This window comes from Carcharodon carcharias, chromosome 19, assembly GCF_017639515.1.
Source record: "Carcharodon carcharias isolate sCarCar2 chromosome 19, sCarCar2.pri, whole genome shotgun sequence".
NCBI classification, from domain to species: domain Eukaryota; kingdom Metazoa; phylum Chordata; class Chondrichthyes; order Lamniformes; family Lamnidae; genus Carcharodon; species Carcharodon carcharias.
In genome coordinates, this window is record NC_054485.1 from 23354258 (window position 1) to 23426346 (window position 72089).

The window sequence follows — 72089 nt, forward strand, 5'->3', positions numbered from 1 at the left end:
TTCATCTGAAACAGATGGAAACGGGTTTGTACTGGAAAGAGTTACAAGCTCTGAGGGCTTGGCCTAAATAGCCAAGTGGTTATGGTACTGGGCTTGTAACCCCAAGATCAAGAGTTCAAATCTCACAATGGCAAACTATGAAACTTCATCTGAAACAGATGGAAATGGGTTTGTACTCAAAAGAGTTACAAGCCCTGAGGGGCTTGGCCTAAATAGCCAAGTGGTTATGGTACTGGGCTTGTAACCCCAAGATCAAGAGTTCAAATCTCACAATGGCAAACAATGTAACTTCATCTGAAACAGATGGAAATGTGTTTGTACTCAAAAGATTTACAAGCCCTGAGGGGCTTGGCCTAAATAGCCAAGTGGTTATGGTACTGGGTTTGTAACCCCAAGATCAAGAGTTCAAATCTCACAATGGCAAACTATGAAACAGTGTAACTTCATCTGAAACAGATGGAAAATGGGTTTTTACTCGAAAGAGTTACAAGCCCTGAGTCTGCCGGCACTCTCGAGGCCTTCCATGCTCGGTGGGCACCGCGGGGACTGGGGTGTTTTATCAACCCCTTTAATCACATTTTGGTTTAAAGTTGTAAGTTTCCTTTAAACTTTGTTCTTGGTTTTACAGCTGACCTGAATTAGGGGCTGTGCTTGATTTATCCCAAGTTTGTTAATTTAGTTTAATTGTTTTAACTCGAAAGAGTTACAAGCCCTGGGTCTCCCGCTTAGGGAGGGCGGTCAGGCGCTGATATGCCTTCGCACCCAGGTGGTGACTTTCTGCCTTCAGACCCTGCTGCGATATCTTTACGTTGAGCCTCCTCCGAGATGGTGTGCCCTGGTGACGTATTTCTTCCACCAGGTGCACGGCCTGAATTATGATGTGCAGCTCTTGTTTATACAGCAGAGGGGCCTTGGTGGCTCCTTATAGACATTGCCCATCTTTTACCAGGACATAATCAAAGTCTGGAAAATGGTCACCTCGCGACGCAGCTCTCCCCCGTCAGGAGTAACAGCTATCGTCAAAGAGCCGCTGCTCAGGAATCAGCCCCTCTGTCCCTTTCAGTGGCTGGCGGAGAGGAGGCCTGTGGCTGCCGGGGTGATCAGGATCAGGGATGTGCTGGGCTGGATTCTCCCGCAGGAGTTGGCATGTTGTGCGTCCGTGGATGTCCGGCTTACGACTGATATCATTCAATACCTTAGGACTGTCGTGCTCGGACCTGAAGTCATACTGGGCCTTGAGGTGGCTCAGGTGCACGGTGGTCTTCCGTCTGAACATTCCCCTTTTCGGACAGAATTCCACACTGGCCCCAAGCATGAAACTCTCTCTTGGGTGCCAGTGCGCTTCGGGGAAATGCTCTCCGTGTGCTTTAGCGCGGCACGGAGGAGCTTCCTGTGTGGACTGCTGCTTCACTTCCTTGCCCTTGCCTGTCACCAGGACACACCCTGCCGTGCCTTGTTGCCGTCCGGCGGCAGGGGTCCCCCGTTGGCAGGCCCTCTACGGAGGTATCCTCCCGCTTTCCATCGGCGATCTGGGGTGGAAGGTGTTACATGCGGCAGTCCCCTACAATCGTAGAATGTGTTTGTTGACAGACTCCCAGGATACCTGCCCTTTTTGTGGTCTGGTGGAGTCCATGGACCACGTTTATATAGGATGTTGTAGGCGGCACTCCTTTTTCAGTTACTTAAAAAACCTTTTATTACTGTTTTGTTTGCACTTCAGTCCCATGCTCCTGATCTACGGACACCTGGTGCAGAGGGGGGCCGGGAGGGAGAAGGAACCTGCTCCTGGGCTTGGCCAAATTAGCCATTAACAGGTCCAGGCAGCGGGCGATTGACGGGGTCATCCCACTCAACTGTTTGGCCCTCTTCAGCGTCTACGTTCGCAGCCGGGTGTCCCTGGAGAGGGAGCACACAGTGTCTGCTGGCACTGTTGAGGCCTTCCATGCCCGGTGGGCACCGCGGGGACTGGGGTGTTTTATTGACCCCCTTAATCACATTTTGATTTGATGTTTGTAAGTTTCCTTTAAACTTTGTCTTTGGTTTTACAGCTAGCCTAACTTAGGGGCTGTGTTTATTTTACCCGTCATTTTGTTGATTTTGTTTAATTATTTGACTCTGAAAGAGTTACAAGCCCTGGCGACCATTCATGTATACTTTGCAACAGGTGTTATTAGATAGCAGTCATCTGTGGGAGCCCTGGCTGGTTACTCCCCTTCCTGAGATCAATTCCTTACTGTTCTATGGAGTTTCTACTATTGCTCAAGCTGAGAGAAGGTAACTCAAAGCATCCAACCTGGGGCTTTCCTGGTCTATATAGTTCAGTACCATTTTAGGTCGTGCATTCTGGTGCTCTAGTGGTTAGGATTTGGAGGTCTCATCTGCCAAGGACCTGGATTTGATTACAGGTCATTTTTTAAAAAAGGTTAAGCTAGGGTTAGACCAAGAAAGGTGGGAGGAAGTTAGTGGGGCGTGAACATTAGGCGAATGAACCAGTTGTGCTGTTTCTACACAGTACATTCTATGCAATATTATGTAATTCATCTCCTGAATACCACACTTCCAGGCATTGCATTCCAGACCCGAACCACTTGCTATGTGAAAATCTTTTTTCTCGCATCGCATTTGCTTCTTTTGCAAATCGCTTTAAATCTGTGCCCTCCTTTTCGATGCTTTTACTAACGGGGACAGTTTTTCCTTATCTAATCTGTCCAGCCTCCTCATGATTGTGAACACCTCTATCAAATCTCTACTTCGCCTTCTCCTCTCCGAGCAGAACTGTTCCAACTTCTCCAATCTATCTTCAGAACTGAAGTTTCTCTTCCCTGGAACACTTCTTGTAAACCTCTTCTGCGCTCTTGCCAATGCGGTCACATGCTTCCTAAAGTGGGGTGCCCAGAACTGTACACCATACTCCAGCAGAGATCTAAAAAGTTCAGCACAGGCTCCTGAAAAATAAACTTTAAATTGTAAATTAAATGGGAAGAAGGACGTTCCCCTAAACTGCCCAGAGGGGGCGCTGCTGCACGCCTGTCCCCGCTCAGCGGCGATGGGCTGGGCAGGGAGGCGGCGTGATGCACTGTGGGGGCTGTAGTCCTTTGTCCACAGCGGCTGGAGCGAGGTGGTGATTGGGAAACTACAACCCCCGGCGTGCCCCGCGGGGGAGGCAGGCTCAGTCTGGAGCGAGGAAGAGCCAGGGCCATTGGGGATAGACAGGTCTGTACAGCGCTTTGTCTGGGGGCAGTGAGACAGGAAAGCTGCAGGTAAGTTTGGGTTAGGAGATGGGCAGTAGCATTACCACCAACTAGGCAGGAGAGGAGAGGGTTTCCTAGCAACAGCTTCCAAAAAGTTGATTTTGGGGGAAAAACTGGCTGAAGTTTTGGAGGAAACTTTCAGTTTCTGCTTTCGAGAGGAACTTTTACAAACCGAATCTGATTTAAGTGCGTTGCGCATATTTGACTACAATGTGCTTCTGTGCCCTGTGTTTCGAAAGGGATAGTGACATCATCAAGAATATGTTGATTTGTTTCCAAACAAACAATAACTGGAGAGACTGCTGGGGAGGAAGGGAGAAGGTTGAGAGGGAAGGAGTAAGGGGGCATTGCATTGTCCAGGCTCGGAAGAGTAGGGGGAACAGCTTTGTTGCAAGCAGAATATACGATTTAAACACATCATATGTATGTTGCTAATTGTGGCAAGATTTGTGAAACGGGTCTGTGTATCCAAACGCAAAAATAACATGTTTTACCTATTGTGTTCCGTGTTGATGCTGCTGTTTACAGCTGGTGCAGTCCGAACTGAGATATGCAGAGAAGTTGCAACATGGGGACAGACCAGCCTAACTTTTATAATAAAAGCAAAATACTGCGGATGCTGGAAATCTGAAACAAAAACAGAAAAGTGCTGGAAAAACTTAGCAAGTCTAGCCGCATCTGTGGAGAGGAAAACAGAGTTAATGTTTCGAGTCCGTTAGAGGCAGGTGCTGTTAGACCTGCTGAGTTTTCCCAGCATTTTTCTGTTTTTGTTCCAGCCTAACCTTTGTCGCTCTATCCTTCACTCCCATAAATAGCTCTAAGTATTAGGCATTTTTTTCTTTTACCGCCGTCAATTGTTTTGAAGGTGTCTCCTTGTGTTACGAGAATATTACATGTTGCGCTATTGTGCTTATGGTTTCTCTTTTGAAAAAAGAGAATGAAAATGTGTAAAGTTGATTCATGCTTACGTCTGTATCCCTTGTTAGTCTTGGCTTTAAAAAATCATAAATATCTTTATTGTATAGACTTGTCAGGAGGAGTCCCTGTGTGCCACTGTTTCATTGGGTATTGTGGTTAGTGCATCGAACGCAGCTAACTGAGTGAATCATACTTGCTGAAAATCTTCTCTCTGCCTGGTACGTCAGTAACCCAGCTGTTGGGATTTTATTTAATGTTTTTATTGCAATATAGAGAATCAAAGAAACTGTTGAATTTAGTGATGCCCAGTGCTAGGCTTTGCCCTGGAAATTTCTGGGTACCTGATGGACAGTGGGTCTGAAAGCATTGCTTTCCATTTTATTCTAAACACTTCTTTGCCCCAATGCCAGCTTTATCCAGTGATCCTTTTGAACCCAAGCCCCAGGTTTCCATCCCTGGTTGGTGGTGTTATCTGATCTTCGATTTGAAGAGTTGCTGCATTTTGTTTCAGAATCACTGGGTTAGGGAGGGTAAAGTTGGTCACAGTTCTCACTCCTACTCACTATTCAATAATCCTTACTGGGAGGGGTGTGTGAGCACAGATGTTGTGAGGGAGATTGGGCTCAAGTTTTGATTCCTTCCACAGCCAAATATTCCATTGGTCTTTGCTGTGCAGACTCACAGGTTAAAGGTGATACTGCTGGGTAAGCATTGCGGAAAGAGAGTCTACCAAGGGAAGAGATTAATGTCTCTGGGAAGAGTAGCGTAAATTTAAGTTCAGTTGTATTCAAAGATTTGGAGGAATTACAGAGGAAAGTTTAGAGGAGTGGTGACCTGATCATAAATTAATGGAAAAGGGCATGTCTTGGAGGAAAGTGATGGAGAGAGTTAGGCTAAAAAGAAGGCAAATGTTTCTACTGCTGCATTTTAGTGCAGGGGGAATCTGTTGGAAGCTGCACTCTCAATCCTTCAGGTGATGGGGTTCATGAGGGCTTTGAAAACCTTTTGTAGACATACACGGACAAAATTACATCTTGCAGCAATCGCACTGAATAGGATAAAGCTTAGCTTCTGAGCCAGAAATGGTTCAGTTTTTTTTGTCGTAATTACTTGCCGACAAGGCAAGACAGTCAACATATGTTTGCTCCTTACATTCTAGGGAGTGGATCTAGCTCTACAATCCACAGAATCATGGGAGGGGTGCAATCACTGGAACTGCCTCCTGCAAACGGGCCCCATAAAGTGGGCTGCACAGACATCATGGCTGATCACACAAGGCAGGTAAGGTGGAACTATGTATTTCAGTAAGCAGTTATATTTAATAAACCTTTGGGGGAATTGTGTTTTTGTTATCTAGTAATTTTTAAAAATTCTTTTATGGGATGTGGATGATTTACATCAATGGCTTAGATGAGGGGATTGAAGACATGGTAGCTAAATTTGCAGATGAGACAAAGATAGGTAGGAAAGTATGTTGTAAAGAGGATGAGAGGAGATTGCAGATGGATATAGGTTGAGTGAGGGGCAAAGATCTGGCAAATGGAATTTAATATGGGAAAATGTGAAGTTGTTCACTTTGGCAGGAAGAACAAAAAAGCAGAGTATTACTTAAATGGAGAACGGCTGCATAATTCTGAGGTGCAGAAGGATCTAGGTGTTATAGTATGAGTCACAAAAAGTTAGTGTGCAGGTATAGCAAGTAATTAAGAAGGCTAATGGAATGCTATCCTTTACTACGAGAGGGATTGAACATAAAAGTAAGGATGTTACCCTTCAGTTATATAGGGCATTGGTGAGACTGCATCTTGAATACTGTGTGCAGTTTTGGTCTCCTTATTTAAGGAAGGATGTAAATGCGTTCGAGGCGGTTCAAAAGAGGTTTACTAGATTGATACCTGGAATGAGTGGGTAGTCTTATGAGGAAAGGTTGGATAGACTGGGTTTGTTTCCACCAGAGTTTAGAAGAGTGAAGGGTGATTCAATTGAAGTGTACAAGATCTTGAATGGCCTTGACAAAGTGGATGTCGAAAGGATGTTTCCTATTGTGGGTAAGTCCAGAACTAGGGGGCTCTGTTTTAAAATTAGAGGTCGCCCTTTTAGGACAGAGGTGAGGAGAAATTTTTTCTGAGGGCTGTGCAACTTTGGAACCCATTGCCTGTGAAGGTGGTGGAGGCGGGGTCATTGAATATTTTTAAGGCAGAGGTAGATAGATTCTTGTTAGGCAGGAGAATCAAAGGTTATCCAGGTTGGATGGGAATGTGGAAATCAAAATACAAGATCTTATTGAATGGCAGAGCAGGCCCGAAGGGCTGAATGGTCTACACCTATTCCTGTTTCTTATGTTCCTCTGTTGCTGGGAAGGCCAGTCTTTGTTGTCCATTCCAAATTGTCCTTGAGAAGCTGATGGTGAGCAACCTTCTTGTATCTTCCTTGTACCTACATACCTACAGTACTGTGAGGAAGGGGTTCCAGGACTTTGATCCAGCAACAACGAAGGAATGGCAGTGTAGTTCCAAATCAGGATGGTGCTTGGCTTGGAGAGGAATTTGTAGGTGTTCCCATGTGTCTGCTGCCTTTGTCCTTCTAGGTGGTAGAGGTCGCAGGTTTGGAAGATGTTGCCATTCGGTGAGTTGTTGCAGTGCATCTTATACATGGTACACACGGCTGCCACTGTGCATTGGTGATGGAGGGATTGGATGTTTAAGATGATGGATGGGGAGCCAATCAGGCAGGCAGGCTAAATTAATTATCAAGCAAGAGGCTGGTGCTTTCGCTGCTATTGAGGCTTTCCGTAATGGTACACTGGCAGTAACATCTATGCACATGTGTAGAAATTCATTTTTTAAATTAATTCTTGGGATGTTTGTGTCGTTGCTAAGGCTGACTTTTGTCCATTCCTAATTGCCCTTGGGAAGGTGGTAGTGCTGCCTTAAACATCTGCTACCTCTGTGATGAATGTGCCGTTAGGGGTTCCAGGATGTTGATTTAGCGATGATGAAGGAACGGCCAATATAATTCCAAGTTGGGATGGTATGCGGCTTGGAGGGGAACTTGGTGATGGTGTTCCCATGCACATGATGCCCTTTTTTTTCTAGGCAGTACAGGTTGCAAGTTTAGGAAGTCCTGCTGAAGAAATGTTAGGGAGTTGCTGCAGTGCATCTTGTAGATGGTGGAGGGAGTGGATGTTTAAGTTGTTGGATGAGATGACAATCAAGTGGGCAGCTTTGTCCTGGATGGTGTACAACTTCTTGAGTGTTGTCGCAGCTGTACCCATCCAGGGAAGTGGAGACTGTCCATCACCCTACTGATTTTATGCCTGGTAGGTAGTGGAGTGACTTTGGAGAGTCACATGTCATAGAGTACTCACCCTCTGACCTGCTGCAATATTCATGGTATTTATGTGGCTGGTCCAGTTGGGTTTCTGGTCAGTGGTGACCCCATGGTTGTTGGATTTGTATCACTATGCGAAATCACTTGTAGTTTCTGTACTGCGGAACCATGTACCCAGTGGGAGGCCCACGCTGTGGCCTGTGTATTAGTACTTTGCCATGCTGTGCAGGGATGTTGTGAGAGGTATGGTGTGAGATCGGTTCCTGATGGGGCTGTAGGAATTCCGGGGACTTTGCTCCTCTTTGAGTGAAAACCACAATTGAATAACAGGCACTGCATCCATGAGATATCTGGTTTTAGATTCTCACCCCTCTCTCCCTGCTCAGTGAGGCCAATTTCAGCACCACCATTACTATTTGGCCAACTCAGCGGCACATGGATGATGTGTAGGGCTCAGAACGCCCTAGCTAGTGTACTCGCTTGTTTGTGTCTTATCTGAGGAGCAAAAAGGGATGCAGTTTTGTCTTGTTGGCACAATCACTAACCCAATTCTGCTTCCTGCTTTATACACACTAAAACTAAAAACCACATAACCTTCAACAGCGAAATAGTTTTTCAAGACTGTTGATGTAATGGTAGGGTAAGGGTGGGGTGTTTTGATTTATTCGTTCGAAGAGTATGGGTGTCGCTGGCTAGGCCAGCATTTATTGCCCATCCCTAGTTGCCCTTGAGAAGGTTGTGGTGAGCTAGTGATAGACTACATGTGTGTAGTAGTCAAATCTGGGCATCAATGGAGTAAGCTAGATGCTCTTTTTACTTTTGGCACTCAAAGAATATCGGAACAGGTGCTTACATTCAGCCCCATCGACCTTATTCAGTTCCTTGAGCCTGTTCCGCCATTCAATGAAATCATGACTGATCTGTTGTCTGACTATCCTAACTATTTTTTAGACCGTGATGTGAAGGCGCAGGATGCTGTCTGACGCTTATGAATTTTATTGGTATACAATTTGACTAATAATGATAATAGAAAGGAAGGTAGGTAGACTACACCCGATTATTTAAACCGCTTTATGTAAACTAAAGGAAATGTGCAAATTCTTAACATTTGAGCCAACTCCTGTTTAATTTTACGTCTTGATCGTTTAAATTTCACTTCCACTTCAATGTTTGAAGTCTGGGTCCCTGATTGTGAAATGTGTGTGGCAAAGTCTCTCTGTTTTTGTGATTATAGTCAGTATAGTCTGCTCCATGATTGACAGGACGGAGTGTGGTCTAGGCTCGCTGTTCCCTCTTGGCCACACTCCTACTGCTAAAGGTGGAAATAAAGGCCTTGTATTTATGTAACTCCTTTTGCAACCTCAGAATGCCCCAAAGCTCTTTTTGAAGTGAGGTCACTGTTCAACTGTAGGGAAATGTGCAACCAGTTTGCACATAACAAGATCCCATCCAAAATACGGCAACCCCATCAGTGCAGCGCTCCCTCAGTACTGCACTGAAAGTGTCAGCTGGATTATGTGCTCGTGTGTCTGGAGTGGAACTTGAACCCATGACCTTCTGACTCAGCTGTGGCCCCACTCTTGTTCCACAGACCAGTCAAATTACTGGAATAATTGTGGAGTGATGTGGTTGCAATTGGTCATTCATATTGGTAAAAGACATGGTTTGAACAAACCAATCAGATTCCCAGAAGAGTAATGTGTCCCAAAAGTTGTAATCACAGGTTTTCGTTATTGTGGAGATTTTCTTTCTTTCCTATTTGTTGAAACATCAGTTGAAGAGCCAAGCTCCAAATGGCGAGATGCAAACCCAGTGTAAATGAGGAAAGATGAAATAATTCATAAATTGCTGGTGAGTTGATTCTAAACTTAGGTTTGAAAACCCTGCAAGACTGGTTTGCATAAAGGGTCCCAATGAAGAAATCCGTAGCAAACAATTAAAAAATTGATGTTCTTCCACCCCCCAAAAATGAAATATTATTACAGATGTGGCAAGTCCCAAACTGTCAAAATGATTCCCTGTTTACACTGAGCTTGCAAGTGTTAGAAATGTGTTTGACATGAGCCAGTTGGATCCAGGAAGAGTGACTGTGGGGTATATTTTTCTGGAACAACTAAACTAAATTGTACACCAGTCACCCCTTGAAGTGAGGCAGTGGAGCTGAGTCATCACAATTGTAACCTTGTTGCTCTGAGGTTTGTGAGCTTGTTATCTTGGCCATTTTGGTTGGCTAGAAGAGGTTATTTTGTGCTGAGTGATCACTGTGTTTTATGTAAATGAAATTGCTGAGTTTCATAACTAAATGTATTGCCCATTGTGGTAACAACACACAAACTGAACAAGCCCCAACTTCCTAGAACATGCTGATTGACTGACCTCAGCTGGGTGTCGGTGTGCAGCCTCACGGGGAGAAATGTGAAACAGTAGGTTTTAGGGGAAATAAATAAGGAAAGGAAACATACGCTACATGGGAAAAGGTCAAAAGTAGAGAAGCAGAGAGAGATCTAAGGTCCAATATACACAAAATGCTCAAAACTGGGAGGAAATGTCGTTAAAGCTGTTTTTTTTTTAAAAGCTGAAGGTAAATAGATTTATTAAGGTTCTATCGTGTAGCATCAAAGATAACAAAGTAGTTTCCGATAAGCTGACTCTAATTGAAAAGAGAAATGGGAGTAAGTCGATAGTTCTTTCAGAGCGATGGAGCAGGTTCAGTGGGCTGAATAGTCTTTTTCTGAGATTCCAGGGGGGGAATAAAGTTGATCCCAGTTCCCTGAGTTAGGGATGGGAAAATCAGGCAGGGATTCCTACCGCTATCGAGTGACTCCTGCTGGAAAGGACGTGGGGAGGAGAGAGAGGATTGAGTAGAATCCTTAAGAATTTCAGTAATCTGCTAATGGCTGCTTCCTAGATTCTCGCACAAAGCATGGCTGAGGTATGGGGAAGCAGCTGAAGCTGATGGACAAGCCAGCACCTTGGGGCTGGAGGGGAAGCTTGATGAGGGAAATGAAACATGCTGTTTATTGAAAATTTCTCACGAGGCCAGAGTGGTTTTCTGTGCTGTCAGGAGATTCAAGCTACATTCTTGTAATATCTCTGGGTAGAGCTGACTCATCAAAACTTAATGTCTTGCTAGACCATAGCCTCAACCTCTTTTCCCTGCTGTACCACGTGATCCTTGTCTTGGGACTCAAACTGTGCTCCTTCCAGCATCTAATGCATGCCGTGTCTGCCCTGGGAGTGTTAGGGGCAGTGTAGAGGGGTTTACTCTATCTAACCTGTGCTCTACCTGCCTGGGATTGTTTGGGATAGCGTAAAGCTTGTTTGGGACAGAGTAAAGAGAGCTTTGCTCTGTATCTAACATGCGTTGCACCTTCTCCGAGAGTGTTTGTTCAGGTAGTTTAGAAGGAACTTTACTCTTAATAAAAACAAAGCGCTGGAACTACTCAGTAGGTCTGGCATCATCTGTGGAGAGAGAAAAACAAAATTAATATTTCAAGTCAAATGTGACTGTTCAGAATTGAAGAAAGATTAAAAACGTGATGGATTCTATGTCATTGAAAAGGTTGGAGGGGGAATGGAAGAGCGTAAGAGGTCTGGGATAGGGTTCAGGGCAGGAGAGATTAAATGACAACAATGTAATCAAACAAAAGGGAATGGTAATAGTTGTAGTAAAGAAACAAAGCATTTGTCCAGAGTAGGTGCGAATGCCAGAATAATGAACAGCTCTATCCGAAAGTTTAAAAACATGAAAACAAGATTCAGATCGGCACATGGCATAAGAACCGAACCAAAGAGTTCATGGTCTGAAATTGAACTCATTGTTGACTCCAAAAGGCTGTAAAGTGCCTAATCAGAAGATGAAGTGCTGTTTTTTGAGCTTGCATTGAGCTTCACTGGAACACTGCCGCAGGCAAAGGACAGAGATGTGAGTGTGAGAATAAGGCGGTAAATTAAAATGGCCAGCAATATAGAGGAGACCACACTGTGAGCAGGGAATATAGTATAGTAAATTGAAAGAAGTACAGGTAAATCACTGCATCACCTGGAAGGAGTGATTGGGGCCTTGGGGAGGGAGGAGGTAAAAAGGCAGGTTTTACATCTCCTGTGATTGTGTGGGAAGGGGACGAGGTGGTGGGGGTGATTGAGGAGTGGGCCAGTGTGTCATGAAGGGAAGCGTCCCTGTTAAATGCTGACAGGCGTGGGGAGGGGGGCTGTTTGGTTGCGGCATCATGCTGGTGATGGTGGAAATGGTGAGGGATGGTCTGTTGAATCTGGAGGCTGGTGGAGTGGAAGGTCAGGACAAGGGGGAACCCTATCACAGTCCTGGGATGGAGGGGGAAGGGGAGAGAGCAGAAGTGAGGGAAATGGGTCAAACATGGTTGCGGCCGCTCTCATCCACTGTGGTGGATAATCAGGACATATCAGAAGTGCTGTTGTGGAAGGTTGCATCATCAGATCAGATAAGACAGTGTAGAGGGAGCCTTGCTCTGATGTAACATGTGTTGTATCTACACTGAGAATGTTTAATGGGACAGTTTAGAGATAATTTTGCTCTGTATCTACCCTGTGTTATAACTTAATGTGCTTTTTATTCTTATACTTGGCACCTAAAATAAACATTAGCATTGATAAATTTAGTTCTTGTTAAGTTGTGCAAAGAAACGTGAAGAATTGCAAAAGACAAATCTTGCAAAAACGACTTCCCTGCCCCTTCAGCGTCAGCTTTGATGCCCATTTCATGTCCTTAATGTAACTTATTAAGAAACCATATCCTAATCCACTGGAGGTTTCAGCAGAACAATTTATGAAAAACACGAAGAAAGTTGCTGACTTTGATTTTCTGAAGGGAGGTTGCGCTGGTTCTTAAAGTTTTGGGCCTTGGTTCTTTTGTCACAGTTGGAAGAAATGTGGTGCACTGAAGAACCTGTCCTTTGAAATGGTAGAAATACACCATACAGAATACTAACTGGAAAAGCACATGAATTGGATGAAATCAAAATCAGATGTCTAACAAACACACAATCTGAGAGCTGGAGATTCCTGTGGGGCCATTTCATGGATTGATTTGAAGCGATGTTAACTCGAAGCCCTGTCTGCCCCCTCAAATAGAGGTATGAGATACTTTGCGGCAATTTTGAAGAAGAGCAAGAGAGTACTCCCTAGTGTTCTGGCCAGTATTTATCCCTCAGCCAACATCGTGCGAAACTAATCATCTGATCATTATCACATTGTCGTTTGTGGGAACTTGTTGAGCACACATTGGCTACCACATTTCCTACAAAAGTAAGTGTACTTTAAAAGTACTTCATTTGGTTGTAAAGTGCTTTGGGACACTCTGAGGTTGTGAAAGGTGCTGCAGAAATGCAAGGCTTTTCTTTCTGTCGCTTGCTGTCCTTACAATCAATTCATTCCTAAAGCAGAACATCATTTAATTTGTTTCAGGGAAGTTTCTTCCGTTTATATTATCCCTGTGAGGCCAGTGAGCAGCTGAAGCACCCACCCTGGATTCCCCGATACGAGTACTGTGGAGGCCTTGCAGATTACCTGGAGAGGAACAAGAGGTGGTGCGCCCCTATACTCAATTTGGCATTTGGTGAGAATGGTTCAACAATATAAGTGGGATGGTGAGCTTCACAACCAAAAGATTAGAGCAGAAGTTCCCAAGCTGGGGAATGTGCCCAGCAGGGAGATGGGGCACATCCAGGGGTGGGGGTTTACCAAAGCAGGAGGCTTGCGCAGGACCACCCAAAGAACAAGAGTCACTCATGCAGCGATCATAGACCAGAGAAGCTTGTTTATAAGGCGCTCTTGGTATGTTCTCAAAGTGGCTGTTGGACCAAGTGGAGTTTCGTACTTCAGGTGCACCTGTTGTTATCAGTTACTATGCACCCCTCATGGATCCAATGACCATGTCTAGAAGTTGGTGTGGATTCAGTTGTGCCTTTGCTGTGCTGACCCTGCACCATTTAAGGTGTTAACTGTGGCTTACTGCTTAATGCTGTCACCTCTGGGTCAGAAAGTTGTGGGGTTCATGTCCCACTCTAGAGACTGAGAACAAAATCCAGGCTGATACATGCGGTGCCAGTACCAAGGTAGCGCTGTACTGTCAGTGGTGCTGCCTTTTGGGTAATACATTAAACCGAGGCGGCTCCTGCTCTCGCAAGTCGATACAAAAGGTGCCATGGCGCAGTTCAAAGCAGAGCAGGAATGTTCTCTTTGACTAGAATATCAATGTTTAACCCTCAACCAACATCATTGAAACAGATTATTTGGTCTTTATTTCATTGTTTGTGGGAGTTTGCTGTGAGCAAATTGGCTGTCACGTTTCCTACATTACAGCACTGACTATAGTACAAAAGTACGTCATTGGCTGTAAAACGTTTTGGAGTGTCTAGAGATTTTTTAAGGATGCTGTAAAGTGGAATAATGGGACTTGGGTCTGTATTATAAAACATAGATAAAAGCTTTACTAGTTAAGTGTGGTCCATGATCTCCTGGAATGATTTCAATCGCTTGAGTGAGTCAGAAAATGATTTTCCCAATTTTTATCTTTTTTTCCCCCCTTGGCCCTGGGTTTTTGTACAGTGCCTTTAATATCATAAAACATCCCAAGGCATTTCACAGAAATGTTATCAGACCAAATTTCACATCAAGCCACATAACGAGATGTTACGCTCAGTGATCAAAAGTCAAAGAGACCAGTTTTAAGGAGCTCCTTAAAGGAGAAGAAACAGAGGCAGAAAGGTTTAATAGGGGAATTTCAGCTATTGGGGTCAAGCAGCTGTAGGCATGGCTACCAGTGGTGGAGTGTTGAAAATTGGATGTGCAAGGACTGGAGATACCTTGAAGGGGTTGTCAGGCTGATCAAGCCTATATAGACAGGAAGGGGCCATGGGGGAATTTGAACACAGGTGAGAATTTTAAAATCTAGTTATGGTCGGTCCAGGAACCAATGCAGGTGTTGAGTGCAGGGGTCATGAGTAAATGGGACCTGGTGTGAATTAGAACATGGCCAGCAGAGGTTTGGAAGAACTCGAGTTTACAATGTACATTACACTTTGCAATGTGGGAGAGCATTGGAATAGTCAAGATAAGAGGTAATACAGCATGGGTTTCAGCAGTGGATGAGCAAAGCTGGTCAGCTAGCCTCACAGGATTGATAGTTCCATTCAAATTAAAAAGCTGCAGCACAGAAGCTGAGGTAAGGCAGCTTTCTCTCACTGGACAAGAGGTGGAGAGAAAGAGACAACGCATGACATGGGACATTTGAGCAGACGGGTAGGCCATGGCTGGAGGTCTAGAGAGCAACGCAACTTAACCAATGCTGAAGGATAAAGGGAGATAGTCCATATAGAAGAAATGCTCATGGATAGTGACTGATGATGACTTTGATGCATCATTATAATGGTATAAATTATCGCCATTTAGATCCAAATAAGATACATCTTAAATCTTTGTGATTTTAAGATGAAATTATAGTATGGACCAAAGTATTCATTCCACCGGCCATGAGATATTTTGGAAGACTAGAAGAGAAACAAACATAAATAATGGAATTTTACATTTGTTAACCAGCGTAAACTTTTCATGCACCACTTTTATAATCCTTCAGGCTACTATGAAGTCCCGGTTAGATGGGGCGCTCCTTTCAGAGCTGCAGAGAAGTATCCGCTGATCATATTTTCTCACGGTCTTGGGGCTTTCAGGTAGAGTGCCAATCCCAGTGACAACTGGTTTTCATATCTGAACTTTAACCTCCTCTGTCAGTTTGCACCCCCCCGCCCCGCCAGCCCTCCAACCCCCCACACTCCCCTCCTCATTTAGTTCCACCAAAGGGTTTCTTCAGCCTGTGTTCTAGAAATGATGAGGGATTCAATTGTTGATCTATCATCTCATTATCCATCTTTGTTTCTTTCTCTTCCCTTACTTTTTTTCTCTCTTGTTTATACTTTTTCTTGCCCACTTTCACTGTTTTCGCTCTAATGACATATCCATGTCATACAGCCTCTTTTCTTTCCATATGGTAGTGTGTTCCTGGTCTGTAGGTCTCAGTCACTCCTTTCCTGAATTAAGGGCACTGCATCTTCTCACTGTACAAATATGATGGAAATTTCCTCTGTACTGCCTCCTTCCTTTTGAGAGCCCTCATTGGCGAGAAGGCAGCCAGTACTGATGTGTTAGGATCTGGGAGGAGGATCACAGTGCTGGTGCATCTCACTGTTACATTCTGTTTCTTATGACAGGACCGTATACTCCACTGTCTGCAACGAGATGGCATCTCAGGGGTTTGTCATTGCTGCTGTCGAGCACAGGTCAGTGTCTGTGAGGAGGCTCTTTTGCAGTACTCAAATATGTTCGAGGAGCCTATCACCATTCTAGAGAGGCTGCCAAAGGATTGTTACTGTGTAGGGCCTTGCACTATGTGATGTGTCCTGAACTGCATGCCATGTTAAACCCCTTAACACAATGTAGATAAATAGAGCTTTACTTTTGAATTTAATCTGTTCTGTACCTTCCCTGGGAGTGTTTGAGACAGAACAATGTGTTGTTGGCCTGTTGAGTGGAAATTTTGAACATTCACGAGGCTAGTGTGGGTGTGTGGGTTGTGTAAGTAGATTCAGGCTATTCTTTTGAAATACCTGTGGTTGGAGTTCACTGTCTTGCTAAACTAGATCCACAACTTCTATTTCATGTATCCTGATCTGTGATTCAGGCCTTCTGAATGTCTTAAATTCTGCTCTTTCCACTGTAGAGCGAGCTTTACTCTGTATCTAACTTGTGCTGTACCTGTCCTGGGAGTACTTGGACATTGTAAAGGCAACTTTACTATTTATAAGGGTTTATTGCGATTATCTCTCTTTCTCATTGTGTTTTGAATCAGAGATGAATCGGCTTGCGCCACCTTTTTTTTCAAGTCTCCTGTTGAGGATTTGGAGCAGCCAATTCGAACAACAACTCCAATAGAACAATTCCCCGAGGAACCTGGATCACGCCAAGCCAGCCCACCTGCGCTGGAGGAAGAATGGCTCTCATATAGGAAACTGGATACAGCCGGGGAAGAATACTCCCTCAGGAATAAACAGGTTGTTTTTAAAATCCAAGAACTAAAATGGAGATCCAGCTGAGTTGCTCCCTTGATTACCCCTGTTTCAGTCTTGGCATTGGGGAGGGGCACTGAATGTTTCAGGAAATTTGTTCCTCAACTCCTTGGTTACGTTTCCATACAAGAATGTTACTCTTGGTCCAGTTACCAATCATATTTGGGGGATAATTTTAAACTTTGGAAAAAACTGACACAGCCGGAATGTCTGCAGCCCCTCAATTGACATCTGACAGCAAATTTGGAACTCAAAGGGCCCATTTAGACTTTAGCCCATTTGGCTCTTTGAGCCTGCTCCACGATTCATACGATCATGGCTGGTCTGGTTGTGGTCTCAGCTCAACTATCCTGCCTGCCCCCCATAACACTCGACTCCCTTGCCCAATAAAGATATGTCTAACTCTGCCTTATGCTGTTTTGTAAAATGCTGCTTCCACTTACCTTATTGGCAGAGGTTAAAAAGAAGACATACATGCATTTATACAATACCTTTCACAACCTCAGGCCGTCCGAGAGTGTGTTACTGCCAATGAAGTATTTTGCTGAAGGGCAGTCACTTTCGTAATGTAGGAAATATAGCCCTCGATTTGGACACAGAAGCACACAAACAGCAATGCAATAATGATTAGGTAATCTGTGTTGGCGGTGATGGTTGAGAGAGAAATTTTGGTGCATGACTCCAGACAGAATTCACCTGCACTTCTTTGAAATAGTGATCTAGGTTCTTTTGCACCCACTTGGGAGAGCAAACAGGGCCTCTGTTTAATGTTTCATCCAAAGGCAGTGCTTCCAACATTGTAGCACTACTTTAGTGAAGCTTCAAGTTTATTTTTGTGCTGCAATCTCTTGAGTGAGACTTGAATCCACAAACTTCTGACTCAGAAGTGATAGTGCAACCCTCTGAGCCACAGGTAACACAGTTTGTTAATGTCCCATTCACCCATTACTCACTGACCTACAATATCTCCTGGTTAATCAACACCTTGATTTTAAAATTTCTATTCATCTTCAAAACCCTCCTTGGCCTTGCCCCTCCCTATCTCTCTAATCTCCTCCAATTCCAGAACCCTTAGCTGCTCTCTAGTAATTCTGGCCTCTTGAGCTTCAGCATTTGAGATGTCCACGGTCCTTTGTATGAAGGAAAGCTTCTTTATTTTAAAATTGTGCTCCTTGATTTGATTCACCCACCTGAGGAAATAGTTTCTCTGTAACTAACCCTTGGATTATTTTAAACGTTTTAAATACCTCAATTGGATTGCTCCTCGGTCTGCTGGACTCAAACAAATGCAAAGTAAACTGTCTTCGTAATTTAACCTTTTAAGCCCTGGTATCATTCTGGTGAATCCTGTCTAACTGTGATACCAAATTTGATGACTCCTAAGTACCATACATCTAGGTAAGGTGAAAGCTTGACTGCCTTTACCCCTGAGGTGATACATACGTGATCCAAAATTTAACGGTCCTGGCTGTCTGAGGTCAAGCAGATTGGAGAAGAATCTGCAGGAAATGCAGCGTCCCTGACATCTGGTGGCAGATTTCAATACTACAGCATAAAGAAATGTGGAACAGATAGGGAAAGTGGTCATTCGGCCCATCTAGTCTGCATCAATGTATTCTTCAAAGGAGCCATGCAGTCTAATCCCACAGTCATCATTCGCCAGCCACTTTAATATTTTTCAAAGACAATATCAGTTGCAATTCAGAGAAGGTTCATTTGGACATCATTTTTGGGATGACGGGGTTGCCTTATGAAGAAAGGTTGAACAGGTTAGGCCTATGCCCATTGGAGTTTAGAAGAATAAGAGGTGATCTTATTGAAACACATAAGATCCTGAAGAGACTTGATAGGTGGATACTTGGAGGATATTTCCTCTTGTGGGGGAGATGAAAATTAGGGGTCGTGGTTTAAAAATAAGAGGACTCCATTTTAAGACCGAGATGAGTGGATGTTTTTCCTCCAAAGGGCTGCTGGTGCATGGAATTCTTTTCCCCAGAAAGTAGTGGAAGCTGAGTCATTGAAATTATTCAAGGCAGAATTGGACATATTTTTATTAGGCAAGGGAGTTGAGGGTTATGTGGGGCAGGCAGGAAAGTGGAGCTGAGACCACAACTAGATCAGCCATGATCTTATGAATGGCGGAGCAGGCTTGAAGAACCAAATAGCTTACTCCTGCTGCTATGTTCCTATCTTCCATATCTTTCCTGAGGTGTGGTGTCCAAACTGAACTCCGTTCTTCTGGTGAGGTTTCACCAAGAATGTGTGCTACTAAAACACAATGTATCCCTCTTTGTATTCTAGTGCCTTGAGCTACAATCCAAAATTCCACTAGTTTTTTGATTACTTTTGCACCAGTATGCTAGCTTTTAATAATCTGTAGACATCGACCCTTAAATCTCCAGGTTTCTGCACAGTTCCTAGATGGAGATGAGGAATTTTTTTTCTGAGGGTTGTGAGACTTTGGAATTCTCTTCCTCAAAGGGTGATTGAGGTAGTCTTTGAATATCTTTAAGGCACAGGTAGATAAATTCTTGATAAGCAAGAGGGTGAAAGGTTATCAGAGATGGGCAGGAAGTTGAAGTTAAAATTAGATCAGCCATGACCTTATTGAGTAGTGGAGCAGGCTCAGTGGACCTAGTGGCTCCTAATTGGTATGTTCCCACTTTTAAGGAAATATTAAGGTGCTGCATCGAAATGAGTTGTGGAAAGTTATATATAGATATATTTATTTTGCTGTCCCTTCTCCCTTCCAGCTTCATCAGCGAGTGGAGGAGTGCAGCCGGGCTTTGAACCTTCTTACAGATATCAACGATGGGAAGCTCATCAAAAATGTCCTTCCTGGCGACTTGGACCTCTCCGTTATGAAGGTGGGTATGTTGGGAGCCAGACATCTCTCTCTCAGCTAAATTCTGACCCTGGTGCTGCCGCTATTCCCCCAAACAATAGGAACATGCATTTCCTCACGTACAGGGAGGTATTGCATTAGGAGGACAAAGCAGGAGTGTCACCGGTGGGCTTGGGGAGCATGAAATGAAAGAAAGACTTCCATGGCACCTTTCATGACCTCAAGGTGTTTCAAAGCATTTTATAATCAATAAACTACTTACTTGAAACACAGTAGGCTGGAGCTTCCGTGGACTGGCAATCAGAGTCAGAGAGTGCTGGGTTGGGTGGGCTCTGGGCAGTTGGGTGGATGGGGGCTGTTGGGCAGGTTGGGGGGGGGTGCTGGGGTGCGAGTTCCAGGCAGTTGGGTGGGCGGGTGGGGTGGGGGAGTGGTTTCCGGACACTCGGCAGGGTAGTGCGGTGCGGGTTTTCCAGGCAGTAGCCAGGGGTGGGGCATGGTTCTGGGCAGTCAGACGGTTTTGCAGGGCGGGGGTAGGGGGGTGGTTCCGGCCAGTCGGCAGCAGGTGCAAGTCGGGTTAGGTTTGGTCTAGCGTGGGTATTTGTAGGGGGACGTCCCCTTTGGGTTCGGAGGTTGGAGGGGGTTCTGGGGGGAGTCCTGATGGCTGTGGCGGGGGAGCCCCTGGGGTTTCAGAGGTTGGGGGATGGGGAGTCCCATGGGGCGGATATTTGGGGCTGGGGGTTAATCAGGGTAGGGGGTCTCCCATGGAGGGGATAGTCAGTGAGGGGAGACCCCTGGGAACATTGGGGGAGTCGTATGTGAGGGTTGAAGGTGGGGTTCTCCACGCATCTCTGGGATACGCCCAGCTACACCACCCTGGAGCTTGGAAGTTATGGCCTAAGTGTTGTGATCTGGAATGCACTGCTGACAGGATGGTGTTTCAAATGGTAATTGGATAAATACTACTTAAATACTTGAAGGAAAAATGATTGCAAGGTTGTGAGGAAAGAATAGGGTATTGGAATTAATTGAATAAATCTACAAAAGAGCCAGCATGATGAGCTGAATGGTTTCCTGTGCTGCATCATTGCTTCTATAATTCTATAATAACAGCATGCATTTTACAGCACTGTTATTTTTTCAGCAAACTGAGCACCATTGACTTTGGAAGGAGACAATAGATTACAGATGGATTTGGATTGATTGGGGAATTGGGTCCAAGGTTGGCCAATGACTCTCAGTGCAAACAACTGTGTAGAATGGGTGTCCACAGTTAGGACTCTGGCAACCCATGGAGTCTGGAATCAACCCTGGCTGAGACTAGCTACATTAGTGATCTTGGGGATAGAATCAGTGGTTTTGGGGTTGCATTGCCCAGCTGTGGGTAGGAACTGATCAGAATGGAACGAAATCTGAGATAGTGGTCTTCATTTCCACAGGGCTGCATTGATCTGGAGAGGGTTGCGGTGATGGGTCACTCGTTTGGAGGCGCCACAGCGATTCTGGCAGTCGCTAAGGACCCACGGTTCAAGTGTGTATACTTTGGTTTCAGTCATCATGTCAGTGGAAATGTAATTGAAGAACGTTTTCAGCAGGAATAGTTCATCCTGATAATGCTGCGTGATGAGTCATGTTGGCTTAATGCCGTGGAATGATTTAGACGCGAACCTATGATTTTACATCCATAGAGGCTGTGACTTCCATGGTGCTATTAGTCTCATAAAATGTAGAATCTAAGAGTGAAGAGGTAAAGATGAGCCTAAATAAAACCTCAGTTAGAGGCTGGTATATGATTTTAGACACACAACCCAATAGTAGGTCAGTTCCTGACTCCCCAGAGCCACTCCTCCACCTACAAAGCACAAGTTGGGGATGCAACGGGCTATTCTTCACTTGCCTATATGGGTGTGCTGCAACACATCCTAAGCTCGACACCATCTAGGAATAAGCAGTTGCTTGATCAGCACCCCATCCACCACCTTAAACATCCACTTCCTTCAGCACCAGGGCTGCAGTGTGTACCATCAACAGGATGCACTGCAGTCACTGGCTAAAGGCTCCTTTGGTAGTACCTCCCAAACCTGGAACCTCTTCCACCTACAAGGGCAGCAGACGCATGAGAACACCACCACCTCCAGATTCCCTTCCCAAGCTGAACACCCATCCTGACTTGGGTGTATATCACCCATTCCTTCGTCATCACTGGAAAAATCCCACGATGGAAGTTGAGATTTGGGAAGTCATTGAAGAGAACATTGGAGAAATTGGCCCTCATGTAACAGAGGTGAGGATGCATCAAATCCGATTTATAAACCAGCTTGAGTGGATACACGAGAGACAAATGTGCTGCTCCTTTCGCACCCCTCCAGAGGAGATGTTCATTCACATCCAGCCAATGGCAGCATTGAGCAATCTGCCCAGAGATAGTGTTTTGGGCTTCATTAATGGTCCTCACTTATATGTGAGAATGTGTTTTGCCCGCCTTTTGTGCGTCGGTGTCGTTTGCTGACTATATGTATATTCTTGCCCTGCAGGTGTGCAATAGCTCTGGATGGCTGGATGTTCCCACTGCCAGATGATGTTTATTCCAATGTGCAAAATAACAATCCTCTGTTATTTGTCAACTCTGCTAAATTCCAGACCGATGACAGCATCAGTAAGATGAAGAGGCTGCAATCTACTGGCAATAAGATCAAGATTATCACCATAGCGTAAGTATAGGGAGGAGAGGTCTTATTGGAATGTGTGCAATAGACTGAGTATCAAGGCTTTAAAGGGGATCCAGCGCAGGTTCTCTGGAATGCTGCTCGCTGTGATGAAACACAAATACTTAAGAATAATAATTGGCTCTTTTTTTCCAGTGGAACATATGCAGATTACAGGGCGATATTATAGAAGTGTTTAAAGTTATGGAAGAATGGGACTGGGTAAATTGAAGCAGACTGTTTCCAGTAGTTCAAGGGTTAATAATTGGGGGCCAATGACACCAGGTTAAATATGAGCAATTCAGAGCGGGGGCAGATGAAACCTCTTCATACAGAGGATTGTGAGGCTTGTCTGTACGGATGGGCAGGGGAGGGTGCGGGAACTGGGAGAGCTGGTACCTGTGAGTGGCCCCTGGCTATGTGTCTGTCTGCCTGAGGTTAGCAGGATGAGTGTGGTTATGGATGTTCACTCGGGCAGTGTGAAGGAGAGAATGTGGATGTCCATCCACACTAGCACAGGCTGGGAATTTGGGCACCCTGGAGTGGATTATAATCCTAGTCCCTTTTTGGGACTATTCTGGATCAGGTGTACCTTTCAGATGATCATTCTTAATTAAGGTTGAGAAAGACAGGCCTCATGGATACTTAAATGGGTCTGAAAAACTGATCTAACTTTCCCCGAAGGAAAGTACCCACCAGAGAATAAAACCGTCCTCCAGATAGCCTTTTTAAGTTTAATAATTTTTGCTAGATTATAAGAGGCATACCTCCTCAATAATGTACTTCTTCACTGAAGAGTGTATGGAGATGGGTTCTCAAGTTTGGATACAGAAGATTATATGAGACAATATATTTTCTAAATTATGTAAGAGTTTATGAAAGAACTGAAAATGCAATTCACTTTTGATGGTAATTCAATCACAACATTGACAGTTCTAGGAAAGATAAGCATAATCTTGTTTCTAATAGAGAATCCAGGTCTTATTCATGTTGCAGAGAGATATTTAAGATATCCATCAATATTTAAAGTAATATTTACCTTAAATCCCCAAGTGGAAAGCTGTTGAGTATAGCAATATATCTCTCTACCAATTAAGGGGAGAACTATCATCACTACACTACAGCAGCTACCTTTACCTTGAGACACTCGAGTGAATCCAACGTATCTAAAAATCCTACTGCGTGGTTCAATATTTATACCATAAAAGAACTAAACTAGCAAAAAGCATGTTTGGCACTCATGCTGGACAACATCCTTTGTTTTTCATCAACATCTTTCAATTAAACAGGTCACTGAGAGGTGCAGACAGTGGTCACTTGCAACACCTAGTTTCCAGGATTCAGTTAACAAATTATTTAGGGTCATCCTTAAGGTTATCCATTGTTAGATTGTAGTATCTTATAATTTACCATTGCCTTCCTGAGGTGATGTAAAGGCCAGTTCCTGTTTTTTTTCCGGAAATGCCATGTGTTAGAGGATATGCCACAGGAAGTTGATCTTGAGCATACGATTATGCCGAGGCATGTTTATAAACTTCTTGAACGTTTGTCCAGAAGATGAACTCTGCTTTTAATTTTTAATCCCTTCTTCATAGGAGAATCACTCTCTCTTTAATCTTATAACTCCTTATTTATAGCTGGATTCTTTTATAACTTAGTATTTACAGCGCATCCCTTCACAACCTGAGGGGATGAGGGTCCACATGTCCCTATAAAAGGCAACGTTTATCCCTCAACCAACACTAAAACGAGATTAAATGGTCATTACTGTTTTACTGTTTGTGGGAGTTTGCTGTGTGCAAATTGGCTGCTGAGTTTCTGATGTTTCTACAGTGGCCATACTTCAATGGCTGTAAAGTGCTTTGGGGGCTATCCTGAAGCCATGAAAGGCATTATGGAAATGCAGGTTCCTTTTCTTTACACACCTTCCTGAACACCTTCACCCTAAAAATAGCGCTAATGTGTACCAGGAGTCAGAGACTTGCTAAGGAGACAGTGTATCATTATATTTTTCTTGTAAAACCTAAGGATATGTAGCGCTATTTTGGAGAAGCAGAATTGGGCAAGAGTTTATGATGCATTTGAAATGTTAAAAGGATACAACAGGGTTGCTATGAAGAAACTATTTCCTCTAGTGGGGCAAACAGAAACAAGGGAACATCACCTTAAAGTTTGAGGTATGCCATTTAGGAGCAAAATCTGGATGCACCTTTTCACACAATGGATAGTAGAAATCTAGAACTCCCCCCCCCCACCCACCCACCCAAAAGCATGTGGATGCTGGGGGATGATTGGAGCTCTCAAGATCAAATTTTGGTCTTTTAGGGTATCAAGGGAAATGGAGCTAAAGCTGGTAAATGGAGTTGAGGTGCCAATCAGCCATGATCTAATTGAATGGCATATGGGCCTAAGGGGCTAAATAGCCTACTCTTGCTCCTAATGTTAGGCCTATATTCTTTGGAGTTTAGAAGAATGAGAGGTGACCTTTTTGAAATATATGATCATCTGAGAGGGCTAGACGGGGTAATTCTGAGAGGATGTTTCCTCGCTGGGGGAATCTTGAACTAGGGGGCATAATTTCAAAATAAAGGGTCCCCCCTTAAGATGGAAATGATGAGGATTTTTTTCCTCTCGCAGGATCATTAGTCATGGGAATTCTCTATCCCAGAGAGCTGTGGAAACTGAGTGATTGAATATATTCAGGGTTGAGTTGGACAGTTTTTCGATCTATAAAGGAGTCAAGGTTATGGAGGGGGGCGGTGGGGGGTGACGCAGGCAGGAAACTGGAATTAGACCATGATCATATTGAGTGGCAGTGCAGTTTTGAGGGGCCAAATGGCCTACTCCTTCTATTTCTTATGTTCTTGTAAATGATACAGGCAAATTGTTCACCATAGGGAAAGGTTCCAGGTACCAAGCGAGCGAGTTGGAAGTTTGAAGCAATATTGCCTCTACGCTGTGTAAGTATGCGGCTGTGCAGCAGTATGAACTTAGAACGCAGGGAACATTCTGGCCCTTGTGTGCAAGTGTGGCCATGCAGCAGTTTTAAAGGTACAGTGCGTTGCAACACATAGATTGCTCACAGCAGAGGGAAATTGGAAGGAACATTAAAAGCATTTCATTAGTACTTTATTAGCTGTAAAGTGCTTTGCAACATCTTATGGCTGTAAAAGGAGCTATGTAAATGCAAGTCCTTTTTTAAGGGTGGTGAGAGCTTCCACCTAAATTATGATTGAGTTGTGCCACAAGGAAAGAATGACAGACTTCCATTAACATTGCACCATATTGCACCTCCGAGAAATGACTCAAAGTGCTGCTTATCCAGCGACTGGTGTGTGGGTAAAAGCAGCAGCTGTTTTTGTGCACAACAAAATTCCTTACACAGCAATGAGATGAATGGCCAGCTGATCCAGTACCAGGCAAGGCCACTGACACAGGCAGTATGTATCGGTGATGAGACGACTGCTTGCGGAGAGAGTGAGTGAGGATTTTTGAGATGTGGTGAGAATGTCGGATTTGACATTAGTCAAAAAGTCGGGACTGTGGACCCCTCGGCCTCTTCCTCCTATTCCCAAAAGATTCTTCTGTCCTTAGTGTTTGTTCTGTTTATGCTTTGTTTCAGAGGTTCAGTACATCAGAGCCAGACGGATTTCACACTACTAACAGGTCAATTGCTCAGCTTGGCGTTCGAAACAAAGGGGACCATAGATCCTAAAAAGGGCCTCGAAATCACCAACAAGGCCTCTCTGGCCTTCCTGCAGAGACATTTGGGTAAGACAGCCCTGAAATACCATCACTTAGAATCTTAGAGCACAGAAAGAGTCCATCCAGCCCCTTATGTCTGTGGTGGCTCTTTGAAAGAGCTGTCCAGTTAATCCACTCCCACTGATCTTTCCCCGTAGCCCTGCTGTTTTTCTTCCTTTTAGGTATTTATCCTGTTTTCTTTTGAAAGCCACTGTTGAATCTGCTTCCACCGCCCTTTCAGGTAGTGAATTCCAGCTCATCATAACTCGCACCGTAAAAATATTTTCTTTTCCCCTCTGGTTCTTTTGACAATTATCTTAAATCTCTGCCCTCTGGTTTCTGACCCTCCTGCCATTTAAAAACTCAAAGTCTCTTCTTCAACTGCACCTTCCAAGTCCCCAACCTCTGTCACCTAGAAGGACAAAGGCATCAGGTGCAATGGGAACACTATCCGCTCCCAGGTGTTTTTTATTCATTCACGGGATGTGGGCTTCGCTGGCTGGGCCAGCATTTATTTATTTATTTTGAAAAATATACTTTATTCATAAAATATCTGAAAGAACATTACAAAATATTTCAAAATGGCCATCAGAAAAAGTGCAATCATATTCAAGGTTTCAACATAGATTATGAGGTGCTTCAATCCATCAATGAACATTACAGACAATTCGATATGGTCATTACAAACAGTCAGACAGTGCGATGTTATTTAAGTTATTTACATAGATCATGTTGCACTCTGAGGTGCTTCAGTACAATTGTGATACGTGTAGTGTTCACTGCGTAAACTCAATGTGCGTCACACAGCCCAAGGAGTCTATACAATTCCCAGCCCCTTGGCGCACTATGGCTGAAAGGTCTTAGACAGTGACCTTTCCCCTTTGCGGCGGCCCCAAGCTTTAGTGCAACCCTCAGCACGCAGTCCTGAACCTTGGAATGTGCCAGTCTGCAACACTCGGTTGGGGACAACTCTTTGCACTGGAAGGTCAACAAGTTTCGGGCAGACCAAAGAGCGTCTTTCACCGAGTTGACGATCCTCCAGCTGCAGTTGATATTTGTCTTGGTGTGTGTCCCTCTGGCTGGGCCAGCATTTATTGCCCATCCCTAGTTGCCCTTGAGAAGGTGGTGGTGAGCTGCCTTCTTGAACGGCTGTAGTCCATGTGGTGTAGGTACACCCATAGTGCTGTTAGGAAGGAAATTCCAGGATCCTGGGCAGTTCCATCCTGACTTGGACATATATTAGCCATTCATTCATCATTATTGGATCAAAATCCTGAAACACCTTGGGCAGAATTTTGCCACCGGCATGTGGGGACAAGCCCAACACTCCGACGTATAAAGTGACGCGCGATGACATTGGGCATGCGTCATTTCGATATTTCGTTCGGCATGCCGGAGGTGGCTACACAACAGCCGAAATATCAACGGCCTATTAAGGCTATTGAAAAAGTAACTTACCTTATTGATAATGCTGCCCGTCTAACCTTCAGGCTGCCGGGCAGGTGAAGAGCCCATGTGGCCTTCGCGTTTTTCAGGAACCTCATCGTGCCCGTGAAACTCATTCACGGGCAGGATGAGGTTTCCTGAAGGTTTTATAAAATAAATAAATAAATTTTGTTAAATTCACAAACATGTCCGAGCTCATGTGACACTGTCACATGAGGGGACATGTTTAAATAATTTTTTACTTTAGATAAAACTTTTTTTATAAATTCAAATCTCCCTGAGGCAGCTCCATGCCTCAGGGAGATTGCTGCGCGCAGGCCCCGACTCTCCCTCTTTCCCCCCACCGCCCGCACAGGTAACACTGAGCGCTACTGGCTATATGTTACGTGGGGCTGGCCTTAATTGGGCCGCCCACATAAAATGGTGGTGCGCAGCCGATCACAGGCGGCGATCGGCTCTTCGCCTGCTCCCAAACAGCCTGACCGCCATAGGAAAAATTCACCCCCTTATCCAACAGCACCATGGCTCACCAAGACCTTCCCAAGAGCAACTGGGATGGGCAATAAAGACTGGCATTGTCAATAACGCACATATCCCAAGAATTGATTAACCCTCAGCACGCCACACAATTGAACAATGCCATTTCAGTCTAATGACTCTGATAGCTGCAATGTCAATATTGCCCCTGAGCCATAGGTGTGCAGTCAGCTTGTTGGTGTGTTACTTTTGGGTATAGCACCTTTTGGGCTTGGGGAGGGACATCCCAACACCACTGTGAACCAAAGAGGTAGGGCTGGCCTTGTGGCAGTCTATTTCACAGCGAAGTCTATTTAGTCAGAAAACTATCTAATTAAAAATAATCTCTATAAATATAGCAAGCAGGACTCATGACAAAACTATGGCAGTATCCTGTGGTAATAGCAAGGTTATTTCCCCAGCAAAATGCAGTGAGTGTAAGATAGTTACATGGTACAAATTATGTGTTAAATCAGTCCTAGTCACCTGAGGCAGTGCAGTTTCCAGGTGTGATTGACAGGGGAAATAACCCAACCATCGCCATTCTGCCCAGCATCATGGTGTCACTTAACACAGCAAGAATAGATTTGCCCTGAATTATCTGCTTTGCTTTCCTGTCCAGTTATTTCTAATGGGCAGTAACCCAAAGTAATTCAAGCCAAATTTTTGGAAGTGGATGTCAGGCTGAGCAAGCAGGGTGAGTTGGAACAAAGCCATGTGCTGATCCCCCATTTGGTCTAGAGAATCTGTTCAAAAAATCTTAGGAAAAAATTATATTTATTCCACCTTTTCTATCCACATTTTTAGACCTAAAAAAGGACTTCAACGAGTGGGATCATTTTTTGGAAGGGAAAGGATGTCATGTGACTCTCGTAGAGTGAATCTTGTCTTCAGGCTCAAATTGTCCTGATGCTCGACATGGAATCCAACTGGTTTGTAATGTGAAGGCTGATGAAATTGTGTTGCAGTGACTGGATTTCCAAGGGTCAAATACTCGTATCTTGTGTCAGGATCCTAAATGGCACATCATGCAGCACTAACGTGACACGGCATTTGGCCTGCATCTAAACCAATGCATCCATTCCCCCCTAAAACATTCGAACAACAATTCAGTGTACAACAATCCATAACCAGCACAAATACTTATAAAAGGAAAAATTGCTTTTATTTCCTGAATGATGGGGAGCGAGTGTTTGGCTTGAGTACAGTACAGCCTACATGGAATTTCACTACTCACTCCTACTTCCTCTCCCACCAAACAATGGATGAATAGCTGCACCTCCCAGCATTTTACTGAGTGGTACAGATCAAACTGGCTCAGATTTATTCGCTGATCTGTGCTGAGTTAGCAAATCTCAAATAAGGAGGACCATAGGGAATTAGTTCCCTGAGTTAGGTGACAAAAGAATCATTCTCTGCCGTGATGCCCTCTATGGTAGAATAGTCTACCTGCACATACTGTCTGAGCTCACTCACAAAGTAAAGCCACTCGGGTTGGGTGGTAATAGGATAATTAAATCATTCTCTTTATCCTGCCACCCCTCTCCATTGTTCTGACGTGGGCTTCAGCTGGCATTAACAAGACCAGCCTGACACACAGTCATGGATCTGAGCTGGCTCAGACCAGGCTGATTTAGATACTGGATGGAAGTTGGCATTCGTAGAACTGAGCCCCAGCAACAGTCAGTGCTTTTGGATTGGTGATGAATATAATTTTTATGTGCTTTCATTGGCCTGTGGTTACAGTAGTAAACTGTAATTATGAAGAGGATATCGGATGAGTCCTGGAAAATGGAAACATTTTAAGATTGCAAAACTTCTCGATGGACATTGGCAGCTACTGCTGCTTTAGGGGATGTAAGGAAATATGACCCTAGTCAGCTTTATATTGGAAGTTATTTTTGTAGATTTCTCAGGTTAGGTTGGGATTTCACTGCTCTGTCCAGCAGTAACTGGCACAGGGTTGTGCAGCATACTCTTCATATATTAGAATTGTAAAGTGTCCCTAAGATTTAATTAATTGTAATGTTAATGCTAGAATTTCTGATATTGGTCTTTGGTGTTTTTATGGTTTGATACTTCTAAGGAAAACCAGTCCCCAGGCACTCCATTTCAGCTTTGATCTGTTTGGGTGGATGTCTGGGATGGAAAAGATGAGGGGACTTGAGTCTCATTACACTGAGGGGTCAGTGAGTCATTGCCTTCAGTGACTGTCCATCTCAACAGCTTTTTCAGAGAGCATTTAAAGTCAATCACATGGCGTGAGACATGAAAGAAAGAACTTTCATTTAAATATTACAACCTCAGGACAAACCAAAATATTTTATAGCCAATGAAATACTTTGTGTAGTTATTGTTGATAATGTAGCTAACTTGCACACACCAAAATTCCACACATGACAATGACCAGTTAATCTGTTTTGATGATGTTGAAGTGCTCCCATGCTGTTCTTTCAATAATGCCATGCGATCTTTAGCATCCAGATTTGGTAAGGGTGACAGGTTTCCTTCCCTAAAGGGTATTTATGAATTAGTTGAGGTTTTATGACAATCTGACAGCTTCGTGCTCACTTTTACTGATACCAGCTTCTTAATGCCAGATTTTTATATTTTTAACTGAAATCAAATTCAATTGGTTGGTGACCAATAGCTTGGTCAAACAAGTAGGTTTTAAGGAGTGTCTGAAAGGAAGAAAGCAAGGTAGAGAGGCACAGAGATTTAGGCAAGGAATTCCAAAGCTCAGGCAGCTGAAGAGATGTCCATAGATATAAAAATGAAAAAGTGCGGATGCTGGAAATCCAAAACAAAAACAGAATTACCTGGAAAAACTCAGCAGGTCTGGCAGCATCGGCGGAGAAGAAAAGAGTTGACATTTCGAGTCCTCATGACCCTTCAACAGAACTGATTGAATATTAGAAGAGGGGTGAAATATAATTATGCTTGGTGGACTTGGTGCGAGTTAGGATAAGTGGTGTAAGTGACCCATGTTAAGTTAAAATACTCTGCTTAGGGGTGAGAAAGACAGCTCAGTTAAGTGTACAGAAATCTCCCTTGGCAACATATATGGCCCTGCCAATGCGACCACACAATAAAGTTCCCTTACCCTTTAATTTCATTCTCTAGAATAATACAAGGTGGGATGCTGTATGCTACTAGTTAAAAAGAGCGTTGGCCCCAGTGGTGTTCAGTATCAGTTTCTTCAACCAAGTTAGCTCCTTGCTTATGTAGAGATTACACAAACGAAAGTACTATTCCTTGGAATGTAGACAGTTAAGGGGTAATTTGGTTGAAGTTTTCAAGATATTAAGGAGGACAGACAAAGTAAATAGAGAAACTATTTCCACTGATTAGAGTGTCTAGGATTGGGGGGACACAAGCCTCAAAATTTAGAGCCAGACCTTTCAGGAGTGAAATTAGTGGCTGGACTTTTGTGGACTCAGGATCACTGCTGAGACCTCTAAAAATGGCAGTCGGGCCATAATCTGGGACCCCTACCCTCATTCCCGGCATCGGCAGTTTTCACCAGCGCAGGATAAGTTTGAGAGTGACGATCCTGCACTTTGCACTCCCGACTTGGCAGGTTCCGTTGCTGGGGTAGGCATCACCTATCCCTTGCAATTTTTGTGGAGTCAAGCCAGTTTCTTGAGGACATGTGGTTCACTGGGTCTGGATTCCAGAACCTTTTGAAAGGTTTATTTAAAAAGTCTAACCCAAGCCCCTGCCATGTCCCCATTCCACCTCCATTCCTTTTCTATGGCATCAAGCTACCTCCATGGCCATTCACGCAGTATGCACTATGTACAGAATCATAGAATAACAATGGCAAGACTTGAAATTCTGATTGGTACAGAAAAGAGCACCCATTCAGAAATCTGCCTTATAAAACACTACTGCTCTTACACCGTATAAAAGTGACATCAGACAGAGCCATTATAATATCAATAACATGCACTTTACCTCATTTCACACCTTTTAATCACATCCAAATAAACATACAGATGTTGAAAAACAAATCAAAGAATAATTTACTATAATCTCTCAAAGATGCCAAGCAAACACTCTACTTCAGCCTGTGAAAACAGACTTCCTGATGAGCTAATCCACCAATGAGTTTTGGAACTCAACCAAGCTTCCATCATGAAGCCATCTGAGAACTGTATCAATAGAAACAGATGGCCAGACATATGTTTCTCTAGAGGGCCTCATTTTGAATGTTTGGGTGAGCTCCAAGACCCTCTACTAGATTAGTTAGGCAGTGGTCTGTTTCCATAGGCTAAAGTGGAATGTTTGCTTTGATTGGCATCTTTATGAGGTTATAATAAGTTATTCTTTATTTGATCTATTCTTTTAATGTCTGTTTATTTGGCTAGATTAAGAGATATGAAATAAGGTAAATCTTCTGTTATTGACACTATAATGGCTCTGCCTGAATTTTACAGTATAACAATGACATATAATAACAGTGGCAAATCTTGAAATGCTGATTGGTACAGAAAAGAACACTCATTCAGAACTCTGCCTTGAAAGAAACTGCTGCTCTTACAGCCTATAAAAGTGACATCAGACAGAGCCATTACAGTATCAATAACAGAAACTTTACCTCACTTTGCCTCTCTTAATCTTGTCCAAATAAACACACACATTGAGAAACGGATCAAAGAAAGAGCAGCAGTTTTATTTTCAAAGCAGATTCTGGACTGGGTGGTTTTTTTTAAATCAGCATTTCAAGACTTGCCATTGTAAAGTGTGTACTGGACAAGTGGGCATGGAGGTGACTGACCATGGAGCTATTAATGTATATAATGTAATTGGATTTTTTTAAAATAGAGGTGTGTGTTAATTGGATTAAAGCCAGCTAATCTTGGTGCTTTGATGTATAGTAGTTCTGAGATGTAAACAGAGAGGTAAAGAGTATATTTGCATTTTGTTGAATAGAGCATTCAAGAAGGGGAGTGAATTTGCACCTAGAAGACACCAAGCAATGTTTATATTACTAATAAAATTGGTACTATGAAAGGAATTTTATTGTTAGAAGAGGTGGAGTTCAAAGGACCTGGTGATACAATGAGAATTTATGTTCAAAGGGCAGACTGGGTATAACCTGAGAGGAGTTTGTGTGAAAGACAGAGGCATGTAAGATCAAAGCCTGTAAGCCTACAACTGTCTGCAAAGGAACCAAATTGAAAGGAACCTCATTTTGAATTTGTACAGTGAAAATGCTTTGCCTGGTGCCTGCTTAAAGCCTGAGTTGTTGCCTTAGTGGAGATTAAGTTGGGAATTTGTTAACAAGTTATAATAGTAGTAGCTTGTAGCCATGTGTATGTGTTTAATACCTTGTTATAAATTAATAAATGTCTCATTTAGTTTGATATAAAAAACTCTCAAGAACTGGTGGTCTTATTCCAGAATTTAGAGCTGCAACTCAAAACATACCAATTGAAAATATAGGTTATGACAGTTGTTTAAAGTTTCCTTCTGGGATTTTAAATAACTCAGCCTTTTAAAACCCCCTGTGTCATAACAGTGACATGGGGAGTTGGTGAAGGCTAGAGGCCCTAACAGCCTTTAATACAGCTGGGATAAAGTCCCAGAGAACTGAGATGGACCTTCCAACCAGCTAGCCTTGTCACTTGCTTACCTCTATGGCCGCACTTAAACTGCTTCTAGGATCAGCGAACCTGACTTGATCTTGTCCCCACCTCCACGGAGCAAAAATGTGTGCAGGACCCATTTATATGGAGACTGGTCTGCTGAGTTGGGAAATTTCCCAATTTGCTTCCTGCCATGATGGTGAAATTCTATCCCTACAAGAGGTGGGAGAAGTTTAGAAATCTCTTCTAAATGGCAATTGGTGCTGGTTCAATTGTTAATTTTAGATCTAAGATCGAAAGATTTTTGTTAACCAAAGGTGTTGAGGGATTTGGTGGCAAAAACAGGAATGTAGAGTTAGGCCACAGATCAACTGTGATCTCGTTGAATGGTGGAACAGAATCAAGGAGCTTAGTGGCCAATTCCTGCTGCAATAGTAATGTGGGGATGAGGGTGGCTAACTTGTAATTACTGGGCAGGGTTATTTCTGTTTGTCTCCAGTCGCCATTGCTTCTTGGTAGTTTACCTGCTACCTACCTGTAAATTGAACCTAGGTAACGTGAAACAACAGTGAAATAAGCTGGTTATTTGGCAACAATTTGCCTCCTGAGCTTTGATGGAATTCATGCAAGCCTACTCCAAAAGTCAACTAGATCTACACATGGAATAACAAGTAACTAAGAGTGAGTTACAGTCTGGAATCTAATCAAAGGCTATGGGTGGTTTAAAAATGAAATAACAAATTGTCATGCCAGTGACACCCATGTCCCAAGAATGAATTTTTTTTTAATGTAGTTCAAAATACAGTTTGTTGGGTGGCTGAGTGGGGGACTGTGTCAGCCACTACATTTTTATCTCTCGACATGCTTCCCAATCCAGCCCAGACTGTTGTAGTGGGTTACAGCCCATTCAAGACGGTCAGAAAAGCAACCTGACAGCACAGAAACTAAGGAGAAGTTGAAAGAGGTGGTGGAGAGGTGAGGTTGCATTTCACCGGTTTACATGTGGAAACTGATTCTATGACTTCAAATGATGCTGCTAAGGGGCAACATGTGGATAAAGGAAGTCGGTGGGGTGGTGCAAGGAGAGATCTTCAGGAGAATTCCAAGGTGAGAGTGCAAGCCATTGCAGGAGGTGCTCTTCATATAATTGTAAAGGTAAAAGTGGAACTGAGTGAGCACTGAAGTGGGGAGGTCTTTCAGGAGGATGATGAGATTTACTACATCAAAGGAAGGTGAGAGATTAAGGAATGCTGAATGAGATAATGCACCACAATCGCTGTCACAAAGAATGTCATTTGTGACTTTAGGGCACTAAATTGATATGGATTATTTGGTTGTTATCACATTGCTGCTTGTGGGCACTTGTGTCCACAAGTTGGCTGCCATGTTTCCACCATTACAACAGTGACTACACATCAAGAGTATTTCATAATGTGTTTTGGGACATTGAGCTTGTGAGTAATGCTCAATAATTAGAACTTTGTTCTTTTCCTTGCTCCTGCTGATCGAAAGGGGAAATCTGCATCAGGTTCTTGCTACTGCTAGATGCTAAGTTACCCCTTCTGGAAATTAAATGAGGGGAGGCAGTGGTATAGTGGTAATGTCACTCAACTATTAATCCAGAGGCCCAGGCTAATGCTCTGGGGACACAGATTCAAATCCCACCATGGCAACTGGTGGAATTTAAATTCAATTAATAAATCTGAAAATTAAAGAAAAAGCTAGCCTAATGGTGACTGCAAAATTGTGGTTGCTTGTCATAAAAACCCATCTGATTCACTAATGTCCTTATGTGGTCAGGCCTACATGTGACCCCAGACCCACAGAAATGCACTCTGAAATGGTCTAGCAAGTCACCCAGATATAGCATCTAAAAGGAATAACACTGGGCAGATTACCTAGCATCAACCTAGGCACCAGAAATGACACTGGCACACCCGGCCCTGTTGACCCTGCAAACTCCTCCTCACTAACATATGGGACCTTCTGCCAAAATGCTATCATTTATTATGAGTGGGATTGAACATAAACGTTAGGATCAAACACAAAAAGTGCTGGAAAAACTCAGCAGGTCTGACAGCATCTGTGGAGAGAAAGACAGAGTTAACGTTTCGAGTCTGTATGACACTTCTTCAGAGCTTGAGTTCGTCTTTCCACAGATGCTGTTAGACCTGCTGAGTTTTTCCAACATTTTTTGTTTCAGATTTCCAGCATCCACAGTGTTTTGCCTTTATATAAGTAAGGATGTTAGGCTTAAGTTATACAGGGCATTGCTGAGACCACACCTAGAAAATTGTGTGCAGTTTTGGTGGTCTTTAAGGAAGGATGTAAATGCATTGGAGGTGGTTTAAAGGAGGTTTACTAGGTTGATACCTTGAATGAGTGGGTTGCCTTATGAGGAAAGGTTGGACCAACTGGGCTTGTTTCCACAGGAGTTTAGAAGAGTGATTCAAGATCCTGAACGGCCTTGATAAGTTGGATGTCAAAAAGATGTTTCCTCCTGTGGGTGAGTCCAGAACTAGGGGGCAAATTAGGGGTCGCCCTTTTTGAGATGAGAATTTTTTTCTCTGAGAATTGTGCGACTTTGGAACTCTTTGCCTCAGAAGGTGATGGAAGTGGGGTCACTGAATATTTTTGAGGCAGAGGTAGATGGATCCTTGTTAGGCAAGGGAATCATAGGTTATCGGGGTTAGATGGGAATGTGGAAATCGAAATATGAGAAGATCAGTCATGATCTTATTGAATGGTGGAGCAGGCTCGAGGGGCCGAATAGTCTACTCCTATTTCTTATGTTCTTAGACTGGGTCTTCAGGTGGTGAGGGAACCAACAAGAGGGAAAATCTATTTAACCTCATCCTCACCAATCTACCTGTTACGGATGCATCTATCCATGATAGTATTGGTCGGAGTTACCATCACACAGTCCTTATGGAGACAAAATCCCATCTTCACATTGAGGATACCCTCCATCATGTTTTGTGGCACTACCACAATGCTAAATGAGATAGATTTCAAACAGATCTAGCAACTGGGCACCCATAAGGCACTGTGGGCCCATCAGCAGCAGAATTGTGCATAAACAAAATCTGTAACCTCGGCCCAGCAAATCCCCCACTCTACCATTATCATCAAGCTGGGGGATCAACCCTGGTTCAGTGAAGAGTACAGGAGGGTGTGCCAGGAGCATAACCAGGCATTTCTAAAAATGAGGTGTCAGCCTGGTGAAACTATAACACAGGACTGCTTGCATAGACAGCATGAGCTGAATACTGTCCACATGCCTAGGTGAGTGCCTCTCCAACAACATTCAAGAAGCTCGACACCATCCAGGCCAAAGCAGCTCGCTTAGTTAGGACACTGTCCATCACCCTCGACATTCACTCACTCCTTCACCAACTCTCAGTGGTAGCAGTGTGTACCATTTAAAAGATGCACTGCAGCATCTCACCAAGACTCCTTTGAAAGCACCTTCCAAACCCATGACCTTTACCACCTAGAAGGACAAAGGCAGCAGATAGATAGGAACACCAGCACCTACAAGTTCCCCCTCCAAGCCACACACCATCCTGACTTGGAAATATATTGCCATTCTTTCACTGTCACTGGTTCAAAATCCTGGAACTCCCTAACAGATTTGTGGGTGTTCCTATAACACATGGACTGCAGCAGTTCAAGAAGACAGCACACTACACCCTGCTCAAGGGAAATTAAGGATAGGCAATGAATTCTGGCCTAGCCAGTGATACCCACATCCCTTGAACAAATAAAAAGAAATGCTCAAGTGTGGATGGAGGATGGGGGTGGGGCCAGGCTCTGAGGTGATGTCATCCATGGTTGAATAGCTTGCAGATACTTGATGTCTCGGTACACATCTGAAGACTACCCACTTTTGGGTGAGATACAAAAGGATATCCGTAGAACTGTACTCGAGCATGACACAAACTTCTTCAAGAGGCAAAGGGAGCTATGAGAAGTAGTGAAGATGAAGTATCATTTTAGCTCAACAATAAATAAAAGGATATTGAACCTTTACTTTGCAACTGCAAGTAACGTAACATTAGTTCTAAATTGATTTAAGATTTATTGCACAAGATCTTTACATTTTTGTAATTTGCATTTTTAATTTGGAAAGCAGAATGCAAATATAAACGCCATAGCTCCTTCTACTGCTGCCAGAAAGCTAATTAGGTTTAAGTTCCCAAAGGGTTAAAAGTATAAAACATAACAGTGTTCTCCGTCAATCCTGTCGCTCTGGGCTAGATCTGTCAAACCAGAATGCAACACGTTTGATCTCTGCTTCCTGACAGCCCTGCCCATTCATGAGCTGCTGTCTGTGACAAATTCTCCCTGGAATATAGTGGTGTCATTAGCTTTTAAACAGGCAAAAATTCATACACACTCCAAGACACAAGACCAGGAAAGAGACAAACTCAGACAGATACACAGGAGAGATACACTGACTAGTCACAGAAGAAGCATTAATTGAGAGATGCAACAAGAGAAATGGGGTGGATTTTCCTGCAAGCTTGGAGATCTCAGCATCAGAACCGAATGGGAGCCCTGAGCCCACATTTGCTGGCAGTGCAGTTTTTCAGGAGGTGGTTTCTTAATTGACTCCCCCTGTGCTCACTATCCTGTTAAGGACTGTGGGTAGGCTCTCAGTGCTGCCAGTCCAGCCAGAGGGTGGGCAGCCATAGAGTTTCGGCAGTCCCATTGGGAAAGGTGGGTGCTGATGTGGCAGGGCAGTGACTGCAAGAACACTACAACATGGAGGCATCCATGGAAGTGTAAATTTAAATAATCATGAGGGTGAAGCCATTAGGCATCTCAGAGTGGAGGGGAAAGCCCGCTGGGTGGATAATTTGTGCTTTGGATTTAACCTTTCCTGTCTGTAGCACCATTACTGGGGAACTGCACCTCTAGCTCTGACACCTCCCCCAGTCTGCGGCAGGGAAGCCGTCTCCATTGAATGGCTGGCCTGCACATGTGGCGGGGGTGCAGGGTCAGCACTGCCATTGGCAAAATCCTGGTGAGGCTGCAAAATCATCCTTAATTGGGGCCTTAATTGTGTTATTTGGCTGCCTGCCTCTGGTGAATGGGCATCAGATATTTTTTTCCAGCCTGCCCTTGGGAAAGTTCCCCAGTGGCGGGAATGCATTGGCGAGCTATCCTAATATGGTTTCCCAATATTTTCCCAGCTCACCCCTTCCATCTTCATGCTTGCTACAATGGGGTTGAGAAAATTCATCAAAATTCAGACACACACACACACACACACACACACAGACATTCAGGCACACACATTCAGAGAGAGAATTGCTCACACTCAAATCTACAGAGACACACTCAGCCCTGCACATCTGTCCAGACATTTGCAGCTGTACAGGTGATTAATATGCAGCAGACACACTTCAGCATGGGCGTACACGTGCCATTTTGTTACTGTGAAGCTTTCGGAGTTGTGGCTGACCCCTCAGTCACCATGGCAACATGCTGTTGAGTATGTAATTGGTGTAAATGTGCAGCACCAGGAGACTGTTGCATGCAAGCCAACACAGAGACAAAGACAAGCAATTCCTTTGTGTGCTGTATCTGCTTGCTGTTTAAAAAGACAGATCATAAAATTAGCACAAACCACATTTCACCAGAGGGGAGAGAGTGCGATTTATGATTTCGGTTTGTTTCTGATGGAAATTCATTGGAAATTTTAAATAGTTAAAACCTCAACCTAACCAAAGGAGAAAATAAAGAGGAGAAATAAATTTGTTATAAAAGTCAATGTTTAATCCTAGAGGGCAGTTTTCATTATAGAAATTTCCAGGAAGATGCTCGGAAGGGAGCAATGGGAGACCTGGAGCAGGAGGAAGCTGGTTAAGGCTGGGTGTATGATGGATTGAATATTTGAACTGAGAGTGTTTGGGACGTAAACAGCACCAGGGACAGGCACCATGAGGAAGCCTAAATAACACCAACTTGTTCAAGTTACATTGAAATTATTAGTCATTTTATCACTTCAATTACAGGAGCAAAGGACTCATTTTCACACAAGACATAGAGTATTTGCACGGAGATTGGTATAGGGATGGAGCTAATAATGGTTTTATTGCATTAAAAAGGATTTCCTGAACAATATCCCATGGGGCAAACTGACTGTAAAGTGAAGGATGGCAGAAAGCTGAACTAATTATAAAAGATTATTTTACGCCTGGAGTCTGCCCTCCCTTACTGAACAATGTCCTTGAAATAACTCTACTCAGATGACCCTTTTTTTAATATCGAAAGATATCACATCAACAGGAATCCAGTTCTGAGAGAAACATTTAATCCAAAATGAATCTCCAAAGAGGTTCAGAACAGAATCTCCTGCACACAACGAATAGTTCAGACAAATAACATAGATGCATTTAAGGGATATCAGAATGATACAGCTCAGGAAGCTATTTGGCCCCTTATGCCTTTGTTAGCTTTTTGATAAAGCTATCCAATTAATCCCACTCTCCTGCTATTTCCCCATACCCCTATAAATATTTGCTTTTCAATGTTACTATTGAATATGATTCTACCACCCTCCCAGGCAGCACATTCTACATCATAATCCTTATGAATTAGATAAATACATGAGAGATAAAAGAATAGGATATACAGCTAGGGTTGGATGAAAGTGGGTGGAAAAGGCTTGTGTGGAGTGTAAACACCAACTTGGTCTAGTTGTGTTGAATGGCTTGTCTCAGTGCTTGAAGTTCTATGAAATTCTGTGTAAAGTATGACAAAAGCACTAATCCAAATGAAGGTTCAATTCTCACAGTGCAGGACGCCAAGAAGTTTGAAAAGAATGACAGGATCACAGAATTATTACAGCACAGGAAAAAAGCTATTCAGCCTGTCATGCCTGCGCAGGCTCTCTGAATGAGCAGTGCAGCTACTGCAGTTCTCCCACCTTATCGGCATATTCTTCCTTTTCGGAAAGTAATCCAATTCCCTCTTGAACGCTTCAATTGAACCTGCCTTCACCACGGTCTCATGCAGCGCATTCCAGATCTTAACTACTTGCTGTGTGAAAAAGATTCTCCCCATGACTCCATTGCTTCCTTTGAAAACTATCTTAAATCTGTATCCTTTCATTCTCGATCCTGTTCTCAGTGGGAACAGGTTCTCCTTATCTACTGACCCCCTCATTATTTTGAATATCTTACTTAGAATGGAAACAGGGTAAATGAAAGAATTAGTGATTAGATGATGATGAGCTTGTGTTTTAAAAGCCTGAGGATTGTAGGAGAAAGGGGAGACTGAGAGAAGTGGTGTGTATGCCTCTGACCATGACTTACCGAGGCTCCCACAGTTCAGGGTTCAGCTCTGGTGCTGTTAATCCTTCATCTGCATTAATTGGCCAAGAAACACGTTGATCACTCGATTGATTTAAATTGAGCCAATTGCAAAATACATCAAGTAAAAGTGATTCATGGACTGAGAAGCTGGGATAAAAAAACAGTGACAAGGGCCTTGGGACCTTGGTAGACTTGGAACATTCCAAAATGCATCAACCTTGAATCAGTGAGGAGCTGCCAAATCAGCAGTGAACCTTGCTGCAATTGTTTGTGGGTATGTCTTGTTTGTATGACTGTGAATGCATTGTGTGTGTGCCTATATATTGTGTCTGTGTTGTGTTTGTGTGTAGGGGTTGTTTGCTACTGTTACTTCACATTGATAAGGTTCCTATTGAATTGCCTTCAATTCACTTGCAAAATGTGCCACATATAATGAAAGACAAGGAATAACTGAAATCTAAATGCCAGTGCAAACCCAAGGGAGAGTTTCTGCTATTTAACTCCACATGCAAATACATCCTGCTCCCACCATATTCTGCCTTTACATTATACCAATTTTTATTTTCAGCCACTACCTTTTCTCTATCAGTGTCTATCTTCTCTGGCACACTAACCCTCTGTCGATTTCACTCCTTCCTTCTCCCTATCTCTCTCTCATTTCTCCCTTTGTTTCTCTCATTCCTTTCTTTCTCTCTCTCCCTCACACACACACACACCCTTTCCCCTTTATTCTCTGTGCTTTGAGTTTGTTGATCTAATCTGGAGTGATAATAGATATGCTACAAGTGACCTCAATTCCCCTTGGTTATGGGTGTGGTTAATATCAGTTAGGTCCCTGGCTTCCTTTCATAATATGATGACATAAGCTGGAAGGTGATCCCATGCTGACTTGGCTGTGATAAACCCTGTAGTTGAATAGCCGAAGGGGCGACTTTGAGTGAAAAATTAAACTGACATCCCAGCACAGTTCTCAAGGGAATGCTGCACTGTCAGAGGTGTCATCTTTTAGATGAGATGTTAAACCGATCCATTGGCACTATTCAACGGAGAGCAAGGGAGTTATCCCCGATGTCTTTGGCCAATAATTATCCCTCAGTCAACCACACAAGAACATTATCTAGTCATCACGTTGCCATATGGGAGCTTGCTATTTGGGCTGCTGCATTTACCTCATTACAACAGCGACTACACTTCAAAAAGTACTTACTTGGATGTAAAGCTCTTTGGCATATCCTGAACCATAAAAGGCACTATAGAATTGCATGTTTGGATATCACTGACAAAGAACGTCTGCTTAAGTTGACTGGCCCCTGTGTCACTGGTTCGCTGGTGACCGTCAGGAACAGGAGGGAAGAAAAGTGGTCAGAAAAAACATCACAGGATTCAGATGGTGCGAAACTGATAAGATTTTCCTGTGGTAACTCACTCCAATCATTTTCCTCTCTCCTCTGCCACTAAACAGATTGTAGCTATTATTCACATCATCTCCCTTTTTTCTGAGTTCCCTCTTTCCCCCCCTCTCTTGTATATTTGTGTAATTTTCCCCTCCTCATCTTTTGTACATCTGTACAGAACACAGATACTTCTTTCTCTTTATCCTTACCTTCTCTCTTGTATATCTGTACAATTTAATTCCCCTCGCTATCTGTACATAAATTCTAGCTGTTAGCCAAGTGTTTATAAGATCATAGAGTTCGAAGTCTGGTCCTATTTGGTGAATCACAATTAGAGGAACTGGCTGCATTTCCTGCTGAAACCAGTCCAAATTCTACCTTTGAGCTGTTTGTGAAGCATGGATAGGGGGATGGGGGCGGGGAGAGACTTCCAGCTGCACAATGCCTTTGTACAAGCAGCTTTAGAAATCTTCCCTTGCAGTGACACAGATAGAGCCGCTCTCCTGTCACATGGATATGAATCCCACTCTGCCTGCCTCCTGAGCTATGAGGAATTTGTCCATCATGATTCTGATTGAAATCTGGTTCAGTTGTCACTTCCATCCCCCAAACCTTTAGCTTTGCTGCATCTCTCCCCATTTTCTAAGGCCTTGCTAACTTCAGCTAGGATTATCTCTCCAACCCTCCCAAACTCCAACAACGCCTTGATTTTTAAAATTCTCATCCTTATTTTTAAATTGCTTCATGGCCTCCCTCTCTCCATAACCTCTTCCACCCCTACAGTATTCCATGATCTCTATACTCCTCCAACTCTGACGTCTTGCACATCCTGGATTTCCATTGCCTTACCATTGGCAGGTGTGCATTTAGCACTTCGACCCTAAGTGTTGGATTTCCTTCCCTAAACCTCTCTTGCCTCCTTTAACAGTCTGCATTCTAATCAATTTATGTTGTTGATGTAAGTCTGTATAAATTGTTGGAAACTCAGACACACACTCATCTTCTTGACAAACAAAAAGACATAAACAAATGGTGGCCCCACTGCAGCAGTACCAGGACCTATGCATGAGCACTAGCTGCCTCCCCATGATAGCTGGAATTCCAGAGGTGGGATCCTGCTGTGCTTATCCCTGATTCATTAAGATAGGTCGATAAGGTTGCCAGCCCTTCAGGATTGCCCTAGAGTTTCTAAATATTAAAGGTTAATGTCCTAGGATATTGTTGTGAGTAAGGCAGGAAAAAAGCTATAGGGGCTTTAGAAATAATGTGTTTTCATTTTTTTTGTATGCTTTTTATTAGTGTCATGAGCAGAATGTAATTGCTTTCTTACTGCCAATATGTGTGTCTTTTACCCTTGAAGTCTGTGTTCCAATTAAATAATTCAGCAGCAAGATTTCACGAGTTTAAAATAAAGAAAGTTTTTAATCTCATACACTTAACCTGAATTAAGGCAACATCACTCACTCAGTCTCATGCACACATGCACACATGTGAACATTGGATACAGATACAGATAGCGCTCTTTTACGGATTGCAGTTAAGTCAATCTCTGATTTACAATTTTGTACCTCCCACGTGGCAGGCCTGTAGTTTCTTGAATGAATTCAATGATTTGAGGTTGAAATGAGGGTTTTGTAAAGTGAAGGGTTCACAGCAAGTTGTGAGGTTTCTTGGCAGTTGATTATCTAGGAGGACCACTCTCAGGTGAACTTTGAAACTGGAACAGGCTAAGTACTTTGGCTGTTTGTAGACTTGCAGCTAGTTTCAGAGTCTGGTTCTCAGACTAGCTGTTGACTGATGGTTCTGGTGGATTTGCTGGGTCCTGGGGGTAGTTCCTGAAACCAGCTTTGATCACATGACCACTCAGTTAACACTTTTGAGGCCCACCCAGTCTGATTTGGATGGGGGAGGCTATAATGATGCAATGGGAAGTTGATAGCGGCCATTGGATTTCAATCTCCCCTTTTGTCCAGTAAGAAACATGGAGCAAGCTGTCTGGAAACCCTATAGTCTTTAGTGTTGGCCCATCCTCAAATAATGGGATGTGTGAATCCCACAAATGGCTATGAGGTATCCTCGCCTATGTTCGTATTTACTTAGGTATTTGCCAGAGAATTGATACTCTTTGCAGCTCAAATGCCAAAAGTCACATGATATGCAGCAGCCATCTTAACAGCTTCTTTGTCTCCAATTTCTAAAATTATTGACTGAAAGTTCATAATGTGACATGCCTGCACTGGGCATAACAATTAATTATAATAAACTATAGGGGATGAGGAAAGAAAGGATGTTTGACTGACTGTCAAGCTGTATCCAAAAGGTAAATAAAGAGTGTCTGCTGTCCCTTTGACCTTGGGAATGTTTTGTTGCAATAATGGATGTGTCGGCCAAACAATGATGTAACTGTAGATGCAAGAGGTCCTGTGATATCTCCAACCAAAGTTGGCAACCCTAAGGGTTGGGGAGGAGTGTGCCTTCTGTGCAGAAATCCTTCCCTGCCGGAACTTCAAGTTGAAGAGCTGAATTCATTCCAACCTTTCCACTCCGGTTCTTTTCTTCGTAAGACCTTTTTGTCTCTGCTCATCTAACACTGATCTAATTACATATACTGCATTCCACCATTGGACATACAACTTTCAGCTATGTTGCTTCTGCACTGTGGAGTTCCTTCCCTAATCCCTTCTACCTCACCACTTCAATAGGCCCATGAAAGCCTCTTGGTTCAGTCACATCTTTGGTCTTTTTCACTTGTGTCACTCCCATTCCTGCTTGGGTTTACCCCCACTCATCTTTTGGATGAGACATTAAACCGAGGCCCCATCTGTCCTCTCAGGTGAGCATAAAGTATCCCATGGAACTATTTTGAAGACGAGCAGGGGAGTTATCCCAATGTTCAGGTCAATATTTATATATTTTAAGGATGGGCCAACACCTAAGGACTGTGGAGTTCCCAGACTGTCTGTCTCCATGTTTTATACTGGACAAAAGGGAAGAATGAAACTCAAGGGCCACTATCAACCAACATCACGAAAACAGGTTATCTGGTCATTATCACGTAGCTGTTTATGGCAGCTTGCTGTGTATAAATTGGCTGCAGCATTTCCTGCATTACAGCAGTCACTACACTTCAAAACGTACTTCATTGGCTGTAAGCATTTTGTGACATTTTGTGGTAATGAAAGGCGCTTTAAAAATGCAATTTCCTTCCATGCTTCCCTTCTCTTTCCCTTCCTCCCTTCTTTCCTTTCTTTTTCTCTTTCCAATAAATTCCTTGTCTCACACAGGTCCCTAGGGGAAGGTACTGTGCCAGATTGAGAAATTGGATTAGCATCAATAGAGACACATGCCACTAACACAAGATGTTGGGGCGGGGCATTACTAAGTGGCTGTGAAGGAGTTGAATTAACATTAATAAAGACACCCTCATTAACACAGGGTATTCAGGGGATGAGCTACTGAGTGGCAGTATGACGGAGCTGCTTTAACATCAGCAGAGATATATTAAAATGGAGTGCTGGCTACATGATTTAATGATTCTATGAATTTCAACCCCAAAGCCTACTCCATTTTGAACTTTACCATTTTTGCCTGCAGCACTTAAAGGGTTAATATAGATTCTGCTGTGCATCATTTACACCATTTGCAGATCAGCTATTTTCTGCAATGTTTGTATTTCCTGCACAAATGTCTCTCTATGCTATGGGTGTGGTTATCAAACACAGGAATCTGTGAATAAACACATCAGCTCTGCACAGATGAGCAGCAGACATCAGCCTATGAGCTAGTGGCTTTTGTTTTGGTCGCGGGGTGGACATTTTCCTTGCAATGCAGCACAAAGGCAAGGAGTCGAGAGCCAAATGTCTCCATTCTCTCATCACCTGACACTCATTCACACACACTTTACAGCAGGATGTGCTGAACTGGCACTGAGGCCAATGGTAACATGCCATCTCCTGTCTTGGCTGAGATTAGTGCAAAACTGTCATCCATGTTGTAGACTCAACTATTCCAGTGCTCCTCTAGATGGCCTCCCATCTTCCACCCTCCATAAACGAGCTTGCCCAAAAGTCCTAACTTGCACCAATTCCTGTTCACCCATCAACCTCTGTGCTCGCGAACTTACATCGGCTCCTGGTTCAGCAATGCCTCAATTTTAAAATTCTCATCTTTCTATACAAATCGCTCCATGACCTTGTGTACCCATCTCTTCCCCCAAACAGCTTTCCCCATCTCTGTAACCACCTCTAGCCCTACAACTATCTGAGATCTCTGCACTCCTCCTATTCTGGCTACTTGTGTATCCCTGATTTCTTTTGCTCCACCAATGACGCCCATACCTTCAGCTGCCATGGCTCCCTCCTCCCTATATCTCTCTGCCTCTCTTCCCTCCTTTAAGTTGGTCCTTAAAATCTAACTGTTTTGTGCCTGTGTTAATATCTTTTTATGTGGCTCAATGTCAAATTATGTCAGGTTGTCCTGTGAAGTATGTTTAAGCTTTATTACATTAAGGGTGCTATATCAATGCAAGCTATTGTTCACTTGCAAATTGGTGAGAGCTTTTTGACTACATGCCCTATAAGCTGTAAAACAACAGAGCAGATGGTGTTATTAGTTGGAGACAGGCTGAAGAGGTTGAAGCATTAAAGATTCCCAAGAAGTGTGGGCCTGGATTGGATCATGTTAGTAAAAAGTCTGGAAGCCATCTGGTACCTTTATTGGGAAGAGATACTGGGGAGGGCTGTGAAGGGGTATTGTCCTGGATGAATGACAACACCCGTATTGAAAAGAATAGCCATGCAAGCCAGTAAATTACATGAAAAGTAAATGAGAATTTGCATTTATTTAGCATCTTTCACATCCTCAGACATACCAAGGCATCTATGGTCAATGCAATACATTTTTAAAAAATGTAGTCACTGTTGTTATTCTAGTAAAAGGAAGGACTGAGAAAGCATAGGAGTTGAACAGTTTAAGATGCTGGGAATTTCAACAATTTGGATTCCTCCTCAGATCAACTCAATTCAGGTTTTAGCTGGAGATAGGATCTATGTGAGATCCAAAAGCTAAAAACCAAGCTGCGTCCAGTGAATATATCAGATTGCTATGGGATGATTCAAACCGGATGGATTCCTTGTACTCAATCAGTGTTTGCTGTGTGAGTGTGTTGTCAAATCTATTATTAAATCGTCAGTAGACACGCAGTGCAGTCCCATCGATATGTGTTAGTTGATGCACCTTTAAATAGAAACATAACGCATTTGTCTAAATAATTAATATGAATAAATGGGTCTGAGACTGCAATATAGGAGCCTGGAGCATATTGCAATTTTCTTTCTTCAGAATCTTACACAGCTATAAAAAGGATAAAAGCAACATACTGCAAATGCTGGAAATCTTATATTTTCTGGCTCTGTATAGAATCATAGAATAATACATTGTGCCTGTGCTCCCTCTTTGAAAGAGCTATTCAATCAGTTCCATTCCCCCATGCTCTTTCCTCATTGCCCTGCAATTTTTTTCCCCTTATTTATTCAATTCCCTTTCGAAAGTTACTATTGAATTAACTTCACTCTTTCAGGCAGTGCGTTCCAAATCATAACAACTCGCTAAGTAAAAAAATTCTCCTCATCCCCCCTCTGATCACTTAATTGTCAATTTGTAGAACATACTGGGGTAGATCTTGACTCCACATGAAAGTGTGAAACATGTGATAGTGAATTGACAACCCATTATACATCTCTGCTCATTTTTATTTCCATTGACTTCAATGGAAAAATAAATGGGGTGAGATGTAAAACAAGGCTGCCGATTCACTATCACCCATTTTATACTTGCACAAAGTCAATATCTAGCCCCCTGAGTCCACTGGCTTAATCATGAACCCAGAGCGAGGGAAGCCAGATGTGTGCTAGCTATATCTATGCCAGCTCCAAAACCTGCTACAATTTTAATCTGGGTCACAAAGAGTGAAGGGTATAATGAAAGTTTCAAAACTATCTGAAAGGACAGTGTGATAGGTTATGTTATTGGACTAGTAATTCAGGAATATCAGTTCAAGCCCCATCAGGGCTGTTTGAGACTTTAAAGTCAGTTTTTTAAAAATCTGGAAATAAAAAGCCTGTGTCAGTGAAAGTGTTTTATGGATGCTAGGAATTATAACTGAGTTTAGAGTTTCTCTTTTTTACCTCTAAGTAATTAAAAAAAAGTGACCATGAAGCTGTCAGATTGTGGTTAGAATCCAACTGGTTCAACACTGTGCTTTGGGAAGCAAAACCTGCTGTCCTTACCTGATCTTGTCTGCATATGGCTCCAGACCCCACACCAAATGAAGTTGACTCCTAATTTCCCTATGAATTTGCTCAGGAAGATACTCAGTTGCATCAAACTACTACCAAGAATATCTTCACAGCAGCTAGGGATAGGCAATGAATGCCAGCCTTGAATGATTTTTTAAAAAAAAGACTAATGTGCCTCATTAAAACACAGCAGCTCGCAGACATCGGGCACAGCTGGAAAGGATGCCTATACTCAAGAGAACCTCTGACAATTCAATCTATGTCAAAATACACAGACGTCTGCAATACTGGGCCAGTGCACTTGTGTATAGAATTCTGCTTGCCATGATGTAACAGGAGAAAATAACTTTCAAATCCTATTCATTCCACCCTACCCCCATCCCCTCTTGAAGGCGATAGCACAGGGAAGAGACAGTCCTGAAGGTCATTGTGAGAGAAACAAATAAACACCTGCCATCTTTCAACAGAAGGCTCTCAGTGCCAAGTCAGGGACCCACCAGCAGATGGAGGCCTTTCAGACTAATTGACCGCGATGGAGACAGGAGCTTGCAATTGGCATCGGTGTAAGCTACTTTTGACTCATGGCAAACAAAAGAATGGATATGTCATGCAATGAATGAATGTGATCGGGATTAAAGTTGCTCAGCAAGGAACCAGCAAAATGGATGCCATAAAGGGAGGTCTAACTGATAGCTGTGCCCATGACAACATTGCAGAGCTGCAGACTCACTTGATGATGGTCTTGTCAGCTATCTGTGAGCTGTTGCCACATCGTCAATTTGTCAGAAACTGAAGCTTTTCTCCCTAGAGGCCTTAGGAGGTGAAGCCACACCCAATACAAACTGAACCGCACAGATCAAAAGGTCCCAGTTTAATTACCAATCACAAACACACGAGTTTCCAGGTATCAGATTTGGCCACTACAGTGAGTATACTATACTGATTGACCTGGAATGCAGTATTCCATTCTGGCCACTACACTTCAGCAAGGAGAGGGGTACAATGCCTCAGTTCTGCATTTGCGTTGTCAGCCATGCTTTTGTGCTCAAGAGTGGGATTTGAACCCACAACTTTCTGACCGAGAGGTGAGACTACTACCCATTGAACCATAGCTAACACTCAATCCACGCTTTAACAGAAAATAAGTACATGAATAGAACTCAGTGCATGCAACACAATTTTAAAGTTTTACCATTCTCTTCAAAAGAGAAGTATCAACAAAACAAGTGTCTTCCCTGCCTTAGCACTTCATCGAAGACTAACCATGAGTTAAAGTGCAACCGCTTGCTTCTAATATGGTTATGCGCTATCAGAGAGCCTTCCCTCTGATGACTTTAGATTGTTAGTCACAAGTATATCATTTATAATCCCTTGATAACACATAGGAACATAGATCATTGAAAAGGATCGTTGTGGGGTGGAGTGGTCAGCCATTTTTAGTTAATCAATTATATAGGATGTTTGTCCCCACAAGTACAGCTACCACTTACAATAAAGTTCAAAGATGTGTCTGATTCTGTTCATACACAAATAAACTGTCAAGCTGACCAAGCTGAATTGAATGGCATCTAAGTCGAAAGAAAACAAATTGTTTCCCAAACTGCAATATACATTGCTCTGTGCCTTGCAAAAACAGCAAGCAGTAACCATCCGTGCTGGGACCAGTAAGTGACTCATTTAACATGGTCAAAATTTCCTTGTCTTTGTTGTGTAGGAAAAGATTGAGATCAGCTACAATGCCCCACATGGTGGAACAACCTGTTGACACACATGGTCCGGGTTCGAAAGTGTGAAGACTGGCCACTCGAATGACTCATCCAGAAAAAGCCAGTGCCTTCAGGAGAAAAGAGGTCAAATCAATCAGCAAGTATCAATTAAATTATTCCTTGCACTCAAACCCTTCTTCAGGAAGTATGTATCTGATTTAAAAGACAAGTATGTTTGTAGCTGGTAAGTTTTTTTTTAAAAATTCATTTTTATGATATTGGTGTCACCATCAAGGCCAGCATTTATTACCAAACCTAGTTGCCCTGAGAAGGAGGTGGTAGAACTACTTCTTGACCCACTGCTAATACAGCTGCGTGGCTCATTAAGCCCTTTCAGAGAGCAGTTAAGAAACAGCTACATTGCTGTGGGACTGGAGGCATGACTAGGCCCAGACTGGTTAAGGAAGGCAGGTTTCCTTCCCTTAGGGGTAGTTACTCTACCATCTGTTGAGCTTTCAGATAATAGCACATTTCCTTTTACTTGCTGCTCCCTGTGCACATTGCTGCTGTCTTGTGACTTTGATAGCCGCAGGTCGCTTTACTAACTTTGACAGGGTTGTCAGAAAGATAGTTATTCTTATCTTTATTTAGTGTCTTGTTCCTTTATCTGGGCTATTTCTTTCAACCAACGCCCAACCTCTACACCTACTGCTCACAACGTTGCTGGATCTTGCTGGGGTACTTTCTCCTTGGTGTTGCCAGTACCTGGCCCAGATGGTCTTTCTGCCATGTATGAGCTTATACAAATAGTATCAGCAAACTATTTGCCATGATGGACATCATAGCAGAGCCTGATCCTATCTACACACATGCTTTTTATAATGGAATTGACTGAGAGCAGCTGATTTTACCGCCCTCCCACCCCACCAAAATCAAGTGTTTCATTGTTTCATTTAATTTCTTTCTCTCATCCTTATTTAAAAGCTTGTAAAACCAAGGCAAAGCCAATGGGCCTAGCAGGCATGACTCTTTAAGGCACATCTAAAAATTTTGTAGAAACTAACCCCTTTGCAATCTGCCTGGGCACCAGTAACAACAACCACAATTTGCATTTATATAGTGCCTTTAGCATAGCAAAACATCCCAAAGAGGTTCACAGTAGCTTTACAAGAATGTAAATCCCATAAAATCTGACACTGAGCCTCAGAAGGAGATATTAGGATAGGAGTTCAGTCAAAGGAGTAGGTTTTCAGGATTGTCTTAAGTAAGGAGAGAGGGGTGTTGTAAGGATTGTTTGGTGTCTCACTGAGAGGTCTGGGAGCTTATCTGCTTGAGCATTAAGTGTTAACAACTCATACCTATATACATCTCCAAGGTACAGACCTGCATTGGTGCTATGTCCATGCTGGCTTCTGCTAGGCTACTACTGAACTTAGTCTACTATCATGTGACTCTCAAAATCACTATGTGGATAGTACTGTTTCCCCAGTCCCACATTAACCCTTGCTCTGCCAGGCACCCTTATACTACACCTCCCCCAAGTCCTTAATCAAATATATTTACAATGTAATCTTTATTTCCATGCTACCCTCTCTCCCATCTGAAGCCTCCGACTCTACAAATTCAGACAGTCCGAAGGCTTGACAATTCTTCCAGATCTCATTCTTTTCACATTAGGACGAGTGGTAGGCTCAGTTGCTACCACATTGCTGACATTGTTGATTCAGAGTTGAAATCGTGATATTCTGTGTTTCTGGTGCTTGGGTATCACCATTTGATTCGCTTTCTGTGTTGAATTGTGTTTCTCTTTATCGACAACCTGTCTTCTTCAATTGGATACCATGAGCTTATCCCATTCCTTCCAAAGGGAATGTATGCTCTGTTCATTCATAGAGTGGACTCAGGTTTTCTCCTTCCATGGGGGTCCGTCATATTCTTTCTGGAAGTTTATGTTTCAAAAATGGAATCATCATTTCCAATTGTTTCACAATTTTAACCAGATATTTGATTACTCTCTTATTTTTCAATTCTTTTTCAAGCTTATGAATCTTTTCATTGAGATCAGCAACTACTCTGGTAAGCTCAGTTGTTGCTGTTTCAGAGTTATGTGCAGAACTCAGATAAGCTTAACAACTTTGCCTGGGCATTCAGCTCTTTTCGGAAACTTTCTTCCATGGTCACTGACTGCTCCTTAGACCCTTTCAATTCATTCATTAGATCCTCCGTGCGATTTTTAGCTCGTCGCACGGAAAAACAGGTGAGCAGGATTCATGTTTTAACCATTTCCTCATCCAAGGGCAGGGTGACATTTCGGTTAGGATATAAGATAAAGAGAAATACCCGGGGACAGCATTTTTATGAGGTATGCTTTCAGGTGCTTGGTTGTGCTGCATGGACGTTTTTTGCAGCATTTTTTGTGCTTTCTTTTATTCTGCGGAGGTCTGCAGCCCCCTCAGGCAGCTGTCTGCCTTCAGGGAGCTCAGTGAGCGCCTCGCTCACCAGCACCCACAGTGGCGTCAGCACCCACCCTCTTTCCGCCCCCACCAGCGGTGCTGAGCCGTTCTCAGGACACGTTTCATGCTGGTTGGCCGTTAATTGGTCAGCCAGCGTGATACTGCGGTCAGGGGCCTATTTCCCATCCGCTCTGGGGCCCGCCAATCACGAATGCCTGGTGAGCACAAAATTCAGGCCCACGTCTTCTGCATTTGGACTTGGATTGCTTCAGTGTCTGAGTTGTCTTCTTTGACCTTTCAGCCCTTTTTCCTTTTTTGAGTTTTGCTCAGCCTTTTGTGATCTGGCTATGTCCCTCAATTCTGCATTTGATCAGGTCTGGCAATGGAGCTTTTGTAAGGCAATCTCCAGCTGGGTTGTTGATTTAGGCACACTTCTTAGTGGTTCAAAACACAGTTTCAACACTTTCTTGTGCTTTCAGGATTTCATGGTCCATCCTTCATTGCTACTATGTCGTAACGGTAGTTTGGTGTCACACTGAGAGATGTGGAGGCTTGTGTGGTTGAACATTAAGTGTTTATTAACAACTATAAGTATATACGCCTCCAAAGTATAGTCCTACATGGCTGCTGTCTCCGTGCTGGCTTCTGCTAGACTACTACTGTACTCTGTCTACTTTCATGCGACTCTCTACATCACTATGTGGGCAGTACTGTTTCCCCAGTTCCACATTATCCCTTGCTCTGCTGAACATTCTATGCTACAAGAAGTAGAGAGGTAGAGAGGTTTAGGAAGGATATTCTGGAGACTAGGATCTAGGCAGCTGAAGGTACAACCACCAATGGAGGAATGATGAAAATCAGGGATGTATGAGAGAGCAGAATTGGAGAAGCACAGAGATCTTAGAGTGTTGTAGGGCTGGAGGAGGTTACAAAGGTAGGGATAGATGTGACCATGGAGGAATTTTAAATTTGTCAGGTCAGGATCCAGTGTACATCACCAATCACAGGAATGATGGGTGGACAGGATTCGGTGTGAGTTAGACTATGTTACAATTAGCGTAAAAGGGAGGAACGTCAAGAGCACTATAGGTAAGTCAGGCTGCTGATGGAAGATTCTAATTTTGCAATAATCTTCTTCAATTTTAGAACATAATGAGGTGTCCTGGAGGAAGATATGCCTGGCACACACCAATGAAATAGGTACTAGTAATCAACAGCTTCCTGTTTAGGCTTATTAAACCAGCAGGAAGGGACTTGGGTTAAAATGCTGCTGGATTATTGGTAGGTAACACACAGCATTACCAATCATTAAAGGTGAATTCACATAAACATCTCAATCCCAGCCAATGCCTGTGTGTTGAAGTCCCAGAACTGTCTGTCATTCTGGGGTTGTCTACTTGCCAGGATTGCCCTGGAGTCTCCAGAAATGAAAGATTAACACCCTGGACACAGCTGTGAGCAACACTAGTGAGGAAAATCAGAGGAGCATTGAGACAATAGTGTGTTGTTTCATTTTCATTCATTCATTATAAATAATATTCAAAGCAGAGATGATGGGAACCTGTTTTACTGAGAATGGTGGATAAAGCCAGGAGGTCATATGATGAAACCTCCAGGAATATATACCACCACAATTGGCAACACTACTTTTGTCATTCTGCTTCAATTTCTAGTTAGGCCTCATCAAGTGGAATCAACATACTCCATGACAAAGAAGGTGGTGGGGTGTTGAGTTGGGGTTGGGGGCAGGAGGTGAAATATTGGCAACTGGCCCTTCTCGATTGTCAAATAACAGGGCTGGCATTTTTGTTGACCTGAGCTATCTCAAATCACTCACTGAGCTGATTAACGGAGTGGAAAATGTTGTAGAAAATAAGAAAGAAAGAGAAAAAAATGAACAAGCATGCACTGGTCTTAGCAAACATCAATCAACTGTACCTCAGGCATTAATAAACACCATTCCTGGTAGAACTCTATATATTAATGTTTGTCTATGAATCAGTTTATTGGTGTTTTGATCCAGAATTGTATTGCTCGCCCTCAACAACCATTTGCATTTATATGGTGCCTTTGACCTCATAAAATGCCTGCAACGCAGGTTCAATTCAGAGTAAAACTCTCTTGACACTGCCCCATCAAACACATCCTGGGCAGGAATTATAGAACTTTCTAAACCCTATCCAATCAAATATTCTAAGGGCAGGTACAGTACATAAAAACATTATAAATAGGAGTAGGAGTAGGAGATTTAGCCCCTTGAACCTGCTTCATCATTCAACAAGTTCATTATTGATCTTCTACCTCAAATCTACTTTCTTGCCCTATCCTTATTGATTCCCTTAGTATCCAAAACTCTATCAATCTTATTCATGAATGTACTCAACAACTGAGTATCCATGGCCTTCTGGTGTAGAGAATACCAAAAATTCACAACCCTCCGAGTGAAGAAATTTCTCCTCATCTCACTCCCAAATGGCCAATCCTTTATCTTGAGACCATGACCCCTAGTTCCAGGCTCTCCAGCCAAGAGAAACAGTGGCCGGAATTTTCCGTGCCCACTGATGTTGGGTGTGTTCGGCGAGGTGAGCGGACAATATGGCGAGAAGGCCTAAAATCAGTTTCACGACATCGTGAAACCAGTTTGCAATTGTCCACTCTACCCGTCAGTGGTAGGCCGCATTTCTCATTGTCAGACGTTGGGAACCTCATTGTAATACATCTGTACATCATCATAAGCCCCTCCTGCCGGAATCATCCTCCGACACTAGATTGTCCGACACTGGCTTGATTGCATGCCGGTGTATTTTACAACCGCATATATAAGGCATGTATTTGGTGGGCTGCACATCACTCAGGGTTTCAAGGATTTATTTGGCTACCTTGTTTCAGGCAGCACTCACAGTCACCAGCGCCGGGCTTTATAGACAGCACCACATCACTTTTGGGGGTCTCATGGGCAGCTTTACCTACCAGACCAGCCAAAAGGCATGGGTGGCTTTTCAATGGTTGCAGGGCTAGGGCTTGCTTGGGGAAGGGGGAGAAATAGCCTCAGGAAAGGGAAGAGGCTGCATGGCGAGAGCTGTATCGGGGAAGGAGGGTATCCCAGGGTTTGTGTGGGGGCACATGTTGATTGTGCAAGTGACCTGAAGATGGTGAGGACTGAAGTGGCAGTCTTCAGAGGAAGTGAGGCCAGATGGACATGTGAGGGTACGTGTGAGAGAATGGGTGGTGATGCCCGTTTATTGAGTAGTTCCTTGCTTTGTTTACCCTCCCCAAATGCATTACCTCACACTTTTCGGGATTGAATTCCATTTACCACTTCTCCGCCCACTCAACCAAACCATTGATATCATTCTGGAGTCAACTTCTTCTTCACTCCTCTTCACTAACAACTACACGGCCAATTTTTGTGTCATCTGCAAATTTCCCTTGAGCTGGCAGTGAGTGAGATGCCAGCGAATGTATGATGGGTTTGAGTGTGTGAGTTTAGAGTGATGAGATAGTTGCCTTAACCTGGCAGCACGGATTAGATCATTCATCCTCTATCTGTATTGGATGGCCAACCTCACCACTGCCATCGTCTATCAAGGGGTAATGTTGCTGCCCCTCCTGCGGCCAGAGCAGGGGCAGAGGACGTCACAGCAGGTCTCCATGGCATCCAAAAGAAGCTCGAGGGATGCGTCAATAAACCTGGGGGCTGCAGTCTTCTCGCCTTTTGGGGCCATGTCTTCTTTGCAGCAGTCCCGGGCTGAAAGCACTGAGAGGTATGCATGCGGCTGTACTTTAAATGTGGTGCCCGGCATGATGAAGCGGCGAGATAATGGCGAGGGCAATTCGGAGCCTACCCACTATCAAAATGTCGTGTTTCCCGGGAATGCATAATTAATGTGGTGGCATTGAGACAATATGGCTTGAGAAGCCGCCATTGTGGCCAGTGGGTAAAATGTTGTTTTTCCTGCCTGCTACCGCACTTAGTGCAAATCTGGGATGATTCTGCCCAGTCTCTCAACTTCTATCCTGTCAGGCCCTCTATGAATTTTAAACATTTCAATGATATCACCTCTCATTCTTCTAAACTCCAGAGAATATAGGCCCATTCTACTCAATTTCCCCTCATAGAACCTCTGGATTCAATGTACTGAAGCTTTGTTGCACCACTTCCAAGGCAAACATATCCTTTGTTAGGTAAGGAGACCAAACAGTACACAATAAAACTCCCTCTACAATATCCCATCAAGTATTTCCTGACTAGTTACAGAAGCATAGAATAGTATCCTTGCTGAACCAATGAGGTGAATTTTATCAGCCCCTGAGAGGTAGGGCGGGAGGCAGGGGTGTGGGTAAAATCACAGGGAGCTGCATTGAATCGGCTCTCTGACATGGTTGGGGCATTTAACTGACAGTGGGACCAGAAGCGGACAGATTGTCCACCCCAAGGAAGTCCTTGTTTAACTTCATCGCACCCAGTGCCACTCCCAGTGGCGCTGATGCTGTGTCGACCCTCTGATTCGGCTGGCAGCTCTTAGGGACAGACCATCGTCCTTCCCGGTGGCAGCCACTTAATTGGCTGCTGTCATAAGCACAGTGGGGGGTTTCTCACTTTTGGCAGTAGTGGCTGCTGCCTCTGGAAAATCCCAACCCATGTTTCCATTGCCCACACCAGCATACGATCCTATGACCACTCTCTTTGTCAGATTTCCATTTAGTGCTAAACTGCTGGGTTCTGGTCCCAAAGGAGAGCTTACATTATTCAATCTCAGCCAAATCCCAGACATCACCCCATGACCCAGTAAGTGTGTGCATGTGTGGAGAGAGAGGGATGTTGTAATTTTAATGTGCGGAAGCTGCACATTGCTGATTTTCTTAATTTTCAATTCTGGCTTGTATAAGAAGTCCATCTGTGGTGTCACAGTCAGAAGCTAGCCTTTCACCTCTGGGAGCTGGGGTCATCTGTAGCCCTACACTGGTGGGACAAAAATGGACTACATTTGAAAATCTCCAATAGAAAACAAATTTGAGTCCTCCCAACTCAACTTCTGCAAGAGGCCAGTGAGTGCACAGTGCACAATTACTTCTAAATAGCACTAAATTGGACTTCAAGCTCAAGTAGGAAAAAAATTACATGAGTAAATAAAGTAACAAGAAATAAACAGATGCACCAGCTTGCTGAGTAATCTGTTAGGTTAGTGATTAATGGTCAGAGAAAGAAGACATTCAATTCCCCATAATCATGCCACAGTGTTAATTAGCACCACTCACAAATAGAAAAATGATATCATGATTTGATTTTGGAGCTAAGAACAATGAGAGCTTAAACCAAAGCAGAGATGATGTAATTAACTTGCTATATCATATTCCATGCATTTGTTTAATAATTTCATGTTAATCAATAAACTACCCACAACAAGGTAACACTGTACAGCAATCAGGGCCTGAATTTTTCCCGCGTTGGGCAGGGTCGGCAGGAGCAGGTGAGGGTGGTCGGGAATCCGACCACTGCCCATGATCAGGTGCGCACCGCCATTTTACGCGGGCAGGCCAGTTAAGGCCCGCCCAGTGTAACATGCAACTCAGAGATCAGCAGGAAGAGGCGGGTGGGAATGGGAGCTCAGTGTTCACCGGGTCCAATGGGGTCCTGGTGGCTGTGCTAAGGCTGCCATTGACTTTGTAGAGCAGTAAGGATGCAGAACGTCGGAGAACAGGGCAGGTGGGAGGGCAGATCGGCAGGGCAGACAGCCCCTACGTTTTCGGATGACAGCCTTGTTGCCCTCCTGGGGGATCTGGCGGAGATACTTGAGGGAATGTGTGCCATGGTGTCCGTGATGGAGGAGTCCATGTGGAGCATGAACAATGCAATGACCCTCATGGCTGAACACAATGCCTCCTCCATGGAGAGAGTGGCGACTCACAGAAAAGCTCTTCCAGGATCTCAGAGCTTCCTGGGGATTTGCTCGGACCTGCAAGCCCTCACACCGGCAATGACCTCAGGTGGTCACTGTTAGTGTGGGAGATGGATTGGGCATCTAGTATCCCAGCTCGGTGCCCATCCATGAATGGTGAGCAGAGAGGTCCAAAGCAACCTGACATTGGTGCACGAGCTGCCTGTTGTCTCTGCGAGCTCCTCTCGGGGTGCTCTGGATGAGGGTAACAGCTCCTCCACCCCTCTGTCAGTCACCGTGGCTTCCAATGAGGCTGTGGCAATTGTGGAGATGCCAGCTGTGCCATTGGCCACTCCCTCCCAGACGGGGCCAGCACAGACTCCATGGGCCAGAGGAAGCCCGCCAAGGTCATCAAGGCCAACAGGACAGCAGAGTGAGCAGGCTGTCTCCAATGCCAGTGCCAGCAAGGGGGCAGCACCTAGATGTAGCACCTGCAAGCGTAAACGTAAATCACCTTAGGCATAACATGGGCTTATCACTGGTGTTCTTTTTTTGCCCCTCTTTAAGTTCTTTTGAAGTTGGTTTACATTTAATTTGTTTTATGTATGCCAGGCTCCACACCAGTAAATGTGTTTGCTTTCAACAAGCCTCTGGGTGCTTCATTAGTTCTACAGGTGAAGGGTAACCCATGATGTTTTGAGTGACTTGTTTGTCATTGAGCTTTATTGAAATGGCACATAGTGCATGTTGTTCACCAAGCAAATGTTCCTGTCAGGTATCGAATATGGAGCCTGCAGCCTTGCCATGTGGTAGTGGCTCATCTTTGGTAGGCTAGCTGAAGGAGCATTAGATCAAAGCCTCCAGGGTGTCCCTGCCTCCCTGGAGGTTGTCCGGGTTAGCGTCTACCCCCTCAGCGTTCTCCTGAGCGTGCTTGTCCTTGGACTCATTACTGGACTCATTGTCTGCTACCAGAGCAGCTGTGTCAACATCTTCCTTCCCCACTGTGTCCCCCCTTTCCAGTGCCAGATTGTGGAGAGCACAGCATGCAACCAGTATCAGTGACACATGATCTGGGGGGTATTGCAGTGCACCCTCTGAACGATCCAGGCATCAGAAGCGCAACTTGAGAAGACCAGTTGTGCTCTCTACTATTGCCCTTGTGGAGGTATGGCTCCTATTGTACCACTGCTCGGTCTCTGTTCTTGGATGGTGGAGAGCTGTCATGAGGGGATAGCCCTTGTCACCCAGCAGCCATCCATCCAGCCAAGCTGGAGCACTGAAGAGCCTCAGCACCTGGGAGTGTCTCAGGATTTAAGCATCATGCGAGCTGCCTGGGTACCTTGCACAGACATGCAGAATCTGCATCCTATGGTCACACACTACTACACGTTCATGGAGTGGCACATTCAAAGGCCGGGTGGCTGACCCGCTGGCGCCGTGATGGCCACATGCGTGCAGTCAATTGCACCCTGGATGCGGGGGAACCCAGCAATCGCTGCAAAGCCTCTGGCTCGCTCTGCCTGGCTGGCCTTATCTATGTGGTAGTGAATGAAAGTCAATGCACGCCTGAACAGAGCATCTGTCACCAGCGGACAGCTTATTGGGAGACTCCACAAAGATTACCCACGGACCCCTGGAAAGAGCTGGAGGCATAGAAGTTGAGGGGCACCGTGACCTTCAGTGCCACTGGCATGGGGCATCTACCTACACAGTTAGAGCTGATCTCAGGGCCAATCATTTTACATGGAGGTCACTGTTTACCTTGAGAGACGTAGCCTCCTTCGGCATTGCACATCAGACATATTGAGGCAGCTGCATCACCACCTGTAAACCCTGGCAGCAGGATAGTGGCATCTTCTGTGGCCCCTTCCGCCTTACACTTTCTGTTGGCCCCGCGCCCCATGTGCCTGCGCCAGTCCTCCCACAGGTGGCTCCCCTGGAGGCTGAATAGGGACACCTGGCCTCCTCCCTCTTCAGGCCCTCTCTTCCTCCTCAGAGGGGGTGCCTCCAGCGAAGATCACAATCCCCATTCCCATGGTAAAGGAAAGCTGTCTAATACCTGGAAGGACCCAGGTAGTATGACTCCTCCGGAATCCTGAACCGAAGCCTGTTATTTCTATTAAAGCAGCTCTGAAGCAAAATGAAGTTGTCCTGTTCACACAAGCAAGTAGCAGTAAGTTTAATCTAAAGTACTAACAACTTGCATTAGCGAGCCCACTCACCCCTCTTATCCCACCCATGGATGAGGTTTTTGAAAATGTGGCCTACCCAGCCTGCCCGTTGTGCCCGTGTGACATCCTGAAAATTGCATGGGCTGCGGAAATTAGAAATCAATTGCTGCCTCAAAAGCCTTAACTGGCCCATTAATTAATGGCGGGCACGCATCTGTACTCATAGCGCACCCGCCTTCTAAAATATCGCAATGGTGCGTGGTGACATCAGGTCACAGGCCCAATGCCATCGTGCGTCATTTTATGCACCGGTGTGTCGGGCCCGCCCCTGCTCGCCGACTGTAAAATCCTAGCCCAGGTTGATTTCCCTTCCTCTCAACCTGGGGACCAATTGCCATTACCAATGCCAGGGATTCTCAGCCAGAGCTCCACTGTTCCCTAGGGTTCTGCACAAAGTTTTCAAGGGGTCCACCAGCCTTTTTCTGGCTCCGCAGACATTTTAAAATAAATTTAATGTTGATTCTTTAAGATTATCCTGGGCACAGACTATTAGCTTCTAGCCCTAAGTCACCAGTTGACACCAGCACAATATCACTTGAGTCCCTGACTCAACGGAACATAGGCATAAGGAACTGGAAACCATTGTTTGTCCTACAGTTCATGGTTATTAGTCCAGCAGCATGTTGTCAAGGAAACAGTGTCCAGTTTCAGCAGGCATGTTCTGCACAGGTCATTAGTAACCCACGTGAGAAGAAAGAGCTGGTATGGTTGTCAACACCATCATCTCATCAGCACTCTGTTAGCTTTAGTGACAAGTCTACCAATCTCAGATTGCCCGGGTTAGCATCTACCCCCTCAGCGTTCTCAGTCAATTTTTTAATATTCTTTCACGAGACATGGGCATCGCTGGCTAGGCCAGCATTTATTGCCAATCCTATTTGCCCTTGACTCATAGATTCATAGATGTTTACAGCACAGAAGGAGGCCATTCAGCCCATTGTGTCTGCACCAGTCAACAAAGATCTGACTATACTAATCCCATTTTACATTACTTGGCCCTGGAGGTTATGGCAACGTAAGCGAATATCTAAATACTTCTTAAATGTTACAAAAGTTTCTGACTCAACCACCCGTTCAGGCAGTGAGTTCCAGATGCCCACCATCCTCTGGCTGAAAAATTTCTCCTCAACTCCCCTCTTAGCCTTCTACCTCTTACCTTAAATCCATGCCCACTGGTTATTGACCCTTCTACTAATGGAAAAAGCATCTTCCTATCCACCCTACCTATGTCCCTCATAATCTAATACACCTCTATCAGGTCCCCTCTCAGCCTTCGCTGCCCCAAGGAAAACAACCTCAACCTACCCAATCTTTCCTCATAGTTCAGACCCTCCAGGCAGCATCCTGGTAAATCTCTTCTGCACCCTCTTCAGTGCAATCACATCCTTCCTGTAATGTGACCAGAACTTCACGCAGCACTCCAGTTGTGGCCTAACCAACATTTTATATAGTTCCAGCATAACCTCCCTGCTCTTGTATTCTATGCTTCGGCTAATAAAGGCAAATATCCCATATGCCTTCCTAACCACCTTATCTACCTGCCCTGCTATCTTCAGGGATCTGTGGATATGCACACCAAGGTCCCTTTCATCTTTAGTACTTTCCAGGGTCCTACCATTCATAGTGTAATCCCTTGCCTTGTTAGCCTTCCTCAAGTGCATTACCTCACACTTTTCTGGGATGAATCCCATTTGCTCCTGCTCTGCCCACCTGACCAGTCCATTGATATCCTCCTGCAGTTTACGGCTATCCTACTCACTATTTACCACCCTACCAATTTTCATGCCATCCGTGCACTTCTTGATCATACCCCCCACATTTAAGGCCAAATCATTTATGTACACCACAAACAGCAAGGGCCCAGTACCTAACCCTGTGGAACCCCACTGGAAACAGACTGCCAGTCACAGAAACATCCCTCTACCATTACCCTTTGCTTCCTGCCTGTTAGCCAATTTTTGATCCAACATGCCACTTTGCCTTGGATCCCAAGGGCTCTTACTTTCTTGCCCAGTCTGCCATGAGGGACCTTATCAAAATTCTTGCTAAAGTCCATGTAGACCTCATCAACACTCCCGGTTACCTCCTCAAAAAAATTAAATCAAATTTGTCAAACACGACCTTCCCTTAACAAATCCATGCTGACTATCCCTGATTAATCCATGTCTCTCTGACCCTCAGACTTCTTTCTAGTAACTTCCCCACCACCAAGATTAGATTGACTGGCCTGTAATTTATTGGTCTATCCCTTCCTCCTTTTTTTAATAATGGGACAACGTTAGCAGTCCTCCAATCCTCTGGTACCTCACCTGTGGACAGAGAGAATTTGAAAATTGCTGCCAGGGCCCCTGAAATCTCTTCCCTTGCGTCCCTCAACAGCCTGGGATACATTTCATCCAGGCCTGCGGATTTATCCACTTTAAGGCCCCTAAACCAGCTAGCACCTCCTCTCTCTCTATGTTAATTTCCTCTAATATTTCACAATCCTCCAACCTGACAGCTATATCCTTTTCCATTGTGAACCTTGATGCAAAGTATTCATTAAGGACTGAACCAATATCTTCTGGGTCCACACACACATTACCTCTATGGTCCCTAATTGGCCCTACTCTTTCCCTAGTTATTCTCTTGCTCTTTATATATTTAAAAAACCCCTTTGGGTTTTCCTTTATTCTACCCACCAATGCTTTCTCATGCACTCGCTTAGCTTTCCTAATTTCCTTTTTAAGTTCCCCCTGCACCTTTTATACTTCTCTAGGAACTCTGCTGTATTGAGCCCTAGGTATCTGCCATAAGCTTCTCTTTTTTTCTTAATCCTAACCTTTCTGTCCCTTGACATCCAGGGTTCTCTGGACTTGGTGCCCCCCTTTGTCTTTACAGGAACATATTTGCCCTGTACTCTCACTGTTTCCTCCTTGAATGCCTCCCACTGCTCTGACACAGTTTTATCTGCAAGTAACTGCTCCTAGTCCACTTGGGTCAAATCAAATTAGTAAAATTTGCCTTTCCCCAGTTTAGAACTTTAATTCCCCGCCCAACCTTATCCCTTTCCATAATTATCCTAAATCTAACTGAGTTATGGTCACTATCTCCAAAATATTCCCCTACTGATATGCCTTCCACCTGGCTGGGCTCGTTTTCAAATATTAGGTCCAGAACTGGCCCCTCCCTTGTTGGGCTTTCTACATACCGGCTAAAAAAGTTCTCCTCGATGCAACTTAAAAATTTTGCTCCCTCCCTACCTTGCACACTAAAACTATCCCAGTTAACATTTGGGTAGTTAAAATCCCCTACTATTACTGCCTTATTATTCTTACATTTCTCTGAAATTTGAATACATATTTGATTCTCTATCTCTCCCTGACTGATTGAGGGCCTATAGTCCATACCCAACAGCGTGTTTGCCCCTTTTGTGTTTTTTATTTCTACTCATATGGCCTCATTTGATGATCCTTCCAGGGTATCATCCCTCCTCACTACTATAGTTGATTCCTTGATCAATATTGCAACACCCCCCGCTCTTCTATCCCCATCTCTAACACGTCTGAATACCCTATAACCAGGAATGTGAGCTGCCAATCCTGCTCTTTTTTTAGCTAAGTCTCGTTCATAGCTATGATATCATACTCCCATTTGCTATATTATTTGTCTTATTTGTCTTATCCCTCAAGCTCCTTGCATTAAAATAGATGCCATTTAGCCTTGCTAAACTCATTCCTTTCTTATCTAGCCTTTGTTTCCTTTGCCTTCCAGACTCACTTACTAGCGTTTTAACTTATAATTCCATCCCAGCTTCTCTCCCCTCTGAACTACTTTTCAGGACCCCATCTCCCTGCCAATTTAACTTAAACCTGCCCTAACAGCATTAGCAAACCTCGCAACAAGGATGTTGGTCCTGTTCAGATGTAACCCGTCCAACTTGTACAGATCCCGTCTCCCCCTGAAACGGTCCCAATGCCTCAGGAATATAAAGCCCTCCCTCCTGCATCATTTCTCCAACCACGCATTCACCTGCTCTATCCTTCTTTTCTAATACTCACTATTGCATGGCACTGGAAGTAATCTGGAGATTACTACCTTTCAGGTCCTGCTTTTCAATTTCCTACATAACTCCCTAAAGTCTGCTTGCAGGACCTCATTTCTCTTTCTTCCTACATCTTTGGTCCCAACATGGACCACAACCTCTGGCTGTTTACCCTCCCCCTTCAGAATGCCCTGCAGCTGCCCCATGACATCCTCGACCCGGGAGGCAACATACCATCCTGGAGTCATGTCTATGGCCACAAAAAGAGCCTGTCTACTCCCCCCAGTAACGAATCATCTATCACTATTGCCCTTCCACACTTCTTCCTCCCCCCTGAGCAGCTGAACCACCCACACTGCCATGGTCTTGGCTCTGGTTGGCCTCCACAGAGGAACTGTCACTCTCACCATTTTCTGAGGCCGAAAAACAGTTTGCGAGCAAGGTGCACTCTGGGGATTCCATCGCTACCTGCTTGGTCCCTTTCTTCTGTCTGGCGGTAACCCAATCCCTCTTTGCTTCCTTAAGCTGCGGGGTGATCATGTCCTGTAACGTGCTATCCACGAACCTCTCAGCCCCATGAATGCACCGTAGTGCCCCCAGCTGTCACTTAAGCTCCGAAATCCGGAGCTCGAGTTGCTCCATTCTGAGGCACCTCCTACACACATGATCATCTAGTCCGCCCGGAGTGACTAGGATTTCTCACATAGCACAGGATGTGCAAATTACAGGACTAAGCTCCCCAGACATAGCTTCATGAATAGAATATTCATAAATAGAATACTGACGCTTGTTTTTATTTTACCTTTACTCCTACTTAAATATTGACTAGATGCTAGATCCTCTAGATAGACTTGATCCTCCAGGTGCTGCTAACTGCCTGTCCCAGGGTCCTCCTCTCGCACTCACCTCTCCGTGCTGCTGATTGCCTGTCCCAGGATCCCCCTCATGCACTCTCCTCTAGGTGTTTCTGACTGACTGTTCCAAGGTCCTCCTCTCACACTCTCCTCTCTGTGCTGCTGACTGCCTATCCCAGGGTCCTGCTCCCGCACTCTCCTCCAGGTACTGCTGACTGCCTGTCCACCCCAGGGTCCTGCTCTCGCTTTGCTCTAGGTGCTGCTGACTGCTTGTCCCAGGGTCCTCCTCTCGCACTCTCCTTGATGATGGTGATGAGCTACCTCCTTGAACCGCTGTAGTCCATGTGGTGTAGGTGCATCCACATTGCTATAATGGAGGGAGTTCATGATTTTGACCCAGCGACATTGAAGAAATAGCTATATAGTTCCAAGTCAGGAGGGAACTTGCAGGTGACAGTGCGCCCATGCATCTGCTGCCCTTGACCTTCTATGTGGTAGAGGTCGTGGGTTTGTAAAATGCTGTCAAAGGAGCCTTGGCGAGTTGCTGCAGTGCATCTTGTAGATAATACACACTGCTGCCACTGTGCATCGGTGGTTAACGGAGTCTGTGTTGAAGTTGGTGGATGAGGTGCCAATCAAGCAGGCTGCTTTGTCCTGGATGGTGTTGAGCTTCTTGAGTGTTGTTGGAGCAGCACTCATTCAGACATGTGGAGAGTATTCCATCACACTCCTGACTTGTGCCTTGTAGATGGTAGACAGGCTTTGGGGAGTCAGGAGGTGAGCTACTCTTTGCAGAATTCCCAGAGTCTAACCTGCTCTTGTAGTCACAGTATTTATATGACTGGTCCAGTTCAGTTTCTACCAATCTCAGTGTAACAGTACACCAAACTCACAGTGACAGTCTACCAACCTCAGTGTAACTGTATACCAACCTCTGAGTGAAAGTCTACCAAACACAGTGATAGTCTATCAACATTAGTGTGACAGTCTTTTAAACCTGTCAACAGTCACAGAATAACACAGTGCAGAAGAGGCCTTTCAGCCTATCGAGTCTGCACCAACACGCGAGAAACACCTGACCTACCTACTTAATCCCATTTACCAGCACTTGGCCCATAGCCTTGAATGTTATGACGTGCCAAGTGCTCATCCAGGTACTTTTTAAAGGATGTGAGGCAACCTGCCTCCTCCACCCTCTCAGTCAATGCATTCCAGGCTGTCACCACCCTCTGGGTAAAAAAAGTTTTTCTTCACACCCCCTTGTCTAAACCTCCTGCCCCTCACCTTGAACTTATGGCCCCTGTGATTGACCTTTCAACTAAGGGGCATAGCTGCTCCTTATCCACCCTGTCCATGCCCCTCATAATCTTGTACGCCTCGATCAGGTCGCCCCTCAGTCTTCTCTGCTCCAACAAAAACAACCCAAGTCTATCCAACCTCTCTTCATAACTTAAATGTTTCATCCCAGGCAACATCCTGGTGAATCTCCTCTGCACCCCCTCCAGTGCAATCACATCCTTCCTGTAATGTGGTGACCAGAACTGAACACAGTACTCCAGTTGTGGCCTCACCAAGGTTCTATACAACTTCAACATGACCTCCATACTTTTGTAATCTATGCCTCGATTGATAAATGCAAGTGTCCCATATGCCTTTTTCACTACCCCATAACATGCCCCTCCACCTTCAGAGATCTATGGACACACACGCCAAGGTCCCTTTGTTCCTCAGAACTTCCTAGAGTCATGCCGTTCATTGAATACTTCCTTGTCAAATTACTCCTTCCAAAGTGTATCACTTCACACTTTTCAGCTACCAATTTAAGCATAAGCCAAGTCAAGATGAATAGCGAGCATAACATGCGTGCGTGTTTGTCAAAGTTAACTCCAAATCTTGACAGAATTGTTGCTCTGTTCCAGGTATTAGTTTCATATTAAGTATGTAAAACAATTGTATAACTAATTTTTATCCAGAGAAGTTACTTGTGTTGAGTTACAGAGGATCTGTGGAATTGTTATAACAAAGGAGGGGGCTTCAGACCAAAGGAATTGAGAACCCTTGCCCTGTGCTACCCTGGATGAGACCAGCTAACTCAACATGGATAAGGACTCAGTGTAAGAACTTCCTGGATGGTATAGGTCAATACCATAGTATGTGCTTGATGAAACACTGGGATACTTTGCGCTATTTTGAGCCAAATTTGTTCTTAGGGGGTAGAAATTCACTTTGTGTGTGAATGTAAAATGAGTGATGGTGTATCGACAGCCAAGTTTACACTCTGCTCAACTTTCTTTTCCATTGTCTTCATTCCATTGATGGACTGTCAATTTTCTATCACCTATTTTGTGCTAATTCCCAAGATAAATTTATACTTCTGGTTTTCTGGGGTAACAACTGCTCCCTCCCCACAAACCTTAACCTAACTTTTGTTAGAAGCCCACAAACTTCTGAGGACCCTGCACTCCACAAATTCTGGTCTCTGTGCATCCCTGACTTTTATCACTCCACCACTGGTAGCTGTGCCTTCACCTGTCTAGACCCTAAAATCTGGAATCCCTTCCCTAAACTTCATTACATTTCTACCTCTCTTTCCTCCTTTAAGACTCTCCTTAAAACCTACATTTTTGATCAAGTTTTCAGTCCCTCTTCTACTATTTCCTTATGTGGCTCGATGACAAAATTGATGTTAGCAATCCTGTGGAGTACCTTGGAAAATTTTTCTATGTTAAAGGTGCTATATAACTTCAAATTGTTGAGATTGAATGCAATTGGTTGTCAGACATAATGCAAAATGGCCTACCATGAATTGGGAGCCTGTTTTATGTTCATTGACTTAAATGGAAAAGAAAATTGAACTGGTTTAAAACAGATTGGGCAGAATTTTATGTCAGCAGGATTTTACGGTCCCATCGAAGTCAATAGTGTTTAGGATGGTTTGGCGTATTTTATGGCCCCATCCCCACCATGGCGGGGCCATAAAATTTCGGCTGTTGTCTATTCACTATTGTCCATTTTACGCTATATCTGGAGACCAATTTCACCCCCTTTTTTTAAGGTTAGTCTGGTCAATGCATCTTTCTGACAAATGAGCAATCATAAACTATAATTTCTTGAGTGGTTTTACAGGCCCATCTGGGATCCCTTTAACTGAATTTAATCAATAATTTATTGAAATTTATTCTTGCATTAGTCATTCCTTCTTTTCTCATTCTACCTCATGCCCTAAGGCATGAGTAAGAAAGTCCAGTGGAAATACATAGGGCCCCAGAAAAGAACATTGCGAGGAAGTCACAAATAGCTCTTCCAGTTAATGCAGGAGAAACAGAATTACATCAACCAGCCATTGATAATTCATGACCACTCAACCCCATGTTCAATTTGATTACCAAACCTTCAGCCCCATTAGCCTATGGCATAGACTGAAATGTTTGGAAAATGTAGCTCACCTGGTTAGATTAAAGGTGGAAAGGAAAAACTCAACCACTGATGGAATGATTTTTCATTAGGCCAAAAGTGTGCAAGTACTTGAAAGGTATCAATATTTCACTCGTAGTTATGTCACTTTAATTTTGTTTATATTCATTCTTGAAATGTGGCTGTCAATGGAAGGCAGGGATTTACTGCCTTTGAGAAGGTGATGGTGGATCTTCCCCTTGAACCGTGCTGTCCATGCACATAGATAGGGAGTTCAGAATTTTGGCAAGTGACAATGAATAAGCAGTGATATATTTCTAAGTCAGGATGGTGGAAGGGAACTTGAAGGTGGTGGTGCCCCATGCACCTGCTGCCCTTGTCCTTCTAGGTGGTGCAAGCCGCAGGTTTGGCAGGTGCTGTTGAAGAAGCCTTAGCAAGTTGTAAGTTTACAATAAGAGCTAAAATTTAGTTGTATCTTATTCCAAAAACATACTATCCTCTATCACTGTGAAAAAAATTACCCCTCCAAATTTCTCCCTGGGAAATGTTGACTTCTTTTTAATTCATTCATTGATGGGATTTGGGCTTTGCTGGGCTAGGTCAGCATTTATTACCCATCCCTAATTGCCCTCGTTTAGAGGGCATTTAAGAGTCAACCACATTGTTGTGGGTCTGGGGTCACATGTAGGCCACTCAAGGTAAGGACAGCAGATTTCTTTCTCTAAAGGGTATTAGTGAACCAGATGGGTTTTTACAACAATGGTTTTTTATTGAATTGAAATTCCACCATCTGCTGTGGAGGGATTTGAACCTGGGTTCCCAGAGCATTACACTGGGTTCTGGATTACTAGTCCAGTGACAATACCACTACTCCATCGCCTCCCCACAACTTGGTGCTTGATTATATAGCTGGATCTTGTGCAATCTTCCATATCTTAACCAAGCTGCTGCCTGGCACATGAGGTTAAGCAGTGCTTTGGAAGGCTATTGAACCAAGGTGAGGCAGCAAGAGTTACCAATCCTCCTGGAATGGCCGAGAGTCTACCTGATTCAGCATCAATCTCCTGGTGGCCAAAGAAAGCATTCCAGGAGAGTAGAACCTGCCTGCTTCCTTGTTTGCCAGAATACATCCTGCACATGTGCACGATGATGAGATCATGCACCTCAACATCAGCGGCGAAGGGAGCAGAGGAAGCAGGGGGGGAGCTGTCTTCTGTGTTTGTTTGGTCTGCACCATCTTTAACACAGGTAGCTGGCACTGCATGTGCGGGGCCTGTGCCCTCAATGCTTTGCTTGCAGTGTCAACAGTTGTGGCCATCCAACAGCTGGAGGCTGTTCGGGAAAAGGTAATCAGATGTTTTCATTTGAAAAAATGGTTTTTAAAAAGGCCGGCCTGTTTGCACCCACTCTCCCAAAATGCTCTCCCCAAACATTCAATGTCCTTTTTGAAATGTTGTGCGTGTGCAATTTCCTCAACATGTGGTGTCTTTTAATATTTTAGCACAGCTGTTCATGCTCTGTATTTAACATGGAACAAGGCCTGAGCAGTACCTTCCAGGCTATTGTGCAGCCACACATGGGATCAGTTTAATGGGAACAGTGCTGCCAAGAAGCGCTATTTGTCTTTCTTCGAAACATATAAACATAGAAAATAGGAGCAGGAGTAAGTCATTCAGCCCTTCGAGCCTGCTCTGCCATTCAATATGATCATAGCTGATCCTCTATCTCAATGATATACTCCCTCTCTTTCCCCCATACTCTTGAAGCCTTTAAAGTCTAGAAATCTATCTCTTTCCTTCTTAAAAATATTCAGTGACTTGGCCTCCATAACCTTCTGTGGTAGAGAACTCTACAGGTTCATCGTCCCCTGAGTGAAGAAGTTTCTCCTCATCTCAGTCCTAAATGGCCTACCCCATATCATGAGACTGTGACCCCTTGTTCTGAATCCCCCAGCCAGAGGAAATATCATCCCTGCATCCATTTTGACCAGCCCTGTCAGAGTTTTATATGTTTCAATGAGATCCCCTCTCATTCTTCTAAACTCCAGTGAATGCAAGCCTAGCTGACCCAATCTCTCCTCATACAACATCCCAGGAATCAGTCTGGTGAACCTTCATTGCATTCCCTTTATGACAAGTACATCCTTTCTTAGGTAAAGAGACCAAAACTGCACACGATACTACAGATCTGGTCTCAACAAGGCCCTGTACAGTTGCAATGAGACATCCTTACTCCTGCACTCAAGTCCTCTTGCAATGGAGGCCAACAAAGTGTTTGCCTTCTTAACTGCCTGCTGCACCCGCATGCTTGCTTTCAGTGCTTAGTGGATAAGGACACCCAGGTCCCTTTGTATATCAACATTTCCCAACCTATCACCTATCATCATTTGTCAAATATGGGGCAGAATTTTCCGTTTGTCGAGCGGGTGGGCCCGACCCACTCGCTGGCAGGCGCGGAGCCAATCACTGCCAGCAAAGTGGGCTGTGCTGCCATTTTGCGCGGGCGGGCCAGTTAAGGCTGCCCAGCACGTTTCACACTCCTGTGGAGAGCAGGATTTTCAAATTTGTGGCGGGCGTGCACAGACTGCCGGTTCCAATGGGGAATCGGCAGTCTATATAAAGGAAGGCCAGGAAGCCTCCATTAGGCTGTTCACCATGGCCAGCAACAGGTGCAGGGGATCTGTACAGCAGGCTCCGGAGGAGGGCAGGCCAGAGGAGGAGGGCAGGCTGCAGGGTAGGCCAGCGGGCGGCCAAGGTGCCCCTCACTTCTCTGATGCCTGCCTTGCTGCCCTTCTCAAAGAGGTGGCAGAATGTTGGAAGGTCCTATTTCCCGAGGATGGGAGGAGGATGGGAGGAGAAGGGGGCCCCCCCCCCCCCACCCCGCCCCCCACCTCCATGTCACAAAGCGGGCCTGGCAGGAGGTGGCGGAGGTGGTCAGCTCCCAAGATGCTGTCTGTTGCACAGGGACCCAGTGCTGCAAGCGCTTCAATGATTTGTTGTGCTTTGGAAGGAGGAGTACCACATCGGCCTTGGCCATTTAACCCAGCAGGTAGCCTTAGCTTTTGAGGCCCCG

The 72089-nt window shown here is 44.1% G+C and overlaps 1 protein-coding gene across 6 annotated transcripts; it reads left to right on the forward strand.

Annotated features, from left to right (window-relative positions):
- The first annotated feature begins 3181 nt into the window (after window positions 1-3181).
- Window positions 3182-32756, forward strand: LOC121291809 (platelet-activating factor acetylhydrolase 2, cytoplasmic-like). Of its 6 annotated transcripts, none has more exons than XM_041213389.1 (12): window positions 3182-3213; window positions 4277-4387; window positions 5329-5450; window positions 12942-13092; window positions 15112-15205; window positions 15743-15811; window positions 16381-16582; window positions 19351-19464; window positions 20879-20970; window positions 21974-22150; window positions 25767-25915; window positions 28658-32756. In XM_041213389.1, the coding sequence occupies exons 3-12, from the start codon at window positions 5361-5363 to the stop codon at window positions 28729-28731; spliced, it is 1212 nt and encodes a 403-aa protein (XP_041069323.1). In that variant the 5' UTR covers window positions 3182-3213; window positions 4277-4387; window positions 5329-5360; the 3' UTR covers window positions 28732-32756. The 6 variants fall into 6 exon arrangements, with proteins under 6 accessions (XP_041069323.1, XP_041069321.1, XP_041069325.1 ...); XM_041213387.1 differs by having other exon boundaries at window positions 3209-3260; XM_041213390.1 differs by lacking the exon at window positions 3182-3213 and adding an exon at window positions 3657-3674.
- The last annotated feature ends 39333 nt before the right edge of the window (window positions 32757-72089 follow it).

Bases quoted from the DNA above. Each gene is read 5' to 3' on its own strand.
- LOC121291809 (XM_041213389.1), top strand. From the start codon at position 5,361: ATGGGAGGGGTGCAATCACTGGAACTGCCTCCTGCAAACGGGCCCCAT. The intron at 15,812-16,380 runs GTCAGTGTCTGT...GTTTTGAATCAG, and splicing joins ATTGCTGCTGTCGAGCACAG to AGATGAATCGGCTTGCGCCA. The intron at 22,151-25,766 runs GTAAGTATAGGG...GCTTTGTTTCAG, and splicing joins ATCAAGATTATCACCATAGC to AGGTTCAGTACATCAGAGCC.